Genomic DNA, 72089 nt, shown 5'->3' with positions numbered 1-72089 from the left:
GAAAATACACTCATCACAATGTATTTAAAATACAATAAGTTGCATCGGTTGTAGGTAAACGTAAAATCTAACTAGTGGCTAAAGGTTATTTGAACTAGTTGAATCGTTTTGTGAAAGCGAAATAATTGTTTGGTGATGTTTTCTCTTCTCATTTCTCAAATTTAATACTTCCCGAATTTAATACTAGTGAATGTATTGAAGTCAAACAGATTTAAAATTGTTGTTGTTTGTTGTTTATTACAAATTTAACCCCCAATACATAATGTATGATATTATGGACAGGTTGATTTAATTAAGTTATTTACATCTAAATGAGTAAAATATAGAAGTTAGGTAAAAGCACTAAATAATAAAAAGTTCTTGAATATCTAAACGTCACTTTAAAACAGATTTAAAATAATTAAAAGTTCTTGTATATCTAAAAATCACTTTAAACACGGTTTTAAAATGGTTTTAAAATCGTTGTCGCGGGAAGAGAGGGTGGGTCATCTTCTCACTTTGTCATAATGAAAGTTAAAATGGGAGATCCAGCTGTTTGATGCCATCGCCGCGGATCGAAAAAACCCTGTGGGAAAAAGAATCCGCAGTAAAAACCACATAGCTGGATCCGTGGAGTATTTACAAATGAATATGGCCGTGTGGTTCTTTCCATATTATAAAAGTTAGTTAAAACAAATCCTTTAGCACAGATCTCATATAATAAAAGTTAGTTAAAAAATCCTTTGATACACATCACAACTTCGGTTTTTAAAATCATTTATTTTCTGCAGACCATTAAAATATTTCTTTGTGTCTGACTCTTCCCAGATAAAAGTTACCTGAAAAGGAAAAGAAGAGACAGCAGCTACACAGAACAGAACAATTTAACCATTTATAAGATTAAAAATTAATTGAGTTGGTCATGTCTATTATTAGTGAAGTAAAGAAATATGGATGATTAACATGTTTTGTTACATCTGGAAGTAAAAACTGAAGTATGTCTATTACTGTTATTTCGAGCAGGTGATTAAGAGGAAGTCGGGTTGTTTATCTATACAATATGTAGGAAGTAGATAACGGTCAGGCCGTTCTTGCTATAATATACTCTTGGCGCCAGTCATTATCACATATGTGATAGCACTGGTTAAACACGTTCCAAATATTATTTTATCACAGAGATCGTTGCAACGATAGATGCGTAATCAATGTTTCAACAATCGGAAGTGGAACGCAAATGGAAAACACGATTTATCCCTCTAAATAACTGACTGAAGTGACGAGTGATAACAGATACATGGGCGAATCTCTGCTCACTAATAATTCCTTCGAAGACCAAAAGTTGTTATATGAGACTGTAAGAGGATATCTGACAATTCAAAAAAGTAATTGAATGCCATTAGATAAGAGCACACGAGAAAAATAGAAACAGTCCGTACATTCACGTGTGTTTATTCATTCTATACTTATAAAAACATGGTAATGCACGGACTTTTTCTATTTTTCTTTCATATTCTCTTATCTAGTGACAGTCATTTTTTTATGAATTGTCAAATATCCTTTCACAGTCTCACACATCAACTTTTGTTGAAACATTGATTACGCATCTATCGTAGCAATGATCGCTGTGATAAAATAATATTTGGAACGTGTTTCACCAGTTCTATCACATATGTGATAATGACTGGCACCAATATTGTCCTTTAACTGCAAATCGTATTTAAATCTGTTGAAAATCAAAATAATCCGGAAATCTAGAGACCTGATTATATAACATTTGAGGACAAACGAAAAATCGGCATTAAGCAAATTTAGCTCTTGAATAATGCATTTGTAAAGGATAAAATTCACGATAATATAGGTATATATATGTGTATAGTAGGACTTGTACATGTACAACATGAAAGCTACTAACCCCAAATAAAAGTTGACTAGCGGGTAGTCATTGATCTGGATTTAATACCAGTATTAACTGTTGACGATTCGTGATAGCTGCAGTAGAGATCGTTGAATAGTTTCCTTAATATTGATGATATCGAAAAGACCAATTCAAGAGGAAAGTCACCTTCGGTCTTCAGCAGGCGCAAATTGATTCGCAGTAAGAAGTCATCATTTCAGTATTGTAGAGAGTTTCGTGAAGAAATACTGAATGGTTCTTGAGACCTGCGCTGGAAATGACACCCAACACCAGATTAGACATTGTACATAAAAACAGGGGGAACAATAAAAAATGTCTAAATTGTAAAAGGTACGTTGGTTTTGTGCGTAGAAAGTTTGCGAAGAAATATAAAACGCTTCTCAAGATCTGGCGTTAACTTGACTGAATTAATTTGCACACCCATGTATTATCCCCGTATGTGTCCGGTAATTGACCCATGGTTTTCGCGATTACATACTATGCATTATACGAAACGACCTAATTAGTGTCGAGTGGACGTTAAACCCCATCCTATCTATATGACATTGGATAAAATGGCGACATGTAATACACGAACAAGAGTTTCAAAGAGTAACTACCGCTATAGAGAACATGAATAAGCAACATCACAGTTATCCTTATGCGTGCGACGTAGATCGTTATGTCTGTCACTGAGTCAAGAACTTTGTGAATTATCGATTACCATCTGTTAGTCCCGAAATGACCTAGTTAGTGTTTGATTAAAGTGAAACATTATTTCCCCGTTGAATAAGCAACACCACAGTTATCCTTATGCGTGCGACGTAGATCGTAATGTCTGTCACTGAGTCAAGAACTTTGTGAATTATCGATTACCATCTGTTAGTCCCGAAATGACCTAGTTAGTGTTTGATTGATGTGAAACATTATTTTCCCGTTTCTCTAACAAAACCTAATTAAATGTCAAATCTCGATTATATTTTGGAGAATAAAACTGCTTAATTTTGTCTTTTAAGTCCTTAAAATCCTTTACCTTAGGGCCGAGCAACTAACTCAATTTAGATCATAGGTTTTCAAACAACTTAAACCCGTCAGTCTTCATCTGGAAATGGAGTCCGGTGTCCCAAGCTGTATTATACGGGGATAAAACCAGACTTTTATCTTATCAAAATAACGTGTAGGTGAAGTTTACGTTTCGTTATCAAGAACAACACGTGGGCCATGCACTGTATGGATCTCTAAGAGAACGGCAATATATTACAAGGTCACCAAAAGAAAAAATTGACCCGAAATCTCAAAAAGGCTACGTGTCCGGTCTTGCCGTTCACGTTCAAACGACTCCATCTATAGTTGGCGCTTAAATTCGTAAAAACACGGACATGTATTTTGAGACTCTGCTAAAATCGGGATGATCCCTTTAAACATGTAGCCCTATCTCCTTCATGGGGTTTTCGGGAAACAAGACACAATTCCATGCAGAACGGAAGATCACAGAACCCTGGATATACACGAACTTTGAACAAATCTGTTAAAACTGTAGCCTCCACTAATTTTGGTTTTCTGAGTTCAACGACGAATATAAAGTAGAAAATACCTACTATCTGCCTTTCGATGTTCTGTCAGGACTTATTTGTAGTTCACATTTACTCATTTTTGGTGTAAATAGAAAAGATACAATGATACAATATGTATTGAATCTGTATCGAATGCATAATACATATTATTTGAATAAGGCGACATGGATCTATATTTTAATCCGTAAGCGGAAGTTGATTCTATATAGTTCTCCAGCAGGAGGTATTAGTGGCATTGAAAATATATGAACACAACCATCAATACCCGTGAACAGAAACTAAGGGTAATCAAAGGGTCTACGTTCGACCGACTTAACGTGCGAACTGAAAGTCGTATCAGACAAACAGCGTAAATTGGCTCCTGTAATCAGATTCGTTTAAGCACTATTATTTAGATCCACCAGGGGTTGATGTTATTATAATGGCAGAGTACATGATACCCGATGGAATGAAATAAAATTGGGTTTAACGTCCTACTTTTTAGCACCAACTAGGCACTACACTCTGTTTTTATTTCGGGAGTCAGTTGGCCGAATGGTTAACGCAAGCTTGTTGGATCAGAAGCAGACGGTCTGTTACTGAGTCAAGTGGCGTGGTTTCGATTCCCCGCGTGTACTTGACAAGGAGTAGGGTCGCTTGTCTAACCTCGTGGGTTTTCACCGGGCCCTCCTGTTTCTTCCCACTGCTCAATATTGAAATAAAATTGAACCATGTGCTAGTCCCGAAATGACCTAGTCTGTGTCGAGTGGACGTTAACCCCCCACCCCAGCCTTCTCTTTCCCTCTCATTTCGGATTCAATTGTCAACAATTCTTTTACTTGTACGTCATTGTGTACACGGGACCTCGGTGTTCTGTCCCGTCCGAACGACTATACGTTGTCACTTGTCAAATCCTCCGTCCTGCACCACTGATAAGGAGGAATTACGCCAGACAATATCGATGAATTTTCTCAAAGGCCAACACCGATATCGAACTTAGGGCTCAACAATTATATTTATTTTTAGGACTTCGAATTTTGTCTAATGGTTTGGATTGTTCGAACATGGTTTTATTTTATTGATCAAATTTTGTCAGTTCAGTTCATTGATCTTTGTGGGGTTTTTATTTGACCCCATGAGAGATTTTGAAGCGTGTTATTAAACGTTCCCTTGTTCAGTTTATTGGTACGAAGGGAAAACAAATTTACGTACAATACCATTTTTTAATCTGACTTAAATCAATCACCCGAGAGATTTTGAAGTTTGTTATTTTAAAAGCGTCTTCTTGTTATTAGAGATTTTAAAAAGTTCCACATCAGTTATTCAGGTACTGAGATTTTTTTTACACATTTTGCTGGAATTATTTGCAGAATTAAGACACAGAGCTCATCTAAATGTTGTAATAGCACAGCACACCCAACAGCACGGCAGATGGTTTTGGGGGGATATTTTTAGAGAACGAAAAGCTGATCCCATCTGCACTCCATGTATTTGCGTGTAAATCTTCCATAATTATAGTAGCTCTATGAGCGTATTTTGGGCTCATCCTAGTGTTTAGATTGGCTGCCTGTTCGCCAACCTTCATCATAAAAACAATATAGTGCTTCTTCAATTGGTATACTTGTGAACAGTTATATACAGGTTACAATTCTATGGAATATAATTACCGCTTATAATTGTATTCCATAGAATTACTAAATGCCACTGAAACAATTCAATTAATAATAACAATATCGTCATTTATAAAGCGCGTTAATACTGAAAGTTTCAAATAGTTTCAAGGGCGCTGTTGGTTGTTATATTCACTGATTATTTACAGATCAGGATTTTGAAACAAGAATGTTTTAAGGTGAGATTTAAGTTGCCCCACAGACGGAAATTGTTCCATTGACTGTGGTAATCTATTCTATAGAAACGGACCAGCATAAGAAACGGCACGTTATCCCAGTTGTAAGCTAATGGCTGGAGATTTTAGAAGATGGTTTTTTCTGAGAATGGATATGTCTGTTGGTAGTATTCTGTTCTACAAGACTGTTTATATAGGATGGAACTTGGTCGTTAAACGCTTTAAAGACGAGGGGGAGTAACTTGATCTAATACTTTGCTGAACTGAGAGCCAATATAGAGATTGCTATACCGGGGAGATGTGTTCATGTTTTAGTGAGGAGTCGAGCTGCTGAATTTTGAACATGTTGTGGTTTGTTTATCTGATAGTCTGGTAAGCCGTATAGTAAACCATTGGCATTGTGGTAATCCAGTTTAGTTGAGATGTATACGATATAAGGTAGTGGAGCAAATACTTTGTATGTGATCTTTAAACGATAGGTTAGAGTTTAATATAGCACCAATATTTCGAAGTATATGGTTTCCTGAAAGTATTTCTTTATTAAACTTAACTAGCCTTTGATCCATTTTTCGGAGTTGTTGCTTGGATCCAATTACTAGCAGTTCTGTTTTATTAGAATTTAATCTCAAGAAATGTTCTGTCATCCACACAAGAAATTCTGTGAGACAAAGTTATATATTTTGTATCGTGGAATGTTGAGAGTCTGCGTCAAATTCAATATAAAGTTGGGTGTCGTCTGCAAACAAATGAATATTTAGCCGCTAGCCTTCTGCAATCTTAGTGTTAGGCTTTGTGAAGATAACCAAAATTCTGACGCCTTGGGTGCGAATGGTTAGATATGACTTAAACCAGTTCAAGACAGAACCACGCAAGCCAATTTCACACCATAATGCGTCAAGGAAATCCTCTGTATCGAGCGTATCAAATGCGGCTGAGAGATCTAAGAGTACTAAGATAACACATGTCTGTTGATCTATAGCTCGGTAGATATCGTTGGTGATTTTGAGAAAAGCAGTTTAAATACTGTGGCATTGTTTGTAGGCAGATTGTAATATCATAATTTAATTGATGTAGAAACCACTTTTGGTGAATGATGACCACAGTGCTGTTGATTTGCTTTTATATGACTGTACATTTGAACTATTTTATCATGAAAATAAGAAACAAACTTCTTTGTAAGTTCCTGTGTAGAACCGACTCTGGGAGTGAGCCAGAGAACTTATTTTTATCTAATAAATGATCTATAACTTGGAACATTTTCTTGAGATCAGTTCCAGATTGAGCCAATTTGTGAACAGTTCTACACCATTAACATATAATGATGTGGTTGCAGTAATGTCGTCTGAACAAACAAAAAAGAACCATAAACTGCTGCTATATGCACTTCCTATAGAAATATAGAAAGAGCAAGCATACTGCCGCCTCGTTTACGACAACCCCAAGTACTTATAGCTATTTCGGGTGATGGTAAATTAGACTATTGTGAAACTAGCGTCTAATTGGTCTCCTCCAAATCTTAAAATGCAAAACTGTAAAAAATATGTAATCAATGTCTAAATCCACTGTATGACATTGTGTTCCCGTTCAATGGAACCGAGGAACCTTGTTATTAAGGAGTGTGGGTGAATACTTTTTTATTTGATAGACATGTTGAAGGATATCAGATAGGCAGATCAGTATAAAACCAATATTGTGAAATAAATACAAATTTATCAGATGTTCATACTGGCGCCAGTATAAATAATTTAGCGATATTGTGTATACATTGAATTACAATGATAATGTAACTTGACATGTCAGTCAATTGACTAATACGGCGGACAGTTATGCCATCTAATCTAGATCCATATCAGCCTAACCAATGCAAGTCGATATTCGGTCGAAATTCTCCTAGTGTGTTCGGACATAGACGAAACAAATACCGACTGGACTGCAATTAGTGCCAACGACACTGTTGATGAAGCTTGCTTCAGATTTACAAACAAGTTGATTAATATTGCAAAAATAATATCCCTATTAAGAATGTGACTATTAGACCTCGAGATAAACCCTGGATGAATAATGAAATTAGAAAAATGAGTAAACTGAGTAAACTGAAGAACAAAATTCATAGGAAAGCAAAAAAAAAAAATCAGATTCAACAATACACTGGAATGCATTTCGTAAAATATGAAATTGCATTTGTTTAATAAGAAATTGTAAACGTAACGCTTACGAAAAAATATATCAAGACATAAATGACGATTGACATTTTGGCTATAAATCCTGGTGGGAACTGGTCAACTTGTTTGTAAAAGAGGATAGGTCATCACTCGATACTAACAACAACACATCAGCATTTACACCACGCGATAAAGCAGAGGCGTTGAATACATTTTTTTTTGTTAATCAGACTGAACTGAATGATACTAATCAGCCTCTGCCTTATGCTAGTCACAAAGAGAGCTGCATTAATGAAATAACATCTCTGGTTCAGATAATATTAGTGGTAAATTATTAAAGTCCGTTGCTAAACAAACTTCTATTCCACTATGTTCTATTTTTGATCTTACACTCAGTACCCAATCTTTTTCCCAATCTTGGAAACATTTAGGTTGTAGTGTTCTGGTGTCTTTAAAGGTGGGTTGGTCTAACTTCGTGTAACGAAATATTTATTCGTTATATCGAAATATTTATTCGTTATAACGAAATATTTAATCCGTTTAAGCGAAATAATTATTTCGTGTAAACGATTTGATGTTTAATAAGCGGACTTATGACCCCAAGGCTACACACCCAAAATATAATCTTTTAAAAAGAAAACAATTGTGGTCTCTATCGTGTCACAAGTTTTTCGAAATGCGGCAGTGCTTGGGGTAGGAATTGTGGAACTGCAGGTTCCGGAACACGGGCAATCGATAGGGTTCGAATCTTCGTGACCCTAATGGTTAACACATAACATGAGAACAAATATGTTAAAAACAATGGGTCCTATCGTGTTCACGTAATTTTCGTAATTAAGATCCTCTGGGTCTGAAGGTAGCGGAAGCGACAGGGTTTGTTCTCTCATGACCCCAATGCTTCACACCAATTGACGAAAAATAATTCCTATTCAAGGTGTATCCTCTTTCGTGTTCTTTAGGTTTTCAGAATAGGGGAGGGGTATGCCTTGAATGGAAGGTATGACCACAATGCTTCACATCAAATTGACGAACCCTACCGATTTTCAGCGCTTCTTGTGTGACACTTTGGGGACATGTGACTATCCTGGTCACGGACTCAAAACAAGAGATAGGCTTTGACACTACCTTACGTTTAACACATATAACAAATAACAATTTACAAATAAGCTCCTGACTTTTTCGTTGTCATTAAGTATGGTTTAGTATACACTACGCATGACATATCAGGGAATTCAAATTTATTCTACAGCTAACCGCACATTCGAATCCAACTTTAAATTACACATTTTACCATGGTATGTTTTCCCACTTTTAACACATACTTTGAACCTATTATCTCCTGTTTACATTTTTAACAACATGAAAAATCCGGAAACAGCTAATACCACTTTTGCTTTAGCTACCCGCTACATGTCAAGACACCGTGTTTCCTTTAAACCATTTATTTAAAACATTATACCGACCCACACGCTATCTCGCGAATTTAAAAAGGGCCATTCAGTTTTAAATTTACCTTTGGCAAGCCTTTGCCCTGAACCTAAACGCATTTACCGCGATTTTACACTGTTTCATACCTTAACCTTACCCAGTTAAACACATATACATAATTACATTCATTTACAAAATTCAAGTCTAAAACACCCCTCTAGACTTTCGAAATGTTATTACGAACGATCTATGCATCCGAATAATTCTTATGGAGTTTTACGTCAAACGCGCAAACCCTCCATTTTCGAACTTTCTTCCTGCTTAGACGGGAGACATCATTTATTTTCTTTTACCTAGCTTTACTGTTTCAATTTTAGGAATCTTTCTTTTCAATTTTTATTTATTTTTTTCCTAAGTTAATAGACAAATACGTATATGTTTAAACCTAACCCTTATTTACTTAATGTATCGCATCTACTATGTAGCACTATGCAGTTCTATGAGTCGCTGGTTAGACAAACTGACTAAAAAGCTCTTCACATCCAACGTGTGACGCATACTCTCTTCACTGCTACATATTAAAATAGTCTTGTGATCCTACTTTTTCTCCTATTTACTTAGATCTTCTTAATTTAATTATGTTAACGCTTTAACGTCCTTTTTAACCTTTATTTTTAGCAAATCCCTAATCTACCCCTTGGTCTGTTTGGCTGTCCATGGTCTGTTTACTAGGAAATATGTACCTACCTAAAAACGACTGGAAACTTCGTCTTCTTCCAAGGATTTCCTCTAGGTCGGCATCCTTAAGTCAACGGCACCAAATAAAAATATTAGATGTGACAATTTGAGGACAGATGTGACTATCCTGATCGCGGACTCCAAACAAAAGATAGGCTGTGACACTATACATGTGACACTTTCGTCTATGACTTTTTTCGACTTCGCGTTGTGATAACTCTTTCCAATGATCTATTAAGTCCGAAACACTGTTTATGTTTATATATCAAATACAGCAAACAACAAAGGTTAAATACTGGAAACTACAATATCTATGATAGTACAAAATGACACGTTTACAGAAGATATATCAGAGATTTGTGTCGAATAATTTTCGTCCCAAGCAAGTTTCAGCGACGGCCAAATTTACCGATTTACTTGATGTCAGCATTAACAAACACTCATATTTTATTTAGAGGTCACTCCCGTTAAGCGGCCATTCATGACAATTCCCTTGAGCGGCTGCTTAATACAGATTCTACTGTACTTTTCGAGTTTTTAAAATATCCACGGTCTGAATTTAATATCCTTTCTAACTCAGACCAAACGGCTTTAAAAGTGGCAAGAGCGACATACTTCTTGATAGTTCTACATAAGGCTCACGCTTGGATGGTGTGTTCACCCTAGCCTCTAAGCTGGGGAGGCTATGGGTATTCCCCTGAGCTCCGAATGATGTCTGAGGGTAAATCAAACCAGTTCTCTCCTATATAGAAAGTATAATGCGTAATCCATTAGGGATGGACAATTACCATTTTTGGGTAAGTGTTTCGTATAGGCACCGTTTTACGTCAACACTATTCTAGTTGTACTGATCCATGCACGAGATGACTGGACTAGAGTACTCTACTTCCAGCAATGGATATTGACATAACTGTCGGTGAGTCTAAGATAGTAGTAGAATGATGCAAGCTACTTCATTACCCTAGTTTTCGTCACACATCATGTAGGTAAAGAATTTCTATATTAAACAGAACACCTTTCTTAGCATTAAAATAACCCTTATAGTATTACATTTCACCTTCCTTTCCGAAAGGAACATTAAACATTAGATATGGATTTAAAGATCAAACGGTATATTACAAAACTTGGGTTGAATCTTTTACCATTAGCTACAAATTTGTAAGATAGATATAATATAGTCCATGCGTTATATACAACTAGAAATAAATCTTTTTTAATTTCGATTTCATATTTTATTAATGCAGATTTAACTTATATATATGCATGTATACTTATATGTCTACTATTTTCCTTTTCCTTTAATCACTACTAAACATAATTGTATTTTATTTTGTAACTATGGTGTTAATAATTGAGGTCATGAGTGGATGAACCCTATCGATTTATAGCGCTACGCGAATTTTGCCGAAATGCATTGGAGTCATAAAATGGTAAACCCAATCGGTTTTCAGCGTTCATTGGCGCCCCAGCCTCTGTTCCAAAAACTTGATGAATGCCAAATAGGATACAGGTAAAATTATATTTTTTTAAATATAAATTGGTGGGAAGCATTGGGGTTACGAGAGACTAAACACTGTCTATTCCCACAGTTCGTTATTACGAAATGATTATATACGAGTCGAATCGTGCACTTCAGGGGCTCCGTGCCTTTTCGTGCCACGAAGTGAGACAGTGAATGCTGTTAAACCATCGATTAAATCGAATGGTGAAAGTCGGTTTGGTGTTATTAATTAATTAGGACTGAATGGCATTAATTAATTGTCCACCTACCGTATTATTTGCGTACGTATTTGACAAGTTATTAACGTGTCGTGGTGTTGGTCAGAGATATAACCCATCATAGTTTGGGCCATTACATAATTAATATACATTTATCTGTAACAAAATTTATATTTTAACCAGGAACAATTTTTATGTAAAACTGTATTAAATAGTCGGGTCACAACCCCAAGATCCGTGACCATTTCTCCGGGAACAAGGTTTGACGATGGTTTCTGATAGAAGGGGCCCTAGTTAAGATATTTGTACTTTAGTACCTCTGAAATCTACGGGCTAACTCCAGGATAGACGAAAATGCAAGATGGCGGCCAAAAATGGTTTGAAATTGACCTTAACAATGCTGAAAAAAGAAGAGATAGTATCTCTCCAAAACAGAAGCCCAATTTTAAAGAAAATGGCCGTGATAAAATTAGAAATAAAATGAATAAGACGAAATAAAGATAAAAACTAGAATTAAATCTGTTAATTATTTTGCTCTTATTCCCAAATGTAAAAGATCATGACAAGAAGCGAATTTGGCTCATTAAAGAGATTAGGCTTTTTAAACAAGTATGGGCCCGACGGGGTCAAAATTTAGGTGAACGATGGGTCATAGGCTGAGCAACCTATCCATAAAATTTGGTGCCAATTGCCCCTCTGCAAGGGGCCAAACCTATCGTTAAGCCATTTAAAAATTAGGGAAAATGGACAGTTATTTTGGCGTTTGAGTACCCCATAGAACAAAAAGACATAAATTGGCTCCTATGGTGCGCCTCGGTGGTGGGGATACGTGGGCATCTGCCCACCATAAATGGGCATTATCAGCCGAGTTAGAAACTTACAAAGATTAGACAGAGTAATTCAATTTATACCGTGATGGAGGTAGACCAATTTGTGCATTAAAATATGGATCTTTAACCTCCCATCTGATATTTTGGAGTAGAATATGGAGCAATGGGTACGAAATACTGCCATTGGCCTAATGGCAGTCTGAAAGGCAAATCAAATGGGTGTTTGCGAACTGGTTTTGGGGGTATTCTAATACCTTCCAGGTTCGCACCAAGACCGATTTTGAAAGTCAGCTCTAGAACTGTGGTCAACGGGGAGGCCACCTATGTATCCCTCTTAATGAATAGATGGGCTTCACAAAGTGTGTGCAAACTAGATTTTTTTTAAAAACCTCTTAAGGCTGTATTGGGGTCTCCCCACAAAGCCCTTTCATTGGGTTGCTACACAGTTAGTTATAGCTGTCTGTGCAGGATTCAACTCTTAACGGATTGTCTTAGACCTTTGCATAATTATTCCTTATACCTTAATAATGATCTCTATTGTTTTTGGTGGATGCCCAACTCCCAGGGATAGAGCCACGCCCAATTTGTGTGTGTGTCTGTCACCTACAGACCATAACTCTCACGGATCGTCTTGAAACTTTGCATCCCTTTTCCCTATACCCTAAGGATGATTCTTATTGTTTTTGGAGCATACCCAAACCAAGGGACAGAGCAACGCCCATTTTTTCTTTGTGTGTGTGTCTCCCCTACAGGCCGCATGTCTTAATCGATTCAGAATTCTTATATACAATCATAGAGGGAATATTATGAATAGATTGGGTACAGTAACAAGCAACGTAATGCTTTTATATAAAACAATGGATCGTCTTGAAAACTTGGCATACTTATTCCTTACACACTATAACACAGACCGCCACGCCCAAGTTTTACGCATGTCTGTGTGCCGCATACAGGCCGCAATTCTTAACAGATCTTCTCAAAACTTTGCATACTTATTCCTTATGGGTGATTGCTTTTGTTTTTTGTGCATGCCTGACCACTAGTGGCAGAGCCACGCACAGTTTTTGTGTTTATCTTATACAGGCCGCAATTCTGAATGGATCATCTTGGAACTTGCCATATGTACTCCTTATAGCCTAAGGGCGCTGCAACCATTGATTTTAGTGCACGCACTCCTGTCACGCACATTTTTGTGTTAATATTAATTTTAGTCTGTGAATTTATTACAGTCCTTGTAGCCATTTCACATTTCATTCTCTTCGTTTTAAAAAGAAATATATCAATCAAAGTAGGAACGTGTACGTATATTATAGAGACAGACATGCTTTTATTTGTATTATTTGATAAATATGGAAATCGGTGTATAATATTAGATTATTTGAATGCATATTAATGCCTACATTGTCATTACCCAAACAATTACCGATTCTATATATTGTTTCGTTTTACTTTCTACGTTTAGAGCAAGAATTAACATTGGAATGATCTGCTTGCGTTTTTATGTAGGCTTCATTTCAGACATTTGGGAATACTTGTAACACATTTGTTAAAGGTTTCTTAAAGAGTCGATCCCACTCTGGCTGTAACTAAATAAAATTTCCCAATCTTCATTTTGGTCAACATAATGGAACTATTATACAATATTCCAGTTCATTGTTGCTATATATTTCATCTTATCAACCCTATTTTTAAAAAAAATGGAAGAATTCAGCTAGCCCGATGGTGTTCTCGCTGGTTTAACTATGACAGAGACGGGTAAAACCGGAAAAGGGATATCCTATTATCGCGTATGCGTACAACGCGAACTACCCTACTGACAGCTCCTTCTCGCTGTGTTGACAGTTTTAAAAGGAGTAAACCCCATGATGCATCCCAGACAGCTCCTTCTCGCTATGTTGACAGTTTTTAAAGGAGTAAACCCCACGATGCATCCCAAACAATGATTTCATTTTCCCCGGTAAGTTTATATTCTTTACGATTATTTAAATATACTGTCATGGCTTCAAAATAAAGGGACTAATTACGCAGTGAATGATTGGAATTTGGATACCCGTCGTCATTATTGATCATACATTAATATATTATCTACTTTGACTCGGGTAAATCGATTATCACTGGCTTCGCCTGGTTACCTAATTGATAGATCAGTCCGATTACCTTTTTTTTAAGATGACCGTCTCCATTACAATATTTCGTATTCATTGTCTCCATTATTAGCTTTGATTAGGCCTAATCTTGGCATGGCTTTACCAAGCTGCATTTTCCCGTCTACATTAGCCCAGTCGAGGTAGGACGTTAAACCCCATTCATTTCCAAGCTGCATTTTTTTTATTGGCTGATCATTTGAAACGATTATTTTCATGTTAACCCGCAAAGTATATTTGTGAGTAATATTAAATTAAATAAATCATTCGTAAGATTTATTTCTGCAGTTCTGATCTTGGTACTGTTACTTATGATTCCTGCAGTAAATGGACACATGAGACAGATCAGACAAATTTCTCGTGTGGAATTATTAGAATTTTATATGAATTCTGGGCAACCTTATTTATTTACCTGCAATTTGTTTTACAGGTATTTCGAAAGCAGTCTATTTAAGGTCAATTAAAACTGGGAGGGATCTACCGGTTTTGTGTCGGATATGCCAGCTGGAATCATTAGATTCGTTACCCGATATTGACAAACCCCACCACCTACTTTACCAACTAAGCTACTTATGCAACACAACCTTCAAAACGAACAGCACCATCTACATCAAGGACAATTAGATCAAGACGCAAGTTACAATTACATGTACCCTACCGAGACTAAAAAGAGGCAAAAACGTCAACTGGCACAATAAGGGAGTGAGTTGAAAGCCACAGAAAGGAACGATCAGAGGGGCGCAAAGTAAGAACAAACTTTCTTTTAATAGTCGTAAAAATATACATAGAAACAAAAACAGCAAATAGAAGTATATTTACAAAGAATAATTGTTTAATAATTATAGAAATATTTACATAAAAAAAATTGTAAACTCACGATAGATTATTTTTTGCACACACACTTACTTGTAATTATTTTAAAAACAAAAAATATATGCTCAAGAGGAGCAGCTATTTTTTGTTACTGTATAAGAAATAAGCTTATGTATGACACGGGGTCGTTATGGAGAACACGCGAAAGACATGTATAGATTCTTTATTTCAGGTTATTCAATACAATAAATATATGATCTCAAATGGCCATTCAACGTATACGATGGTCTATAGTGGAGTGCAATTAAATATTCGTACATTTCACGACTGGATTAAAAACCAATCAAATCGTTCAAACATTCTCATGTGACGGACACACCCAAACTTACCGACAAAGAACAAACTATGGAAAACCTCAACACACAAAATTAAAATAGCTAGAGCAATAGTAATACAATATTAACTCTGCGACATGTATTTACATGTAATAATTAGCTCGGGGATAATTAATTACAAATTGCTAACACAATTTTCAAATTTCAGAAAATGGTTGACGAGCTTGAAGTAGATGGGTGAAGGAGACATTCGTTGTGCTCTGCTGAAATAATGCCTTTAATTTTGTTTGATATTTCGGAAGAAGTAGCAAATCAACTGTGGAGCCAATCACAAAATCCAATTCCTGTGACAGATGTTGAGTTATGCCTACAGATACTGAGAAGTTATATTGTGTTATAAACCTATAACGGTAAATCTCTTTGATCTTTAGGGCATATTCTATGCCCGGAATAACTTGCGTCCTGAATATATAAAGAGGGGATTTTGGGTTAGTCTTCTGAGTTAGTCTTTAAACCTGTGTCGGGTTATTCTTCCAGGATAGGTTGGGGTTTTTCATAAGAAAACATGACATAATATTTTTCTTACTGGAATTCTTGGATATTCTCATTACGTACATGTAAACATAGACTGTTTATAATCAAGATAACGTCACCGGCTTCGGTCATGCTGTGGAAAAAAGACGTCAGAAAAAACCCTCGAAAGAAAAACCTCGGCCTACCGGCCTCGGTTTTTCTTTTTCTCGGGTTATTTTCTTCAGTCTTTCTTTCCCCAGCATAACCGCAGTCTCGTCCTTTATCCTACACGTAACAGACCAGAGAATTGTATTTCTTTACAGCCAGTAAGTGATTATTTTCTGTCATAATATCCTTCGAAAGATTTCATCAAAGAAGACTAAATGTCATAGGCCTGGGAAGTGCAAACAGCGGTAGTTAAATAACATTCATTGCACTCTTTTTCCAATTACCTGGATTACTGAAAATAGATTTTAAAAATAGTTAATTTAAATGCAGGTTACTTATATAAACATTAGCTTAAAGGAGCTAGGTCGCTAATATTTGGGACCTAGAAATTGACACAAATGGGTGGCAACGCATACAATAATGTAATATGAATGTATATAAATTGATTTACATTCAATCTTTTCTGTTTTTACTGTAATTTCTAATCAGTTAGGTTCGGCGAAATACGCCAGTATTCTCAATGGAATTTCAATCACTAGCGTCTGGTTTTTCCTGTCTACGCCGATGGTATTTATTGGGCATGCTCTCCAGATAAAGAATATAGCGTCACCGTTTAACATGACTTGTGGAATATGTCTAACCTCGTTTTTCGAGTCCCTTATTACAAATAGCGCTGAAACGCATTATGGTACACGATTCGTGTACCAATTGTAAAATGTTTAATTTGTCTTAAATATTGGATATCAGAAGGCCATCTTTTCCCGGTAAGATCACAACATCAATGTTGATTTAAAGCGACAAATAAATCGTGTTTTCAATGTCGAAGATTGTGGATGATATTGAGTTAGAGACTTAGCTACTTTAAATAAAACATTTAAACGACCAGGTCACTCCGCCCCAGAAAATTTCGAAAACTGGAAACCCGGAAATGCCATTTCCAGTGATCTGAACAAAGAATCCAGTTCTAAAATGTGCCCCTGAATCCAGATAGGGTGTGTATGCCGGGTTCGCCCTTGAATTGCAAAAGAATAGAAACAATATCTTGCGTCTTTTATAAATACATTATAAACAATTAATGGCAAATAATCAGCTTATAAAAATAGCTTGAATTTGGTTTTCAGTTAAACATTTTGTTGAAGCTTTAGGGAATTAATTGTCGTTTGAGTAAATACATTCCCAATTCAGATAATATTGACATTGATTTCCCTTGCTACCTATCTGACTAAAGCTATTCCATAAAGTTATAGTTCGTCACAAATTAAATTTACAAAGATTTAGCAAAAAATACCAACTGCAAGTAAAATGGCGCCAGATTTATTTTTGGGGTTTTTTGTGGGGTTTTCGTAATTTGTCGTTGTGCTGTCTTGTAACTGCAAAACTAATTTATTTCTTCTGCTTCGTGTAGCTGTAAATTGTGGGTGTTACGCACAGCCAGGGTTGACGGAACGTCCGGGCTATGGGTGCAAATGCCCCCTTGACCTCTAAATAACGGGATAATTGTCATACTGCCTTTACATTTTTGCCGACTGTTCTTCCAAATGTTTTTCAGCAATATATTTTTACAGTCTTCATCGCTGAAATGAAAACTGGGCTCGAGATATTTGTTCGGTAGCCTATACACGTCAGGTTGCATTCTGATCTGTTTATGTTTAAATGGTAACCAGACAAGAAGACGACAGCTTTCGCCCCTGCCATACCCCCTGGACTATTCGGCGTTCCAGTGTAATGATCATAAAACTGGGTATAAATAAAAGGGCAATCAAATTCAAAATATGTAAATGCAAAACAACAAAATACAAGACTTCTCCGCATGAACACGATACAGAACCTGCAGATCCCTTGACAAAGTAATTTTCCCTATTGTCCAGAGTTCGCCCTTCCCGTGTAAACATTGGAATGCACGTAAAAGATCCCTTGGCAGTTGGAATTCGATATAAGAGTAGGCGATAGTGCCGCTGCCCGGGCAAAATTTCCCTCATAGCACACTGTATGGCGTATGCCCGTCTTCATTAGCCCAGTATAGGAGCAGAACAGTAGGACGTTAAACCCCATTTCATTTCATTTCGGAAGATCAAAGACACCGAAGTAGAATCAATATGGTCTTTAACTGTTTAAATGTCTAAACGTCGGGGTATAAATACTGATGCGATATAACAGTCTACACAATAACTGGCTATTGGTCTACTGATGTTATATTTGTGTATGTTCTAGAAGTATATCATCCTACTTTGGATACACGCCAATTAACGTAGGCGCAGACTCTGCCTTATACCTACAAATGTGGTACTGTATATAATACGTACAGCCTTACTATCAAATGTCGTTTGAATGTTGAGATATATATAATCATATTGTTTATTAAAATTACATACATCATTATTACAAATTAAATAACCTCTGCCTAGTTCCAAGAGTTTTACGCAATTGAAAATAGTATCACTGAAATTATTTTCAAAGAGGCTTTTCTCTGCTTACGAAACTCGCCATTACTTCACGTTGTCTAAATCGCGTATTTTAATGGAAGTATGCGTGCTAGGAAGGAATTTCGATCCAGCTTCGATTGATATGCGATCCTTTGCGATTATATTTTATTTTAAGACTATTTAATAATTCCCGCTAGATGTTTAGCAAATGGAATATATAAAATTATTAGTCCTTTTTGAAATATGGGACCGTCTTTGCTTAATTAATACTGGGACGTTATCTAATGCCAGATTCAAAATATAAACACCTGAGCGAGCGTAGCAGTGCTTTTTAGCAGTATCCTTGAAAAATGCAGTGTATTGAAACCTAATTTACATTATAAGCTGGCTCGTTGAGAAAGCTCCTTGGGATTATTAGGCACGGTTTCCCCATATTAGTCGTGGGGGTTTGACAAGGAAAACTGTTTAGGCGTTCAGATGGCGAGTACGTTATAGAGCCCTTGCGGTCAGGACAACTGCCAGTCTGACGCAAGCTATCTCCGTTTTGTGTGGAATAAATATATAATCTTTATGTTTGCGGACCAACTTCCGAATCTGTTCATTTTCCTACACCCTATAGCTTAGACGAACTCTAACCAATGTCCACAATACGTACGTACAATGCAGATAATGTAATTGGTAAACTAATTATTTTATCGCCTTTTTTTCTCGCATAAACCGCAATTGTTGGTGCTTCATGACGTTTGACAAATTGTTTACATGTTTTTCCCCAACTCTGCACACCTCTTCTGAGATTTTAAAAAAGTAGATGGGACATGTCAAGGAATGAAAATAGCACCTTAGCAGTAATTTAGAGGAATAAAAATCAGTAAGTAGATTTAAATGAGTTATTCAACGTTCTGGAAAAATATAATTATCACCAACTCTGCGCTGATTTATATACCTTTTGTAAAGCTATAACTATCTTCTTTCCTCCTGGACACAAAAGAATCTACTTAAAAACATATTCTCATTTATTATCAAAGAATAAACTTAGAAAGGAATTGCTAGTATATGTTTTTGTTAATAATACTGTGTCTCAATTAGTTTTTGAACGAAGCTTATTAAAACTGGATGACTGAACTGTTCCATCTATACAGTTATCCAACATTAAGTTCCCCCGGCTAAACAATTATGGCATCATGTTCTTAATATTAATGTACAAAACTGTCTGATTCCAATTTCTAATTTACGAATTTATATTCTTGATAAAAAAAAAGTCTAGACTCTCATTTTAACTAAGCCAATTTTTTGCCTTGTTTTTTGTTAGGTTGGTAAAATATTGCTTCAACACCGTCACGAAATGTATCAATCACTAGGTAATAATGTGAACAGTTTCATCTGTCACCTGTATATTTTTACAAACAAGACTAAAGTTAAACTTAAATAATCAATTCCAGTAAAAAAAAATGGGTACCAACAAAATAAACTAATGCCGTTAACGTTCTAAAAAAAACAACAGACAATAAATGTGATAGTGTGGAATTTTGGTGTTTTAATTATATAATATGTTTTAGTCTACACTGCAATACACTGACAGCAGCTTAATAAACAATAACAAACTTTTACTTTCATCTGACCTTTGAACCCTTAAATTCATAGTCACTGGATGTTCAGCTTCTGGACAGGTCTTTGGATCAACATCAGTGGCTGTCACCTCATCATCTCCTTGAATACTTTTCAGAACAATCCTAACTTCCTGGGTTACAGGGGTAACAATTAATTTCATTCTAACTTAGGATTTTGAATGTGTCAGATGTATAAGATATTAGCTTTTAAATCTTAAATTTTGTATTTTGCACATCAAAGTTAGTAAGTTGTTCCAGTTTCATAGGATACTTTTGGTCAAGTATTCTTTGAGCAAATTAAGGTATGTGTATTTGAATATCATTGGTATTGTCAGGGGATGTGGTGAATGTAAGATGTGTAAGTTAGTTATTTCATATATTATTCTTTACATACACAGTAAAATACATTTATACATATTCTACAGCTTTTAAGCAATAAGTATTATCATTTATAAATTAAGTTTAGGTTTAGTTTTAACCTAAAGAATCCTATAATCATTTGTTTATACAGGAAATCTTCTAGCTGTTAATGTTATAAGCATATGGTAGTGTTGTTTCAACACGGAGATCTTTAAAACCCCTTTCAGAGTATGTTATTTTATATAGGTATTATATAATATAATAGCAATTATTGCTGTAAAGATATGAGCATAGAATTAAATATATAATATAGTAATATAATACAGTGTAATGTTTGATGTATTTTAAAGTGTATTAGATGTGTTATAAATTAAATGTTGTTTATGTTAATTCTATGCACGTATATTTTACAGGGTTTTTAATAAAGATTCAAACAACATCGTCTTTTTAATAGTATTAGACCGGGTTACATAAATAGTAGTATATATACTCTTCAAACAATGTAGGGGATATTGAAATGCAAATACCTATGCAGGTTGTGATATGATAAATAGTCATGGACACTTGACATGCTTTGAGAGTATGTTCACAGATGAAGAACTTATCGCCCCAACAGAACCACCGAGCTGCATGTGCGACACAGCGTCATACACGTGCGAGGGGTTCATTGTTAAATTTGACACTTCAAGAAAGGGTTAATCCTATCCATGTTTGCTTTCATATCGATCCTTGAATAAGATTTACTGTTTAGCATATCTTTGCTTTAGTGTGTTACGTTTAATTTGATCGGGAGACGTGTTCGTCGACGCCAACGTCAACCGACAACACTGCAAGAATTGGCCGTGGCACTGCAAGATTGCACAAATCGTGATTGGACGGTTGATTAGGAGCATGCCACGACGAATTGCTGAATGTCTGAGAATTGGTGGAGCAATTGCTCATTATTAAGACAAAAATAAAAAAACGTCCATTTTCACTTTTGACAGTGCATCTCTTTGCGAGTGAAATGGGGCCGTCAGATAAGCCGCCCATATGAACTGTTTATGTTCATGTGTAGGTAATTGGCCTGTTATTAACATACACTGGTTACCTCTAATAAAAACAGCAGTGCATTTCCGCATTTTTGTATTGTTTCTGAATATCCCCTATATTTTTTAAAGAGTACATATTAAATGTTATTTCTCTAATATTTGAATTTTATATATATGTTTAGCTGAGAGTTAATAATAATGAAGTAGATAATATATAACATATATATATAGCATAATATTGTAATTATGTTGAAATGTTTAAATTTGTCAATAAAATATTGTTCCTTCAATTTCATTTTCATGGGATCTGAATACGGCCGGCATCTTAAAGAAAGGGTATATTTTCAACTCGCCTTTACCGCAGATATCAAGGTGCTCACTTAAAGGGATCTTCCTTAAATTTGGTTCCCTGTTATGTTGTCTATGAACCGTTACTCTGCTTTGTAACTTGTACAGTGCAACGGATGTACAGTTCGGCACAGTCACTACATTTTATGCCATATAATACATGAGTTACTTTACAGTTCATACTTTCATGGACATATATATTATATTGTCGAAACTACGTCACAAATCCTTACTCTATATACACAATAATGGACCTAAATTAGCGTGCGTTTCGCTTAATACGGGCTTTGCTAAATAGGGGCTGAAGGTGTATTTTGCTTAATGAAGTCTCATAATCAGTTCTTATAAAATGTTTAAACATGACAATGAAACAATGTAATCTATACATATAATAGGCTACTAATACAATGTAACTGGATAGATGACTGTAACTTAGATTAAGTCCATTTTCTCCAGATGACAAAATATGCAAAGGTAGCAAAGTAAATAAATACATAACGAAAGTTTAGCAGATAATCGAAATAAATTTGAACTTTTCCTAGTCCGAAAATTTAACATTTAAAAATGTTACAAACTGCCTATGGCATACACATAATTTATAACCATTCAGGAAAGCTACTAAAAGTAGTACATTCAAATAATTGAATAGCATGGTTCAAGTAAAAGTTCATTTATTCTTTTCGCTGACTTCTATGGTCAGTTGGTATTGTTACAGGAGTGTTCTTGACTAACTTTTGGCACACTAAGTTCAGATCGCACAATTTAACCCATGAATTGTCTGAATGTGGAAACCATCTACTTCACATGATAATGCAAACTATTACCATAATAATTCTTTTTTAAAATACGTTCAACAACAAATTCATCTGGCTTAGTTTTCGAACTCACAGACGGTTTAATATTGCGTTTCGATCGCACAATCTATTTACGTTGGTTTTTACTTTCAGTATCAAGTCTCTTTATAAATTCATTCATATGCTTTGCGCTAGACTCACCATGTTTATCACTTGTTTCATTAGAATTGTCATTATTCGGGTAAAACACGTGATCAAAATATCGTCCGCACGCACTATGCTGGGGTTTTAAGGTAACACCATTATAATTAGCATCGACTTCGTGGCTCACACGCCCACGATCAAAATTATCAATGTTTCGTGTACTTTTTGAATCTGGAATATTGTTACTAATTTCATTACTATTTAATATAGCTGGTTCGATTGATTCTTCATCTATGGGTGGGGTTGGATCATCTGGTTCAAACTGCCTCAGGTAACCATGTTAAATCTGTTGATATTTATCTTCGCTGTCACCAACTTTCCATCACTTTATCTTCGTATGTAGATCAGAAAAATTTTCAACAATGTAATAAAAGAACACCAGTCTAAGGACGTAACAGTTTCTTTGTTTGGTCGGACACTAAAACTGGACGATCCAAGGAAACTGTGTCGTCAACATTAAAACAAGGTGATCCTCCAAATTTTGTATGACATACTTTCTGGATAGTTCGTCAGCCTCAAGTAGTTCGATAACATACGACGCAGCATTTTTAGGGATATCAGTATTTGGTAAATTGACCTCCAACAGTGTTCTTGGGTCCATGTACTAATAGGAAAAGGGAATTCGCTGTACTTTCCAAACAAGATGTGTTATATGAAAATTGAATAAAAAACTATATTTGTCACAGTCATTATTAACTTCATATAAGAATTTTGACAATAAAGCAGTAATGGTAGACATTATGCGCTCACTCTGTCCGTTGCATTGCGAGTGATAGCTAGTAGCTTGAGTTTACGTATGTTTACAGGTTTCTTTGAATAAAGCACTCAAATAAGTAGTGCAATTATCTGAATGCCAAAATTGTTTATAAGGGCATTCGCAACAGTAGATGCGTGTATATATGAAACTAGGATCAATTCTACAAACTTGATTAGATAGTCTATAAAAACAATGATGTATTGATTTCCTGATTCCTTGCATTTCGGCAATGGTCCCAAAATATCTGTACTAAGCCTCTGGAATTGTTGACTAGCAACGGGCATCGGTGTGGTTTTCGTTTTTGTGAGGTGAAAAGACGCCTTTCTTTGAAAACAAATTGTGCATGATTTTTCCCAATTAATAATATCAGAGTACATTTTCGGCCAAAAGACTCGTTGTCGCACGTTACTGATGGTACGATAGATCCCAGAATGACCGCTAAACAATGAAGCATCATGACAATGTTCTAAAACAGTGTTAATAAAGGTTTTTGGTACCGCAACTTGAATTGATAAACGTTCTTCGCGATGTCCTTTTTCTTTTCCAACAGATACGTGATACAAAACATCATCAGTACTGAAGTAATCAGCATACAAATTTTAAAGTGGCTTTTGTCTGTTTATAATTTTCAGGTAATACGCTATCATGGCGATAGGAATAAATGTCCTGGTACCACACATCGTTTCTTTGCGACTTAAGTAAGCTATCTTTATTCCACGAACCATTAAATATGTCATGAGACATCAGATTGAAGAGAGTCAATTTTAGCTAATTTTATAGACTTCGTTGTAGGACGAATAGTTGCTGGTTGTTTAGGTTGATCTTGAACAACATCATTTTGATAACGTTATTTATCATCCATCACATTTTTGATAACGTTATTTTCCGTCCAGTTATTGATAACGTTGCTATATTTCCATCCAATATAGGGAACAAAAACCAACATTTATTTTGTTGAAAACTTGACAATCATAAGAATTTTTGATAACGTTATTTTCCATTCATCACATTTTTGATAACGTTATTTTTCATCCATCACATTTTTGAAATCTTTTCCCATCCAGTTATTGATAACGTTACTATATTTCCATCCAATATAGCGAACAAAAACCAGCATTTATTTAGTTTAAAACTTGACAACAGATTATTTTGTTATTTATTTGTTTAAAGGAGCTAAATCGCTAATATTTTGGACCTAGAAATTGGCACAAATGGGTCGCAACACATATAATAATGTAATATGAATTTATATAAACTGTTTTACCTTCAATCGTTTCCGTTTTACTGTGAATTGTCATCAGTTATGTACGGCGAAATACGCCAGAAGTCTCAACCGCAAGTCAGTTTCTAGCGTCTGGTTATGCCAGTCAACACCGATATTATTTATTGCGCATCCTCTCCAAATAAGAACATGATATCACCGTTTGACATGACTTGTGGAATATGTCTAGCCCCATTCTTTGAGCACCTTGTTACAAATGGCGCTGAAACGCATTATGGTACACGATTCGTGTACCAATGGTTAAATGTTTATTTTGTCTTAAATATTGGATATCAGAAGCCCATCTTTTCCAGGTAAGATCACAACACCAATGCTGATTTAAATTGCAAAAAAATTCGTGTTTTCAATGTCGAAAATTTTGGATGACATTGAGTTACGGACTTAGCTACTTTAACACATAATTCACAGATTGATTAAAAATTATTGTAAATAATTAAATCAAGAAAATAAATGCTGTAGAGATATAACAGTTGTTATTTTCCATCCGAGTTAGGCCAATTGATAATTCATCTATAATTTTAAAAGTAATGGGAATAAACAATCCATTCAAAGTTATTATAAGGTGAAAATGGCATACTATAATCTTAAAAAGGTCAAAGACACATTTCTAAACCCCAAATGGTCATTATTTATCATGCAATATCTGTGGTTCTTTTTTGCTATCTCTGGGTACTGTTACATAAACACTCATATGAAGGAGCAAACCAGCCAAGCTATCGCAATATACGAATTTTAAATTCATAAAATGGTCCCTTGGTATGAAACATTAATGTAAAAAATTAACGCTTAGACACTATTCAAAAAGAATGTCGAGCGTTACGTTGTCGTCTCGGATGGAAAATGGAAACAAAATATTAGACTACTTGTGTTGATATTTTTTGACATCAAACAAGACTCATAGGAGATTCTCTGTATATCGATTTTTACGGATTCGTGAAATAGCTTATAATTTTCATATCGAAATAGCAACTAAAACTGACACGCATCCTCTTTATACAATACAATTATTGTAATATTAACGGTTGTAAATTGTCCTTGGATTTAATCTCCTGTCAATTGACATTTCCAGTCAATGAAAATGATGAACTAATGTTTTTCTAAGTTGATTTCACGAAGGTTTCCCTCGAGCGTATATGAAAGAGATGTATGCCACGATACTCCTACTACAACTAAACACATGGTCGTACACGTGAATCGCCGTATTTGTGTAGGTAGCGTGAGAAATTTATCCATTGTAACCTTCTTGAGTATATCTATCATGGGTATTGGAAGATTGCAACATCTCTGTCGTTGTCAAACGTGGTTTGTTTATTGTTTTCTTTAGAAGTAGACACGATGATCCGGTGATAGTGTAGTGGAAGAGAAATACATTGGTTGTGAAATGTTCCCCTCTGACTCAACATTACCATTATAATTCATGTGTATTGCTCAACATTGTTTAATTCACGTTGCTGGACACATGATTCTGGGTTTCTGTGTGTACATCCGAACCGCAAAAAGTAAATTAATATACAGCAAAGAATGGGCCTTGATTGATTTTGTTTCCATCCTTTATTCTTTCGAAATATGAAATAAAAAGGGAACGAAGCGCTTTCATAATCTGAGCACACCTAATCTTGACATGCTCCGTACATTTGGTGGACAGCAGTTCCAAAGCATCGATATTTTATTAAATTCCCACTCTCCCCTAGATCATAATCAACATAATGTTGCAAATGTTCATAATTCTTAAAAATATGAAATCAGGCCCAAAGCACACCCTTTTAGTAGTGACGTATAATGCACATGAATAAAGCCCCGACTTACTAACCAGGAGGTCACGGAATCGATTCTGGTGCGAGGATGTTCCTTATAGGTATTTTTTAGTGGTTTCCCCATATCAGCCGTGTAGGGCGAAGGGCTTAGTCAGGAACAGTGTCCGATGGACGAAAATCCGATATCCTTAATGCTAGTTTCCGACTGTCGTACGATGCGTTACAATAGGATTGTCCCTGTTGAGTCCACGATCTGGTAAGGGCAGATACGTTCGGATACGATCAACCCGATTGCTACTATTGACCTCAATATATGATAAGACCCGATAGGATCGCCACGATTAAAACCACGATTTCAATCGCAACACGAATCGTGACAGAGGGAATCTATCATTACACTTTAATATGTACGAACAAGAAAACTTTGCGGTTAGAATTCTATGGAGAGCAGACGAAAACGCCACTATCATAGTCAAATGTTCCTCATATCAAATTGCATGGCGCATGCCTGTTCTCATTAGAACAGTTGGTGCAGAAAAGTATGACGTTGAACCCCATGTAAAGCAATAGACAGATTCCGTCATTGTGTAGAAAGATTAAAGGAGCAAAACTCAATATTTTCCATCAAATTGAAAATTAAGAACACGAATTCAAATTAAATATTGCTCCATTTCGATCAAAAATCTTGCTGTGAAAATATTGGATCCTAGTATCTAATATTAAAGACATAATGCACATTTTAAAATCAGTATACAAGTTGTGTATTCTATGGTTTTGGGCGCCATTTGTAATGAACAAAGAACAAATATCCTACAAATCAATGCAGAAATAAGTGGTAACGACTTATTCACAAACGACTAAATAATAATTTTTAAAAAAACGTGTAGAGTAGACAAAGCAGGCGTGAACGACTGTTCACGTATTTCACCGAACATCATTGATTAGAAATTATAATAAAAAAATAAAAATTTGAATATAAATCACTTTATGTGCATTCATATTACATTAATGCTTTAGACTCATTTTCGTCTAATTTAAGGTTCCAAAAAATGGAGGCGTACGCCCTTTAACCATTAAGGTAGGGGAGAGATATAGTCCAAATATTCCAACTCAAATTGTCTTCTACCACAACATTCGTTGGGGACAATTTGGGTCAGTGCGATAGACACAAACTAGGTCATTTCGTGACTAACATATGGTTCAATCTTATTTCAATAGTTCTCTTGCGTATAGAGGTCTTAAGCAGTGGGGGGAAACCAGGGGTCCAGAAGAAAACCCACGCGGTTGGACAGGCGAAAATGACTAAACAGTCAACAGTGGTGTTGTAATTTCGACTAAAAGTCTTTTAATTTCATTACAACTTGACATGCTAAGCCCACAAGCAACTCTCCAGATCATCAGATGTCCGAGTTATAAAAGGGGTTTGAACACCCGCGAGATTTAAGTATTTAACGATAAATTGAATAATAGAAAATGAGAAAATAAACTATCTACGTTAGATCTTCAAACAGTTATAACTTTGTCTAGAATAAAGTAATTTGAATGAAATTTTCAATATATTCAATATATATTTTATTATTTATTTTTATACTATTATAGCAAGAACGGTCAGTTCTCTTTTTTTTATCTAAATCTTTAATATTGAGTAATACGAGTATTATGCATGTAGCGTGTACTAACCTCAAGGGCAGTTAACTCTGTTTGGCTTAATATTTGATCCAAAAACTGGTTATGGTTTTAAGCTGAAAAGTAGGTATCGAATTTTACGCCTGACCGTGCCTTTATTTTTATATTGTCGGATGGTGTATCTTGGCGGGAGATGTTTGGGAGAACGTTGGGCCTGTGGAATATGACAATTGGTCCCGTATCGAGAGCTGATTATGATCTAGGGGGGTTGGATAGCCGAATGGTTATTACGCGCGCGCTGTATCATACGGTCTGTCATTGGGTCAACTGGCGGGGTTTCGATTCCCCGGTTGTGCGTGACAAGGAGTAGGGTCGCCTGTCCAACCTCGTGGGTTTTCTCCGGGTCCTCCGGTTTCCTCCCACTGCTAAATACTCATACGCACAAGCGAAGGATTGAAATAAAAATTGAACCATGTGTTAGTCCCGAAATGACCTAGTTTGTGTTAGTCCCGAAATGACCTAGTTTGTGTCGAGTGGACGTTAAACCCCATTTTTTTCTCTCTCTCTCTCTCTCTCTCTCTCTCTCTCTGATTATGGTCTGGACAAGTTATTTAATGTCTAATTAATAATTTAGATAAAATTTCAGGCCTAAATAAAGACGTGCAATTGGCAGATTTAACTCTTGCATAATGTATTTTTTTAATGATTAAATTTTAGCCGATATTCGATCTGTAGGAAATAGACCGAAACCAACCCGGAGAAACGGCATTATTGACAGACATAAATAAAAACAGTATGAACGCATGTTTTTTTTTTTAAAAGCAGAATTATATATTGTATCAACAAAGATAATTCACATAGAAACTAAAGTGAAAGGTTAGGGCAATTTATTATCACTGACAATGTCATATGAATTGTAAAGATGTTTGTATCACTAGTAGTAGTATCAGAACAGAAGTACATGTAGCCTATATTTTTTTTACGAGGTCTATAAGTTCAGATTAGGTGGGTATGAAAACTAATCCTTAGCGCTGGTTTGTTTTGTTTATTTCATTTTATTTATTTTTTCTATGCAAACTGTTTATGATGGACTCTGAAGCAGAGGCCTCATGAGCTCAGTGACCAGACTATCTGTCAGATCATGGAGCTTATATTATTATAAGAACCATGGTCGGATCAAAAATTGTTACCCCTACTAGTTGATAAACGAAAGGAATCAGCTAGCAAAAAACGATTATTGTTTGAAACCTTCCAAATATTATTATATAATACCATATATGGTTATTATTTTATATAAATAACCAAAATCTATTTATTTATTTAGGATGAAACCTTAAAGGCCTTGTAATTTTACTATGTTATATTTATTTTCAAGTGCTGGTATAACAAATCAGATGCATTAGGAACAAATTTTACTTTCGTACAATTTCATGTTTCATAAATGTACATTTTCGTTCTTTTTTTTCAATTTCAATTTCAACTTTGAAATAATCATATTAAAAGTATTATGTGTTTAAATTTAGTTTCTAAAGAATAGGGTCAACTGTCCAACCTCATGGGTTTTCTTTGCGGCATCCCCACTGCTAAAGTCCTTTACTGACAGCAAATTATTGAATTAAAATGGCGGCGTATGTTAGTCCCAAAATGACCTCTGTGTTAAGTGAAGTTAAAACCCTCTCTCCACATCCTTCTTTCTCTTTCTCCATATATCTTTCTAACCCCCTCCCCCGCTTGAAATGCATATTTTAGGATTGGCGTGATGGGAGCAAATGTTTAAAAGGAGAAATAACAAACTATCGTCAAATTAAGCCTAACCCTGTTCATTGATAACCACTTTTCCTGCAAAAAGGGGATCTTATTTGTTATCTAAATGATTGTGAATTTTACAAGGAGTAACCAAACTGTTATTCTACCAAATTCGTTGAAAAACATTTTTTTTACATTGCACTGGAATCAAATTACCACATTTTGGACCAAAAATATATGTCCGATTCTAAAAATGTAAACGGTTTTGAAATTCTAATATTTGGGCGTTGATTTCTGCGAAGTTTCAAAACAATTGCTCAAAAACTAAAATTTGATTGGAACATGCTAATGCATGTTCGAATATTAGTGCAAAATATTGCATAGTAAGTAACACTGATTAGCTCGTGGTGGTGTGGTCTGCTTGTAAAATATATAATTATTTGTCGCTGAAATTAATTAATCAAACCGATCGCTACAGCAAGCCATTCTAAAGTAATATGTAAGGGAGATAAGTCTGGTAATCTGGACGAAGACAAGTAACTCATGCTCTTCATTTCATGTAGTACTTCAACATGTAGCAATTCCCTGTTTGCGACCCCTCGCCTTTTACATGTTGACTTTTTGCTCTAGAATTAGACGAAGAGGGTTTGAATTTTCATTTCTGGTAGGTTTTAGTGAATTGGCATAATATTGAAACGGAATGACCCCGACGTAAACGCACATTAATTAGGTAAATCAAGTACAAAAATGACGTTATAGATATCCCTGGTCGGGTATGGTCAACACCATTCAGGATTATGTTGGGAAATTTGTGGTTGTAAAGATAAAGATAATCGAATTTTTTTAAAAATTATACATTGAAGTTAACTGGGAAAGGATTACTAGCCTGAAACCTGACCCAATTGATGCTGAAAATAAGGACATTAAATGGAAAACATACAAGGAAATAAGACCTTAATTACATATTTGACTGAACAAGTTTGTGAGTTCCTTTGAAAATCGATTTGCATTCTGTTTAAAGGAGGCCAGTCATTAACTCAATATCATCCACAGTCTTCGACATTGCAAACAAGACGTATCTGTCAATTTAAAACAACATTGATTTTGTTAGCTTACCGTGAAAAAACTGGGCTTCTGTTATCCAATATTTAAGACAAAATTAACATTTTAAAATTGGTATTCGATCGCCATTTGTAATGAAGCGACTCGATGAACGAGGCTAAACATAACCCACAGGAGAATACTACCAATGTAGACTGGAAAAAAACAGACACAACAGACTGTTATTTCGCGAAACATAACTGATTAGAAATTACAGTAAAAAGAGAAAGAGTTGAATATAGATCAGATTATATACATTCATATTAAATTATTTTATTATATGCGTTGCGACCCATCCGTGTCTAAGAATAGGGATGCAGCTCTTGTAAGAACCAATCATTGTTATTAATCTGTTTTTTCTGGAAAAAGTAACTGTACTGAGCTTTAATTACTGCATTTTACTAAGTGTAGGGGTTTGGTGATGCCCGGGGCCAACTACTTGATGTATACCCCCCCCCCCCCCACCTCCAAAAACTAAAGTATAAAGCCCACTATTCAGAAACGGAAGAATTAAATAGATTAAGTAGTGCAGCACATGCACCAAAAACAAAGTTAAAGGAGCTAAACCTCTAACTCAATATGTTCCATAATATTCGAAATTAAAATCACAAATTAGAATTCAATATCAGTCCATATTGATGTTGTTATGTTGCCGTGAAAATGTGGGATCCTATCCTAATATCCAATATTTAAGACACAATGAACATTTTAAAATCCGTACACGAGTCGTGTACTCTTTCGTTTGGGGCGCAAACTTAATGAACAAAGAAAAACATATCCTCTATTACAATGTGGGAGTAAGTAAATTGTAATTGCTGATTCGCAAATGATAAAATAGTAATAAAAAAACCCGTAGGCATAAACTATTGTCGTTCAATTTGGACTGCTCGCTCATTTCACCAAACAAAATTAATTAGAAATTACAATAAATCACTCTGTATAAACCCATATTACAATAATATGTGCTTTTAGACCCATTTGTGGTTCCAAGGAATAGAGCCACACGCCCTTTAACAGCGATAATTTCAAAATTTTGCCTATACGACAATGCATAGCGTACGCTAGGCGTGATTAGCCCAGTCAGTGCAGAACAGTAGGACGTTAAACTGGTATAACGTAAACAATGAATGACGAAGAAAGAATTACACGCGCCTAGAATCCATTTGAAGAAGCAATGGTTGATACAATATGAAAAGCCCCGGGAAAGAACGATCTAAGTCACTTTTTCAATGAACCGCAGTTAATGGCGCCATCGGGTACCAAATTGTATACGCTTTCTGTGGAACAATCAATTTCAGGTAAAAATGATCAGAGTCACATCGAACCAAGACCCTTCTGAAATGGCCTCCCGGACAAATACGTCCATTGTACCCTTTATTTAACCTTAATTTGGCTGAAAAGTGGAAGTCAGTTGTTGTACTCGTAATTATGATTCGTATTAAACATCATTTTGAAGTTGTAATTACACCCACTCGCTGTTCTGTTCGCTTCAAGCATTCTCGCCCAAAAGTCTGGTTTGCCTTTTATGCAAAAAGACAAAAATGTGACTTAGAGCGTTCTTCTCCTGGTCTCTTCATTTGTATTTTATTCGTAATAACGTCTCAGATTAGAAATATAAATAGCTTAGTACTTTTGTATTTATATTATTGTACAATTATTATGTAATTTGAGTCTATAATTTTAATATCTGTTCTGATCATAAGAGGTTTCAGATCAATTAGTTTTATTTGTGGAAAAGATTTTGCTCATGTGAAACATATTTAAATTCAAATATCCATCTACCGATTCATTAAAGTTCAAGTCATCAGTACCGACCTTCCTCGGGAATCCCGAAATTGACAAAATGCGTCTGGAGACGCAGTAGAATTGTAAAATGGTAAGTATATTGTATACGCACCCACGTGTATAACGTCATCGAGCCTTCCCGTCCGTCGTCCGTCAACAATTGTTCGTTGACGCGATAGAGCCTAGGGTTATTAATGGACTTGGTGTGGTGATTGCGGACTGTAGGATAATGATATCTATCTGTGGTGGACTGGGCCACTGACAGGGCTACAGACCATCAGTCGTGGACTGGGTTACAGGCCATCGGTCATTGACTAGGCCACAGAATGGGCCACAGACCATCACTGGTGAACTAGATCACAAACCATAAGTGGTGGATTGGGACACACAGACCATCGGTGGTGGACTGGGACACACAGACCATCAGTGGTGGAATGGGGTCACAGACCATCAGTGGTGGACTGTGCAACAGACCATCAGTAGTGAACTATGTCACAGACCTTTAGAGATTAACTGGGCAACATACCATCAGTGGTGGGCTGGGACACACAGACAATCAGTGGTGCACTGGGACACACAGACAATCAGTGGTGGACTGGGTCATATACCATCAGTGGTGTACTGGTCCACACAGGCCATCAGTGGTGGACTGGTCAACCCATGTCATCAATCGTGGAATGGGCTACAGGCCATCACTGATGGACTGGGACACACAGACCATCAGTGGTAGACTCGGACACACGGACCATTAGTGGCGGACTGGGATACACAGACCACAATTGGTGGAATATAACACAGACCATTAGTGATGGATTATGACACAAAATACCATCAGTGGTGTAAAATTCATCGCTTCCAGGCAAATTTAGAAAATAAATAATTTGAGCTATACGCTGATTGCATCCAGTGCACTAAGGTCAAAGCTGATTTTGAAAGTTGATCAATTCGCCTGAATATTGCATCCATAATTCAAATCAAATAGGGTAACTTTAAAGTCCATTAATATATGCCTTTTTATGACTGCTCTGTAAGATTTTAAATTGCCTTTAAATTGCGGGCAGTGAAATAATCACAAAAGTTCAGCGAATGTGCTTCGCTAGCGTCATACGGACATAATACAGCTACATTTTATGGCTAATATCTGAAACTTTCCCTGGGGGATTAAAAGAGTTAAAAGTTACAAATGAAACTAGCAGTATGATAGAGAAAACAAATTCACGTCTTTATTATTTTAAAAACAGAAGGATTAAAGTATTATGATTCAATCAATAAACAATGTATTTTATCAATGGAGACTAGATTTAAAGTGATATTTTAACTAATTCTTGAGCTAGTTTCAAAACTTCCTGGTATCTATCTGTTTTAGTCTTCCAACCGTCAGGAACTGCTTCTAAACCATACTGAATAAAAAACCACAACACATCATTATATGGTATCTAATTTAATAAGAGTTTAGGGCCGTTTTTTTAGACATTCAAACATATTCGGACTATCATGTCATAATAAGCCTTTCCTGAATCTTGAATAATCGAATTAAGTTATGCTAAGTTCTAACCCTGTCGTAATTTCGGAAATGCAAAACGCCGACGTTTCTCAAGAAAGAATATTTGTCTATAGTAGTACATCTGGCATTATCGCACAGTCTTTTGAATAATTGTCAACCAAAGACTTAACAAGGACAAAAATTTCACCAGAATTTACCAGAACTTGAATTCAAGATTTTGTAGATGGGAAGAGTGGGTATATTCTATGATCGTTTAGACCTGCATGTAACTGTGATAATGGGTACTTTAGAGTTAACAACAAGATAATTAAACTTGTGATGTTATTCGCAAATGGATAACGAGTAATTTTCGACATCAAACAAACACGGCATTAGTTGTGAATCGAGGCACATATTAAGTCCATGCAACTTGTTGCTGCGTTGATTGCCACGCTTGGCGAAATGGTGTTTTGGAAGTATAAATCGTGTTTACGACTTGCGAAATTTTCACTCAATGCCTACTTTTGAATCGTAATACAATATTGATCTATAACTAACCTTAGCGGCTGTACAAGCTCCTATATATCCCGATCTCGAAGAGTTGCAACCGCCAGCTTTAATAGTCGATCTCACAGCTGATTGGAAATTATCATTTGTAGTAATAGCATGAAGTGAAGTCTGTAAGTTACCCGGTACATCTGAAACATATAAATAACATCCAATTTTCCAATTTAATTATACCCTTACGATTAAATTTTTTCCTCTCCATTGGAGTTAGCATTTAGAAATGCTGTAAAAGAAGATAAACCTCTTCGCCCCCCCCCCCCCTCTTCGATAAATGGATACCCAGCGTCATTCAATTCAATACATAACTCTTACTGACTTCCATATTAATTAAAGAATCCATTTATATGTGTGTACCCAGATCACCATAACATATTATATCTTTGATCAGGAGTAAAAAGGGAGTGGCGCATGCAGGATCAGTTCACCTCCAAAAGGATGGGGATACAACAATGGGTATCTGACTGCTTGACTGGACTGGTCATGAAATTTACCGGTCTTGTCAGCTAACATGATTGACCACCAAATGTCTCCCCTCCCACAATAAAAGAATGTACCTCTTCACTTGCTATAGCAACATGTCTATGTAAAATACTCACAACAGTTGCGTCCGAATTTAACAGCGACTTCTGTATGTGGACAGTCCTTTGCTTCTAATACTTGTTTAAGGCACTCCACCATCTTTTCGTCGAGGTCAGTTGGTGATTTACGCGTGGGTTTACACAACTCAATTATCACTTCTTGAACTGCTGATGGGTTATTTCCCTTTAATATAAAGTTTTCTAGAATCCTAGAACAACAGAGAAAATAAATAATATTCCGAGAAACCATTTTGAGAAGACTTGAAAGATCAATAATTTAAAGTAATAATAATTTGACTTGTAGTTTACCTAGCTCCGGCCAAAGCTGCCGCAATCAACAACTCGTCATTCTGTGTAACCTGGACAACTTGTCGAACACGCTCTAACATATCGGGTTGCCCAGCGTATAGAGCTACAACCGGTACCATTCGAATACAACAATCAGCACTTTTATCAGCTGATCCTAGAATAAAATCAATATATTAACGATCGAATCTCCAATTATCACTAACGAAAAGTCCAAGCATCGACATGTAATGAAATCATTCACCTTATACATGGACCACTGCCCAGTTTCCCTCTGTGCGTGTATGGGGGAGGGGCGAATGGTTAGCGCGTGGTTTCGATTCCCCAGTTGTACTTGACAAGGAGTAGGGTCGCCTGTCCAACCTCGTGGGTTTTCTACGGGTCCTCCGGTGTCCTTCCACTGCAAAAGACCCCTACGCGCAAGCGAATTATTGAAATAAAATTGAACCATATGTTTGTGTCGAGTGGACGTTAAACTCTCTGATTTGCATACATTTCACTCGTGATGGGTTGTACTCACCTGTTTCAGATTTACCGTCTTTATAATTCTGTAGAAAATCCATCAGTGATTTATGTAACCAACGACCCTGAATGGGTTTTTCCCCAGGACGGTTAGGATTATCATATTCGGTACCTGGGCCAAAAAAATCTACCGTGGCTTTATTTAAAGCTGTAATGTTTAAACCTATAAAGAGAAGAATATTATTACATGTAACTGGGATAACATAATCCAGGCGTTTTATATTAACAGTTAAAACAGTTCACGTACATGTAATTCACTTAATGGGGCATTATTACCACCTAAAACAGCATCAGTTTAATCAATGTAATATAATTATACATGTATACTCTTAACAAAAATTATTTAAAAACAGATTTTTGCACAAGCAACCCTGAAAACCACTAAATTGAATCTGTAAACGCAAATATATCAACAGTAGATTGGCATAAATTTTTAAACTATACACGCGGTTTAATTGGAACATGTCCGACGGAACTGCGTAGTCAAATCCACGATCGCCGAATTTTGAAGCTTTTGCCTTTACACTTCTGGTTAAATCGGACAAGTAAAAATCAAAATTCATTCATGTCTTCTTTCCATGAACCGCTCAACTCACCTTTATTTTCGACAAGAGATTTTAAAATAACGTAAGGTTGGTCCCCGTATCCACTATTTTGGCCTGTATTAAGGGTATAGAATGCATTGTGGGATGTTGGCCAGAATTCTACCTCTTCCTTTCGACCAATGATATCATCTAATTTCTTCTGGTCATAGATCCAATGAAGTGGCTGAGCTATAATACATAAAGTGGGATTTAATATTAAAAACATCAGCACGCATAATTCGAAATTCTTTATCAGTTGGAATGATATGCCAGAGCATGTAATTGGTGTCTGGTAACCCTGTGGTCTAACGCAGGCGCGAAGCGCACCGAGGGGATTTTGGAGGATGAGGTCAAATGCCGAAAACATTCTCTCTTGCAGTCCACGAGTCTGGACATGCGAAGCCGGTCGCCAGTGAGATCCGAGGGTGCAAATTGCTCTGTCCAGAGTTATGGTGGGCCTCCCCGAGAAAAGTATGAAACTTAGACGGTCGCAATTCCAGTCCACTTGTACAACAACGTCTAAGTCGTCAATTTATTGCTGGTCTGATTTTCAATCATTTAGAGTAGCTTAGCTGTATCCATAAGATACCAGAAATTTATTTTCCGGAGTACAATGTCTGGAGTATAATAAGACCAAGAGTATAAAAAATTCAAATCGGTCCTTATTTATAGGGCCTATGGGTTGTCAACATAAGTCGCAATCTTTGTCGACCTGAATTCAATCAACCAATCCAATCAACCAGACTGCTGACGCTGCATTCACCTGACATACTAGAAATTAACTTCCCGACAATTAATGCCTGAAAATTCTCGTCTATTAGACGACTGCAAACGCTTTTCCCTGCTATACCAGTTGTGAGTAAAACAGCTTCAACAGAAAACCCACTCTGCCGACCTGAATTACTGTCAACGAATCAATCAGACTGCTGAAGTTGCATTCACCAGACACCAGGAATTTGACTTTCCGAAATAAAAATATTTATGATGCCCGAAAAACAAATTTTGTCGACACTGTTTATTACACTGATTTTAAATTGATGAAGCAGATAAAGATCGATGCCCGAAAAATGCCGCACCCAACAAAGTGGCTCCAGACAAAACGTTTTAATTCATAGTCAATGTAGTTCAAATTCACCCTATTCATTTAAACGAAAATAAAATTAGTGTTTTATTAGCGCGTAAAAGTCATTGGATTTTGGGTACAAAATAATATGTTCTATTCCCAAAAAATACATTAATTTTTTCTTTCACTTTACCCGTCTGCCTGAAAATTCTGATTGCCCGGAAATTAGGGGGCGCGCTGTTTAGACTTTTTACGCTTTATGTGTAAGTACATAGCGAGCTGTTGCGTGTGAAATGGGCCTTCACCAAGATATTATGGCATGTTAAACCCGCCAAATTATGCTGCTGTTATAGGATATTAATACTATGACAGACAACGACTTAGTACTTAGTACGGCTTTAATAACGTTGACCTTAAGTCATTAAGTACATATATTTTTTTTTATCATTTGTTATCAATGATTAGGTCTGCGTTGCTAATCCAATGATTTTGCAAAGTCATGCTATAGTCCAACGACCATGCACAAACATTACATACAGAGAGAGAAATGAGGTTCAACGTCCACTCGACACAAACTAGGTAATTTCGCGACTAACATATGGTTCAGTTTTATTTCAATAATTCACTTCCGCGTAGGGGTCTTTAACACTAGGAGGAAACCGGAAGACCCGGAGAAAACCCACAAGGTGGGGCAGGCGACCCTACTCTTTGTCACGTACAACCGGGGAATCGAAACCACACCAGTTGACTCAATGACAGACCTTATGACACAACGCGCACGCGATAACGATTCGCCCCCATTCATGTTTTTTTTTTGTGAGATAGATGTGTGTGAACGCTGTTTAATTCTATAACTATACATTAAATGGGGTTTATAGCGTTTTAATTTTCTACACCCACGGGGCTAATGAAGGTGGGCATGTAGTGGTGTATGAGGATAATTTTGCCCGGACTATGCAAAAATGTGGTGTCTAACTTTACTCCTCATAGCCAGAGCAGGGCATCGAGGATAGGTTCAGGAGCTCTGTGACACGTATCGGTTATGCCGACGCAAAAATAATTAATTAGATTATGGCTTCACGGACCCGGAGCGATTTATCGGCTGCACCCCCGTGGGCCTTGCTGCCATACATACGTCTGCGTCAACATGCTCTCTATTTGGAGCATTTACGGTAATAACTTTATAAAAATTACTATATCTAATAACAAACCTGTACGTCATGTTAAAAAGTGGGTCAGGTATCAGGTCACCCCATTGTTATTACCTATAGATATACAGGCTAAATAGACAGTGGCTACAGGTCACTGAAGAACTTCACTGCTTCTCGGAATACAATATTATGCTTACATACATGTATTGACTTCTTGAATAAGACTTCAAACTTGGTACATACAATTTTCGTTTTAAGTAAGCATAACAATATCGTCTTGTTCCCAGTAGGCTACTCTATATTAATTGACTATCATTATTAACTTGAAATGTTGCGTATCGAATGGCTGGGAATGAATTGAATAACTTCTTCAGTGAAAATGATGTTTAACACTCATTCATCGCCCTCAGCATATAATCTATGAACGAAGTCTGTTGCAGACGAACGTAAATGTGAGAACAGTATTGCACGAACGCGCTTATTGATCACCTGTCTAACATGGCGACCAGAGTCACCAGACGCGTGCATTATACAAATGTAAATTTTAGCCAACATAGAAACATGTTTACCTGCGGCATCCCCCACAAATACCCCACAAACTGCAGCTACACGTCTTGCTACCACCGTTGACATTTTTGATCCTGTTATGCAAGACTCGTGATAGGTAGCCTAACAGTAAATGTTGATGAATATGGAACGCTATCGCCACCAAAAATGATTCAGATTTACGTAACCGTTAGACATCTTTCAAGTCACCTGTTTACTTTAGATTAACAAATTGACGATCTTAAGCGCGGTTGTTTTACGAATTTACTATGTTAAGTGCCAGACACTACACATGGGCTCTCGTGAGTTTATCGACGGAAATCCCCCAGCCAGGTAACATTCTTGAATGACATTTTGAATTAAAGTAGATATGGACCTTAAATTACTACTCCGGGCTTTTTGTCATGCGGGGGAGTGGGGGCGGGGGTGGTGCGCGTTAGATCATAAGGCCTATCATTGTGACTAGTGGCGTGGTTTTGATTCTCCGCCTGTTCGTGACAAGGAGTAGGGTCACCTGTCCATCCTCGTGGGTTTTCTCCGAGTCCTCCGGTTTGCTCCCACAGCTAAAGACCCATACGTGCAAGCGAATTATTGAATTATTTCATGCAATGTTTCAATACTCTGGCAGGAGGGGGTTAGATGGCCGAATGGTAAGCACGTGCGTGCTGTATCATAAGACCTAGCATTGAGTCAGCTGGCGTGGTTTCCAATCCCCGGTTGTACGTGACAAGGAGTAGGGTCGCCTATCCAACCTCGTGGGTTTCTCCGGGCCCTCCGGTTTCCTCCCACTGCTAAAGACCCCTACGCGCAAGCTAATTATTGAAATGAAATTAAAAACCATATGTTAGTCCCGAAATGACCTAGTTTGTGTCGAGTGGACGTTAAACCCCATTTCTCTCTCTCTCTCTCTCCCACTCTCTCTCTCTCTCTCCCTGCCAGGAGTGTTTATAAATGAGAGAAGTGAAAGAAAGGGCAGAGCATCTACAGTGTCAAAACAGAAAGGAATCAACTTTTATTGTTGTTACTGGGATATACTCTTGTTGATTTGTGATATTTTTTTTTTTAATGGCATTACTTATGTTAATAATATAAATATGGTTCTAACCATTGTTGATCATTGTTTGATAAATGTAAGAGTATTGAAACGTTGCATGCAATACAACCAGGAGTAGTAAATCCATAAAGATGTAATATTATTACAATACGTGTAATTTATTTATGATTGATTGATGCATGAAATCAAAAAGAAATGGGACTGAGTCCTCCACACAGTATTAGCAGAATATAGAATACAGAATATAGCCTATTTTGTAAGGAATGCTATATTTGAATATCGATGATGTCATTATTATATCTACTATTTAGTCTATGTACAGTTATATTGTAAAACATTGTCGTCGCGCCATTGGTATTATCGCTAAAATATAAAATTTCTCACGGCTTAAGAAACACTAATATGTATTCAGATTGATTATTTAACATTTAATTAAGAAAACAAAATCAAAATACCAACGATATAGATAGCCTAATGGCTTGGATTTAATCGGATTTAAAACAGGCCTATTATTAAATTTTCATGGATAACAGAATGGTGCCTGGCTTATTGCATAGCGAGCAGTATAGATCGATGATATATATATATATATATATCAATTTCACATATCTTTGTCTACGATATCACCTTAGGTGGAAGTGGACGTAAAACTCTAGAAACGAACGAACAATCTTTGTAAATACTGAACAGAACTGAACCATTATATATACTGATTATGTTTATCAGAGACTCGATCGACTTTCACAATAATCTACTAGTGTCGAGTTATATTGCAATTGCGCATCGACGCAATCGAGACTTAACTTATTATTTCCATGAAGTGCCCAAACATTTTATTCATTGGTTTCTGTGTTGTTGTTCAGATTAGACTTTTGTCCACCCCTTATTCGAGAAACCTCCAATGCGCCTACATTTGAGTCAGCACCAAAATCAAAAATACAAGCGTGCCCTGTCACAAGTCCCTGTGAACCAAAGAATATTAGAGTTAACTCCCTTTTAGTTTATGATAAGATGGCTACCTTGAAACTGTTTTGTGCAAGAAAAACGGGTAAGTTGTAACTGGGTAGACGTAGACTGTAAAATATGCTTTGTATATTGCAGTTATTCTTCGCAAACCATATAGTAACCTATTTAAACAAGTTGGCATGCGACAAGTGATTGATTGAGCCCGATGACAATTATGACCTTGCCTTTAACGAGAAAAGACAAAAAGTGAAAGTCGAAATCTTTTAGACACGATTCGGCGTGTGTCAATAAATTTTGTAATTAAGTCAGAGTTATCTAAATGTTCTCAGATTTTAGCAATAATAATTATGTTTAAACCCAATTCTATCGTTTCGAATAAATTAGTTCCTTTAGGAACAGCCTCTGATCGTACAATGTCCTCTTACTCTTAGATAACAAACCTTATCTCTCAACCCTCCGTATTTCGAGATAAGAGATGATGCTATTACCTTCAATGTAGCACATGCGGAAGTGATTCGCACCCGGCATTTGTAAACAAAACTGACAATATTTTTAATCAAAACAACGATTGGTTATTGTGATTTATAATATTTCTGCCACACCCAACTACAATTAAGCATATAATTAATCCTACAAATACATCAAAGGTCTTTATTTATTTTTATAATACATAACAAAAATGTTATAGAATTTGTCATAGGAAAAAAGTTAATATTTGTGGCTTAGTAAGTCGCATCGATGTCATCCGTATCAGTGATTGTAGCCTCTTGGCGAATATTCACTGCTGATCAGTGTGTAATATTGGGACATAAGTACAATCACTGATTAGTCCCGAAATGACCTAGTTTGTGTCGAGTGGACGTTAAACCCCATTTCTCTCTGTCTCCAATCACTGAACAATCAGTCACGGTGATACTCATTGTCCCATCAGATAGTGATAAGTACTGATATTAATTTGTCCTTAAATAAAAAGGGGATCACGGTGGCTAAGTGGGTAAGACGCTGGCTCGCTAGCCTGGAGGTCGGGTGTTCGATCCCTGCATTGGCCGAGAAAGTTCATCCAGATTTTCCGGCGTGGTTCTCCCTTGTCAGTGATGCAGGACGGAGGGGCTGACAAGGAAAGCTGTCTAGTCGTTCGGATGGGGCGAAACACCGAGGTCGCGTGTACACATTGACGTGCACGTAAAAGATCCCTTGACAGTTGGAATTCGATATAAGAGTAGGCCGTAGTGCCACTGTCCGGGCAAAATTTCCGTCATAACACACTGTATGGCGTATGCCCGTCTTCATTAGCCCAGTTCGGAGCAAAACAGTAGGACGTTAAACCCCATTTCATTTCATTTCATTTTTAAATAAAAAGATGGTAAAGTTTTAGTTATGTTTTATTTTTCAGTTGACAGCGTTTTAAAGCATGTGATTAGACCAACAACAGCCATTCAATCCAGATCTACTTGGAGTGAGTTCACTTCATCATTTTTATATGCCCACATTTTCATATTGTCGTCGCCCCTATTTGTCCAGACATCTGTGCTCAATTTGTTTGTGGACAATCTACAATTCACAATTTGTATCCGATTTGTACAAAACTTGAAATATCGGTTTATCTCCAAAAGATCTCGATTCTTTTGATATTGGCATGTATCGTACTGTAACTTCATGGATTATGGTCCCTGATTGTACGAAAAATCATGAAAATCGGACCATGACAAAATGGGGGGCTGTGCAATGTCCAAATACGAAATTTTTAGGTATCATGTTACATATTAGTGAAAATCACATTCATTTCTGTTTGTAAATATGTAAATAGTTTTCTGGTACAATCGTATTTTCATAATTTAAATCCAATAAATATCACACTATTAAAGGGGTATTCAAGTAAAAATACTGGTCTAAATACGAAATTCCAGATACCATGTTAAGTATCACTGATTGCTCTTTTCAAATATGCAAATAATTTTCTGGCACAATCATATTTACAAAATAAGATTAAAGTTGATGTGAAGGAAGGGGGGGGGGAACTAAACTAAAATAAAGATACAGGGCTTAATCAAAAATTCTCTATGTCCATACTAAAAGATGTATAGTCATTCCTCTCTTTAAATATATTATTTTTTTGTTGGGCACAATGCTTATATATTGTTGTTTTTTTAATGGATCAAAGTAGGCTACTCAACTCTGTTTTTAGAGAGACCGGAAAGAGTGGGGGTGTTTAAAATATAAAAATACGGGTATTAATACGAAATTCCAGTTGTGTTATAAATTACTGGAAAAAGTATGTTTCTTTGGCTGATTGAATCTATCAATTATTTCCTGGCACATTCAAAATTACGCACGGTCGTCTAGATAGTTTCTTATGGTGTGTCAGCTTGATTTCTTTTGTCGTGCGGTGAATATCCTTATAGTGTGCTTGTGCCGGGTTTCCATATATGTTAATAAGTCACGTGATATCCTACATTTGCATATGCAAGTTGATGCTGTGCAAAAGTTGCTATGTAGAAAGGGTAAAGGACAAATGGGATGTGGCAGCGCGCAAATGTAAAATGTAATGAGAGAAATGTAAAATGTAGACACGTCAAAAAAAGAATTTTCCCACAAAACATTTGTCATTTAACACTTAACACTTGACGTTTTACATTTAACTCTTGCCTTAGAGGTATTTTGACTTTATCATTACCGGTATTAAGACTTTGTACATTGTACTTTTTACATATAATCAATAGAAAAGACATTGTAGCAGAGCATTTAATATTGGCAGTGATACCCTTCCATAAAAAGTACATGTGTATGTAAAAAAATATTTGAATGAATCCTGAAATGTGGCATAGGCTCATTTATCAAGTACACAACGCTGATAAATGATACTAACAATCGTAAATGATACTGGATGATCACACATATACTGAGCGCCATGGAAAACGCATCACTTAGTTTTTCGTATAACAAAATGATCCTGTAAACATATCTTATTTATTTTGCTTCTTTTTGTGAACAATATTCAAGTGGGAACACATCAATAACAACACATTTGTACACTTATGGATGTTTAATCTGTAATCAAGGGTACAAAGTCAGAGGGGTCAAAACCAAAAGTACGACACAGATGTCAGTAGCGCGTGTGTCCTCCACAGGCCATCATCACGGTAGGCCAGAGCATGAACGCATCCCCTGCAAATGTGTAGGGCAGTCCGGTGATAAAATGTGAAGCCTCCCCACACCATTACACATTGACGGCCATCAGCGTGATAAAGATGAAAGCGACTCTCATCACTGAAGAGCACATTTTGCCAGTCTACTTTTCTCCATGTCTGGTGTCCTTGAGCCCATATCAAACACCGCTGACGGTGATGATCCCCGAGGATAGCTCCAACATAAGGTCGTCGTGCACGGAGTCCTACTTCTCTTAGACGACGTCTTACGGTGTTGGCACTTACTGGTCCTTGTCTTCCGACAACTGCTGCACCTGTTCGAGTCGCTGGGCGGAATCTGTCACGCAGATGAGTGACCCGGATGTAGCGGTCTTGAGCCTGGGTTGTAACGCGTTGTGGACCAGGACGTTGACGGTCACGTGTTGATCCAGTAACTCGAACACGTCTTACCAACCTTACAATAGTGGACTGATGACAATTGAAGTGTCTGGCAATAGCACGTATAGACATGCCAGCCCGGGACATTCCCATGGCTTCATTCCGTTGATTTTCAGTAAGTCTCGGCATCTCTAGCTCGATTCCTTCACACGTCCAACAACAAATTACGACAGATTGACGTTTCACAGTTCATGTACTGCACATTAAGTTGAAAACATGGTTTTAAAAGGCTCACACACAATGCTGCACGTGAATATTGGGTTTTTCATGTGCATCTCAGGATGAAATAATAGTAGTACCTTGAGCCTTGAGGTGAAATACAATGTTTATGAGAAGTCATTTAGCCCAGTAGCGACCCTTTGACAAAATAAATACACAAAAAAAAAAAATTCTCCCACATCATTTTTTCAGTAAGGATTTACTGAGAACCAGGATATTTTTTTGTATGGCCTTAATATCCACTTCAGCACAGAGCTATATGTATCACAGATAATGATTTCTAACCCTTGCTAGTACACAATAGAATGTACCAGTGAATGTGCCAATTCATATAATTTTCAGACTTTTACTAAATGATACAAGATGTTAAACTTAAATATTCTGATAAAAAAAATTAATGATTATTTCAGAGGATGTTGGTGAACAGCCTAAGAAAATGGATTGGGCCAGTTTGGCTGATAGATCTGCTAATACAGCATTTGCTGTAGAGCTCATCAGAGGTATGTATTGTGTGCAAAAATACTTGGTCTGGTTGGAATTAGTGACATGAAACTGAATGTTATTTTCTTCACACAGAGAACTACCTACTTTCAGAATAGATCTCTGTCTTAAATGGTCACCATATTGAAAAAATATCATTCTGATAAATTATGTGGTTTTGATCTGTTTTATACATATAAAATCTACATAAACATTTTCAATTTCAATCGGAATAAATATTTCTGAAAATTCTCAAAGTATACTTAGTGTTTTTGACTAAATCATCAAAATGGGAATTAAAATGTTGATCAGTTAGCTTTGTGTCTCTTCTTAAGCAAAGCTCATTGTAGGCAGACAGCATCAATTTCGTATTTCATGAGCTCATATTTTGACACATTATGTCTAATGTAAAATTAGTCTACTACATTTACAGTATCAATTTGAGTTTTTTAATAAAAGTAAAATTAAAGTTTTATACAAACAAGATGACTTTATTCACTATTTTAATTTTAATTGTTGTTATGCAATTGAACATTGTGGTATACATGTATACTGTGTCTTTAAGTACTAGTTCACTTTTGTAATTATTGTGGATTGTTATCCAAGGTATGGGAATCACATTGGCAATGATGTTCAAGGAACCAGCAACAATTAATTATCCATTTGAGAAAGGTCCATTGAGCCCTAGATTTCGTGGTGAACATGCGCTTCGAAGATATCCATCAGGAGAAGAAAGATGTATAGCCTGTAAATTGTGTGAAGCTATCTGTCCTGCTCAGGTTAGTTGAACCTTGAAACCACAATTTTCCATTATTCATAGCCACAGTTAGGAACTTGATTTAAAGATGCATTATGTAAGACCTACATCTGCATATTTCAGGTCTTTATTTTGGCTTCAAATATTATAAAAACTATTATTTAGATATTTATTTACATTTCAAACCTATAATCAGCTCTCTAGACCATCGGATGGCAGACATTCAAATAGATTAGAACATCCGCAAAGATTTTAAAAGTTAACGATAAAATGGATAAAACCGATGTTAGATCTTGTCAAACCTTTAAACGCTCATAACATCGCTGATAATTGCACCTCACATTGCACGTGTAAAGGTTGATTAAAATACTTAGTTTTTAAAATGTACAGATATAATGAATAAACAAAGGTGGGAATTCAAGGAATGTTACACAAAATGTAGGCTGTGAATGTAATCCTGACTTTCCTTAGATGGTTAGGAAGCTCTTCTTTATTTACTTTAATGAATTTGTATTATTAATGTCTATGACTCGTGTATGAACACTTGAACAACAAATTATAACTGATAGGGTTAGTCCAGTATCCATCACCCAATCCTATTTTCTCCAATCTTTCCATTTTGTTGTCCCCCGCCTTTCGAAGAAAGCAGGGGACTATTAAAATGGGTTCGTCCGTCTGTCTGTCCGTCTGTCTGTCCGTCTGTCCGTCCGTCTGTCTGTCCGTCTGTCCGTCCGTCTGTCTGTCTGTCCGTCACACTTTTTGGGACACAATAACTCTCTTCCTAATTGAGCTAGAATGTTCAAACTTGGTGTATGTGTTTATTAGGTCAATGCCTTGATGGAGTTCGAAGATGAGCATTTTCCGCTTAGGGTAAGCAGAGATAAGCAATTTGATTGGTTGATGCTTTGGGACACGATAACTCTCTTCCTAATTGGGCTAGAATGTTCAAACTTGGTGTATGTGTTGATTAGGTCAATGCCTTGATGGAGTTCGAAGATGAGCATTTTCTGCTTAGGGTAAGCAGAGATAAGCAATTTGATTGGTTGATGCTTTGGGACACGATAACTTTTAATTGAGCTAGAATGTTCAAACTTGGTGTATGTGTTTATTAGGTCAATGCCTTGATGGAGTTCGAAGATGAGCATTTTCCACTTAGGGTAAGCAGAGATAAGCAATTTGATTGGTTGATACTTTGGGGCACGATAACTCTCTTCCTAATTGAGCTAGAATGTTCAAACTTGGTGTATGTGTTGATTAGGTCAATGCCTTGATGGAGTTCGAAGATGAGCATTTTCCGATTAGGGTAAGCAGAGATAAGCAATTTGATTGGTTGATGCTTTGGGACACGATAACTTTAGTTCTAATTAAGTGAGATTGATGAAACTTGGTGTATAGTTTCATTACAGTAATACCTTGACTAAGTTTGATAATGAGCATTTTCTGCTCAGGGTAAGCAGCAATTTGATTGGTTGATACTTTGGGGCACGATAACTCTCTTCCTAATTGAGCTAGAATGTTCAAACTTGGTGTATGTGTTGATTAGGTCAATGCCTTGATGGAGTTCGAAGATGAGCATTTTCCGCTTAGGGTAAGCAGAGATAAGCAATTTGATTGGTTGATGCTTTGGGACACGATAACTTTAGTTCTAATTAAGTGAGATTGATGAAACTTGGTGTATAGTTTCATTACAGTAATACCTTGACTAAGTTTGATAATGAGCATTTTCTGCTCAGGGTAAGCAGAGCGATACGCAATTTGATTGGTCGAGACTTTGGAAAACAATAACTCTCCTACTTTGATTGTTAGACTATAAGTAAAGATATACTGTTTGATTGTTTAATACTTTGTAAAAGATAATTTGTGATAAATTTATATGTGTCCTCTAATTATTTTCCTATTTCGGCGGGGGACATCAGCCTCACTGTTGGCTTGTTCTTTTTAGGCTATCACGATTGAAGCTGAAACACGAGCAGATGGTAGCAGACGTACGACAAGATATGATATAGATATGACAAAATGTATTTATTGTGGTTTCTGTCAAGAAGCCTGTCCAGTTGATGCTATTGTTGAGGTAGATTATTTTTAATGCAAATATGAATGTGAGGGGGTCAGACCAGTAGACCTACACAGAAACGCCTTAAATTCAAATCGCAAGATTCCAGGGACTTCAAATATTCTTAGTTACTTTTTTGTGACCTCACCTTTTTCATATTTGACCTAGACAGAAATGCCCTAACTCACATCGAATCACAGTTTTAAAAGAATTGTTGAATTCCATATTTAAATTTCGTGATTGCAACATTCCAGTGACTTCAAGTATTCTCAGTAACTTTTTTTGTGACCTCACCGATTTCATGCGCAGACAAGTAGAAACACAGAAACGCCCCAAATTTAAATTGAAACACAGTTTAACAAAAACAACTGTTGATTTCCATATATTTAAATTTTATGTTAGCAAGATTCCAGAGATTTCAAATATCCTCAGTAATTTTTGTGACATAACCAATACAGTGCATCTTCTACAATCCACATGTATCTTGAAAATCTGTATTTGTCTTGTATTGACATTGTAAATTGTAGAAATTTGATGCACTAGTATGTTCTTAACTGATGATTCATAAAAGAAGTAGTGTTGTTAACTGGTGTATCATGTATCAAGATAGTTTCCTCCGAGAGACGATACAACATACACAAATCTTCGTTTCTACTCTACATTTTTAGATGCAAACAAGAAAATAATATAGAGCACCTTTTATCAAAACAAATGATATCATTATTTCCTTGTCATTTTCTGAGAAAATCTATTTTTCTGACATGTAATTCCTCCATGTGGTTTATCTTAAAGTCCTTAGCATTTAACAATATTCTTGGCAACCAAGTCAATCATATTATATTGATTATGCTTATTGAACATAATTTTCTGACAGAAATCATCTTGAAATGCCCCAAGCAGAGTCAAAGTTTTAGTAGTAGACATCAGTCCTGGCATATGCAGGATTTCCAAAAAAGAGCAACCAAATTTTTATACGCCCACATTGAAATGTGGTCGTATATTGTCGTCGCCCCGTCCGTCCGGCGGTCCGGTGTCCATAAGCTCTAGAGGCTAAAGTTAATATCTGATTGACTTTAAATTTATACACAGTGTTTAAGGTCTTGAGACGAAGAAGCCTATTGATTTTCAGCGATTTCCGATAATTACTGCCAGAGTTATGGCCCTTGATCACTTTGAAAAATCTTGTGGACGCTCTAGAGGGCAAAGTTAATATCCAATTGACCTTAAATTTATACACAGTGTTTGAGGTCATGAGACGAAGCCGCCTATTGATTTTCAACGATTTCCGATAATTACTGCCAGAGTTATGGCCCTTGATCACTTCAAAAAATCTTGTGGACGCTCTGAAGGCCAAAGTTAAAGGCTCAATACCACTCTTGTTGTAACTGAATAATATGTCCCAATCTTTATTCCCGTCAACTAATTGTACTATTTTACAATATTTCAATAAATTGATGATACGAATTTCATCTTAACATACCTTATTTAAAAAAATTGAAAAATTCAACTTAATGGTTTGAAACGTCTAACGTAAACCTTTTCAAATGAAACTTGGATTTAAAAATATTTTCGAACCCTCTGGACAAGTAAAATAGGATGTAATGGATAATTTACACAACAGGTAGGACACTTAAACATCTAGTACTTAGATAAGGATATTATTTATTTTCTGGAGCTTTCAAGCCAGCAAGAAGAGTGTTATTGTCCCTTTAATATCCGATGGACTTTAAATTTATACACAGTGTTTAAGGTCATGAGACGAAGAAGCCTATTGATTTTCAGCGATTTCCGATAATTACTGCCAGAGTTATGGCCCTTGATCACTTCAAAAAATCTTGTGGATGCTTTAAAGGCCAAAGTTAATATCCGATTGACTTTAAATTTATACACAATGTTTAAGGTCATGAGACAAAGAAACCTATTGATTTTCAGCGATTTCCAATATTTGCTTCCAGAGTTATGGCCCTTGATCACTTTGAAAAATCTTGTGGATGCTCTAGAGGCCAAAGTTAATATCCTATTGACTTTAAATTTAAACACAGTGTTTAAGGTCATGAGACAAAGCAGCCTATTGATTTTCAGCGATTTCCGATAATTACTGCCAGAGTTATGGCCCTTGATCACTTCAAAAAATCTTGTGGATGCTCTAGAGGCTAAAGTTAATATCCGATTGAGTTTAAATTTATACACAGTGTTTGAGGTCATGAGACGAAGAATCGTATTGATTTTCAACGATTTCCGATAATTACTGCCAAAGTTTTGGCCCTTGATCACTTTGCAAAATCTTGTGACGCTCTAAAGGCTAAAGTTATCATCCGATTGACTTCAGATTGATACACAGAGTTTAAGATTTTGAGACGAACAAGTATATTGATTTTCAATGAATTTTTATGACTTGAACAGTTAAATCCATGATATTAAAAGCTTTGCATACAAAACGTTAGCATGGGGCTGAACTTTATAAAAACCAAACAAATTCTAATAGTTTAGTGTATTATAAATGTTTCATTACCGAAAAAAGTAAAAATATGCGACAACCCTTGTTGACTGCCCGGACGATTTAGCTACTGTGGGCGTATGTTTCGTTGCCTGGCAACCTATCTTTCAATCTGGGGTTTGTAGGAGGCAGTGTACTATGACCTTGGATAGACAGTATGTCTCCAAGAAAAGAATATTACTCTTCAGTATTCTATGATGTAAATCTTTATGAAGATATTTGTTTTGTTTTAGGGTCCTAATTTCGAGTATGCTACAGAAACCAGAGAAGAATTATTGTATAATAAAGAAAAATTGTTAAATAATGGTGATAAATGGGAAATAGAAATCGCAGCCAATCTACAGGCTGATTATTTATACAGATAGACAATAGACATTTATATATTATTAGTTGTTTATGTTTCAATTTGAAACAACCGAGATTTGTAATATTGAAAAAAAGACAAACATCGTATATAAGAATCGGGAAGGAGGTTTTATCTGGAGTTGTCACCACTAGACCTGTTTATTTTGTTGTACATGAAAAGAGTTATTAAAATCTTTAAAATTCTATACATTTGTATTTACAACCCAGAATTAAAAACAGTGGTTCCTAATCATATCTTTAAAAATATTTACCAGGTTACAAGCAGTGTTGCCAGATACTAGATCACAAAACTCTTTATTTGACATCAATTTCTTTCAATATCGAAGACTGACCAGGGTTCATCGGAAGTAAAACCTCTGTTTATTATTTTTTTTTTTCATTGGACAAGGTTGGCTCCTCGCCTTTCATTGTACTTTTCAATGGTCACCATGGCTACCTTTAAACTAGTGATAAACAAATGTTAAACAACATGAACATTGTAAAAAAAACAAAATGTCTGCAGATATACTAATATCTGTATTGTGGAAATTAAACTGTTATTGTGAAACAAAATGATCAGTTTGTTTTAATGTTACTATTTGCTTACCAATTGTTTGCAGATTTATCTTTTATGTAGTAAGGCAAGGACATGAAAATTTGACCATCTGAATATCATTCAAAACATATACCTAAATGATACATCTTATCCTTGAAGAGCCAGTTTAATCAACATCTTTTATTTCTGCGCCAACCAGTCTATAAGACAGGTATATACGTCATGCAGTGTGCTATGATCAAAATTTTGCCCGAACAACTTGTCATTGAATTCTATTTGTAAATATGTACACTGTATGCTTATTTCAGTTTTCCATTACACCTGACTGACTAGGTAGACTAGTGTTCCTCCATATATACTACATCATTGATGAGGTGGGGGGGAACCAGGATCGTTCCCGGGACCTCCTGGTTCATGAACCAGAGCCTTACTCACCGAGCCTCAGTGATTTACCTATTGGCAGCAGCTGAGAAGTGGTTAATGTAGCCTACTAGTACTATTATTTGCTTAAAAGAAACCAGAAAGACTGACAGATAGGCCTACATAAATATTATCCATAAAACATTTCAAACTGTACAAATTCTGGTTTGAGAAAGACAACAGTGCACAGAATTACAAAGATTAGATTAAATTGTAGGCCTACATTTCTAGGTTGAATAATCGTTTTTCCAAAAGACCTACACATAAGACAATCTGTAATGTTTTTATTTTATTATTTTTTTTTGGGGGGGGGGTATCTCGAAAGAATGTGTAATAATATAAAAGAAAAGCTGCCTTTTAGATTTTTTTTTTTTTAAATGAAGTTGTCTCCCTTTTAAAATTGCTTGCATCGACCAGTTTGCTACAAACAAATGTCACGTGACACATTCTTCAAGCATGGAGAATCTGTACTGTTGTCAGCGTATTATTACTAGTTCGTGTATAATAGTGGTAGGTATTTAATACTAACCTATATTTATGCTTTTGTAATACAAACGGGTTTATAGTACAAGAAGAATTAGACTATTATACATGTATTCGATCAGTAAGTTGTACAATGATCTTGTAGTGTGACGCGTTTTTGTAAAAAGTCAAAAAGTTCTGTTTCTTCGATTTTTCTTCTTTCAACATAAAAAAGCAGGAATTTCTCCATTCGTCAGTGCCACGACAGTAAGTTACTTACTTCCATCCTATAAATATAAGCGAAGGCGGCTCGGTATATTTGTGCATTTATAGTTATGGTTGGACATTTTTTATTGATAGGGTTTAGAAATTAGGATTGAAATTTGATTAGACTAGTATTAGACGGGAAATCATATGAATGATACCGGTAGGCCAACCTTTTTAGGATCATGAACAGTTCTGCTAAAAAGTGTCCAGCTCTGTGGCCCTTGTGTCTGAGTGATAGGCTTAGATATTATAGGCCCACATTCAAATTTGGTCATACATGTATATGGTACGGGCCCACAATTTCTTATGAACAGAAAAATATGCAATTGTTCTTTTTTAATTATTGGTTAGATGAGGAATTGACAATTGTATTAAATTTCAAAATGGCCCTTGTTTCACTTTGTAGAATGTTGTGAATTCATTTAATCTGTTTGAAAGTTATATTGCTTTATTTTTTATTCAAATTAATGAAACGAAGAAGCCATTTGTATTTCAACAATTTCCATTAATTATGGTAGACTTTTTCAAGAGTTATTTATAGCCCAAGTTTAATTATTGGTTAGATGAGGAATTGACAATTGTATTAAATTTCAAAATGGCCCTTGTTTCACTTTGTAGAATGTTGTGAATTCATTTAATCTGTTTGAAAGTTATATTGCTTTATTTTTTATTCAAATTAATGAAACGAAGAAGCCATTTGTATTTCAACAATTTCCATTAATTATGGTAGACTTTTTCAAGAGTTATTTATAGCCCAAGTTTAACTTTCCCTTATAAATCCTGTACAGAGTTTTCTTCAAAAATTCTGAGAGAGTGTTTGTTTGGGCACAGGAATCTGACCTTTCATCCATATATATGCATACACCGAACTAGCGTATAGGCCTATATGATAAAAAAAAGAACAGGAATGCAATGCTTGTTGAGGCCTCGATTTTACCTGCTCTCGCTTAGTAATTTTCAACAATTAGTAATGTCAGGCAATCAAGCCTCTGTCGATTCACTCAGATATGTTTTTTATTCAATCTAGTCATTTTGATTTGCGTAAATACTCCCCACAAAAAGATATCATAGCCACTTGTTTCCAATATTTACATTATTTTCGTTCGTTAACGCTTGTCATTGACTCCATGCGCTGACGTCACAGAAAAACCTAACCAACCTCTGAAGTCTTGTATCCTTCCGCCTCAAAATCATGAATATTCACCAAAACCTGGCAGAAAATACATATTTAAACCTTCTTCTTCGATTCTACAACCAAAAGTCAACAAAAATCACCATGCAAAAGGTGGATTTTAATTAAAAGGGAGATAAAAACTAAAAACATCTTTGGCCCTTGTTTCAATGGTCTATTCACTGCGGATCGATTTTGTGTGACGTTAGCGCATGGAGTCGGTGACAAGCGTTAACGAACGAAAATTGGCTATGATATCCTTATGTGGGATAGTAATTTTTTGGTATTTATGCAAACCAAAATGGCTAGATTGAAAGAAAAAACATATTGTCTAGTTGAGTATGGTGTATGCATACGGATGAAAGGTCAGATTCCTGTGGTTTGGGAGAGGGTGGGGTTCCCATTTTTATTGGATGAAATTGATAGTATTCAACATAATTTGGGATGACTTTAGCAAATACAAGTGGCAACTATTCTACAGTTTCTTATATTTTTACCTTTGTGAAAGTTTTCTGAATTGTTTAGTATACTGAGCAAAAATCTGAGTAGGCCTAGGCTACTGTACAAAATGTAATACGATTACCTGTTTGATTTGCTTACAATAAGCTTACTTAAAATTACTTATCATTGTAACCTTATAGGCCCTATACCCACTGTAATCAGAAACGGAGTAGTGTACTGAAGATTTTTATAAGCTTTATAATCCCTTGAATATTACAGTTATGCAACAATTAGATAGATTTGAATTGTCCCCGCAGTGATGAAGAGTGTATAGGCCTTAAACGAACAGTCCTTGGTTTCTCAGAGTAGGCATATTCAGTGATAATTTTTAAAGTACATTTAAATATGGCCACTAATTTTAAAAAAATAGGTGATTTACTGTGCATGAAAGTTTCAGCCCAAAATATTGAATCATACGAATATGATCACCAAATTTGCATAACTCAAATTGTAGCTAATTCTTTGTGCAAATACATTTACAGCAAGTTTTATTGTAATTATGACAAGCTTATCCAGATAGTACAGCTGACATTGTTTAAACCTGTGGCCTATAATATAAAATTGTTTGTTTCTTTGTCACAGAGCTTCAGATATTTGCATTGAAGTACTTATGTAGCAAGCACTTTAAGAGATTTTAAACACAGAATTAACCGGTTTTATTCATTAAAATATATCTGGTTAGAGTTCTTGTAACACATTCAGTTTCATTTTTTTTTACTTTTCAGTAATTTGGTTATTATTTGGATTTACAATGGCAAAAGCACCTACATATGTAAACTGTAGAAGTCCTTACTATCCAGACATTCAAAGATTTCCTTTCAGTATCGGTAACAACAAGCAAAGTAAAACCAGGTTTTAAGTGGATAGAAAGAACAGAAATTATGCTCAAAATGGATCCATAGCTCAAGCTCAAGATAGAATAGGAGTACTAGTATTATTTATCAAGATTAATTCCATAATGAATACATCTTTGTCGACTACCAACCCATTGATACAACAGCACCAGGTAAGAAGACTGATATCTACATTACCGGTATAAATAATCTATGTACAAATATATATAGAATTATAATCATTATATTAAGACTCACTCCTCATTGGACCATCATATTTCTCCTTTCAGACTGAGGGTCACGGTGGGTAAGACGCTGGCTGGCTAGCAGCCTGGAGGTCAGGTGTTCTATCCCTGCATTGGCCGAGAAAGTGCATCCAGATTTTCCAGTGTGGTTTCCCCTTTTTAGTGATGCAGGACCAAGGGCCTGACAAGGACAGCTGTCTAGTTATTCGGACAGGATGGAAAACTGAGGTCCTGTGTACACATGACATGCACGTAAAAGATCTCTTGACAGTTGGAATTTGATATAAGAGTAGGCTGTAGTGCCGCTGTCCTGGCAAAGTTTCCCTCATAGCACACTGTATGGCGTATGCCCGTCTTTATTAGCCCAGTTCGGAGTAGGACGTTAAACCACATTTCATTTCATTTCCATTCAGACTGCTACAACACATGGAGGGGTGGATGGCCGAATGGTTAGCATGTGCGCGCTGTATCAAACGGTCTGTCATTTAGTCAACTGGCGTGGTTTCGATTCCCCAGTTGTACGTGACAAGGAGTAGGGTCGCCTGTCCAATCTCGTGGGTTTTCTCCGGTTTCCTCCCACTGCTAAAGACCCCTATGCGCAAGCGAATTATTGAAATAGAATTGAACCATATGTTAGTCCCAAAATGACCTAGTTTGTGTCGAATAGACATTAAACCCCATATCTCTCTCTCGCTGCAACACATACATAATATAAGCTACAATAGAGTCTGTATTTACCAGCCACTCAGGGGCATTTTCATGACTGACAGCTGCTCATACTGTAGTTAAAGAAGCTGCAGATACCTAACTAAAACTGGGTACAGTAGTCTTGAATAATGGGATAATGTGTCTTGAGGGTAATGATTTGACAGGGACAGTTTTGCTTTGATATTTTCTACCCTACACCTCATCGTTTCCTTCAATTTTATTTTGCGCTCATTTATTATTTTGTTTTCATTTGAGGTTATTAGTAAAGACTTACGATTCTTTTTCTTCAGAATACAAATGATCCCAGTTCTGCCATTGTACCTTTCTTAAATGATGGTGAAGGAGCAAGTTTTCCTGTAGCAGCTATAGTTATTATTGCTGTTGCTTGTTATGTTATTTTGATGTTTATAATTTTTGCTTTGGTCAGATGCTACGTAAGTCCACAATATTTTTTCCACATTTTCCCAGAAAATTCAGTAGAGTCAGATACTGATGAACCATTTGTATTAAATGTCAGCAGAACTAGACTACAAATGTAGTGACCGTATTCAGGATCCACAGAAATATTTTGACTGTATAAAAGTTGATAATACATAAATATATGCTTTCATTGAGTTAAATTGGAGTTCAATGTTACAACCCTAGATATCAGTACAACACGTATATAAATGTATCTCTAAGTCTTATGTAAATAATGTTAATTTCAGTGTGGTAAACAATGTTCCACCATTACCTGTACTTGTTGTGGTAAACCAGATGTTTGTTGTACATTTGAGGTAAATAAAACTTTTCACAGTTAGCACATTTATTCAATGATACACGTGTGATTTATGAAACATTTTACAAACACATTCTCAGTGATACAAAAGTGATAAAACCTTTTACAGTTAACACATTCAATCACTGAAAGAGGTTGATAAAACTTTTTATATACTACATGTACATGTATAATTAAACATGCATTATGTACATGTAGATTTAGGATAAAGAGCTTGATGTTCTTGTTATGAGTATAATACATGTAGTTAAAAATAGATAATGGAAAATGAATATATTGAAAATTTCATTCCAATTACTGTTTCAAGATGTAACATAGATAGTTTATTATCATAGCCAGTCTTGATTATCCATTTTATCATTAAATTTAAATCATGCAGGTTTTTAAATCCATTTCAATCTTGGCCATCCGATGATCTAGAGAGTTGATTATAGGCTTGTAATGTGAATAAATGTATCTTTAATAATTTATATAAAATTTGATGCCAAAAGTCCTGCAATAGGCAGATTTTTCTCTTACATAATGCATCGTTAAAACATTCAGTGAGTAAATGATACAGATCGTGATCAAACTTTGTACAGTTAACACGTTCTATCACTGAACAGTGTGATTAATAAAACATTTCACAGTTAACACAGTCAGTTAATTAATAAGTGTGATAAAGCATTTCACGGTTAACTTGGTCAATCACTGATATAAGTGTGAAATCTGACATAACTTTACAACACCTGCAATAGACTTGTTACAAATTGATTCATCAATCAATTGCAATCTCCTACATGTATATCAAGTTATTTTAAGATGTATATACTTATTACTTACATATTTCAGGGTAAGAGAACAGATTGGGGTGCATGTTGTGCTAATAACGAGTCAACTGTCGCTTGTATTACCTGTGCCTGTTGTGATCGTATCTGCCTTCCCAGAAAGGTATTAAGATATTTACTTAATTTACTAGACTTCATTTCAAATTTTGCTGAAGGTTAATGGTTTATACAAAAAGTTGAATAATGCTAGGCACCCTTGTCTAAAAAGTGAATTTAGTGATCTAACAAATTTAGCACTAAGTATTAAGACCCATGAGGGGTGTAGTGTGGAAAGTACAATTAAACAAAAACTCCCCAAATCCAACGTGTGACACATACATGTACTCTGCTACATATTTTGATAGCCTTGTAGTCTATTACGGTCTCTGGTTGTATTTGTTTCTTATTCTCTTGTTAGGACTCACATTGTGTATATTTTTATCTCCATTGTTCAGACGGTTATCTTAGTATTAGTTAAGACGCTTGTCTTACCAGGAATAACAATGCAACAGATCGTTTTTAGGTTTTATATATCAAGCACTGGTTACATAAGAAACGAGCATAGATTACAATAAAGTCATCCTCTCAATCCCATTCCACCCAGACTCGCTGGGAGTCTGCTGATAGGAATTTCTACATATTCTCTCCTTGAATCTAGCGGCTATGCCCAGAGATATGATAGTTTTCAGCTTTAAGTTTTGCCTATCAATTATCTTATTTGTTAAATATGACGTAATTAATTTTAATGATTAGTCATTCGGCTTATACATGTATGGACAGTGTTAGATGTGTTATTTTGTTATTAACCCAGAATTAAATATTTACCAAATTATAGCTGATTTTATATAACAACTTATTAATGAGATCTGACTTATCTACAATACATGTATGTGAACCCAAAAATTATTTAAAGATATAATATAATGCTATCATTAATTTAAAGAGCAAAAATTCTATCAATCTAATTGTGGGGGTGACTGAATGGTTTAAAGCATGCGCCTTAGATCATAAGGTCTGTCATTGAGTCAAGTGGCATGGTTTCGATTCCCTGCTTTTAAGTGAAAATGAGGAGGGCCACCTGTCCAACCTCATGGTTTTTCTTTGAAGATCTCCGGTTTCGTCACACAGCTAAAGATCCCACCGCGCTAGCAAATTATTGAATTGATATTGAACCATATATTAGTTTCGCAATTTGTTTCTAATTTGTTTGGAGGGGAGTTGAACCTCTCTCCCTCTCCCTCTCTCTCTCTCATTAAGACATCAGGTACATTAGTATAGTACTCAATACATTTTTGAATCTCCTGAACCGATCTCTTGCAATTGAATCAAATGGCAGCAAAATTATTCTTGTTTGAAGATATGCTTACAATTATAGCATGTATATTAAGGCCTCATACATGCCAGAATTCAGGTCAAATGTAGGAATTTACAATATATGCGTACACCCAAAAGTACCCTTACTGAATATTTTAGGCCGGGCAATTGTGTGTGGGCCTATATGATAAAAATAAAACTGTTCTTCTAAAGGTGTTTCTTTTTTCGTGACTGCCTTGAAAATCTCTTAATGAAGCCTTGCATGTGTGCTTGTATTAACTTTTAGATATATATATATTTACCTATCTTCTGTAATGATTTTTTATTGATTATCTGTCATGTGTGACTAGATGAAAGAAAACGGAAAGAGATCATGGTTTGTCAATTACCAGTACTATATTGAATCAATATTGAATATATGAACACTTGACATGGCTTCATTCTTTATTTATGATAATGAATAGATCAAAAACAATTGCTACGCTCTAGTTAATAATTTAAAGGAGCAGTCTATAGAAAATCTAAATTTTCTATGCTTCAGCTAGAGTTTTCTCCCATTTTACATTTGGAGAGAGTGAGAGAAATGGGGTTTAACATCCACTGGACACAATTTTATTTCTATAATTTGCTTGCATGTAGGGGTCTTTAGCAGTGGGAAGAAACCGGAGAACCCGGAGAAAACCCACGAGGATGGACCGGCGACCCTACTCCTTGTCATGTACCACTGGAGAATCGAAACCAGGCCAATTGACTCTATGACAGACCTTATGATACAAAGCGCATGCGCTAACCATTCGGCTATCCAACCCTCTTTTACATTTGGACTTGTGAAAGCTTGCAAACATGGTATAGGATTGTTTCGAAAGTCAGTAAGATTATTCAAAGTGGGGGAGAGAGAAAAATGGGGTTTACCATCCACTCAACACAAACTACGTCATTCCGGGACTAACATATGGTTCAATTTTATTTCAATAATTCGCATGCGGATAGGTGTATTTAGCAGCGGGAGGAAACTTGAGGACCCAGAAAAAAACCCAGAATGTTGGACAGGCAACCCTTTTCCTTGTCACGTACAATGGGGGAATCGAAACCACGCCAGTTAAATCAATGACAAACGCTAACCAATCGGCCATCCAACCCCCCTTTTACTTTTGGACTTGTGAATGCTTGTGAACATGGTATAGGGTTATTTTGAAAGTCAGTAAGATTATTCATATGAGTTTAAAGGAGGAACCTATGAACAGGTTAGGTACTAGTTCAGGTATTGGTACAACTGAATTATTCTTTCCAGGAACCCTGTTAAAATCTCTTATATTTTGATTGTATAGTTTGAAGTTATCAAATTCAGAGTGATAGCAGACAAAAAAATTTCAAACTTGGTTTATTTGGGCATAAAGAAGAACCTAATTGAATTCAAAAGTTTTAGAAAATGTATTGCAGAGCAAATTTCCGTTCAGTTTTTTTTTTCTGACATATACGTATAGTAGGCCTACAGATTTTCTGAGTTGGGATTTGTTTTGATAAGAATTGAAGCATAATAAATGTTTCTTCAAACTTCAGAAAACACAGCAGTGGTGTAAGGTAACAATTCAAGCAAAATTGATTTGTTTTAATTTTACTTTTGTTTCATTTGTTCGGATTTTTGTTTGTTTTATTTTTGTAAAATTTGTAAATTTAACAATTATGCCATTTTGTTTGATATGAAGATTAACTAGTTTGATTGTTAATACATTTTGTAAATGGATATTTTTGATATGGAGATTTACTAGTTTAATTGTTAATACTGTTTAATACATCTAGTATTACTTTGTAAATGGATATTTTTTAAGCACAAAATCTGTTATTTAAAGATGTATTATGTAAGAGCTAAATCTCTTTATCGGCTCTTTATTTAAATCTAACATAATGCCTCTTTAAAAAGAGATAAGCTTACACCTATAAATATGGGTTGTTATTTTGTTATTGCTGTCAGGACAAGATAAATCTTTGGACTAAATTTGAAAATATATAAAAAAGTTATCAGCTTATTAAGTCTGGAACAGTGGGATAAATCTTTAAAATTATTTTCAATCTAAAAGTGACAAGTTCGGCCGAGTCTGGGTACAAGCCACCAGCAAAGTAACAAAAGAATTTTGTTATACATACATGTATGCAGGTCAAAAGGTATTTTAAATCAAACTTAGAACGAGATATTAAATGTTTTATTTTTTTTAATTTGAACCATATTGTTTTGATTTATTTTATTATTATTCGATTTATATAGCGCTTCATTACACATGAGTGTTTCTAAGCGCATATTTGAATATGTTATTCTTTTGGCAGACATTACGTACACGTAAAAGAAACCTTTTATTATCGCACTTGAAACAATGTTAAGGGAGGGTTATTATAAAAGGTTCTGTCCGTCCTTTCATCTAGGTTTTTTTTTTTAAGCATTTATCTTGAACCACACAAGATATCGTTACTGAACTGTGTACACAAATCAATTGAGAAGTTTTTGCTAATTATAAATTTCTTATTTGATTAAAGGGTGTATTGCTCTATTCTTTGGAACCTTAAAGTAGACGAAAATGGGTCAAAAGTTCAGAAGGCAAATATTAATCTAATATGAATGTATATAAAGAGGTCTATATTCAATTTTTTATTGTAATTTCTAATTAGCTGTATTAATTGAGCGATTTTATATATATAAACTTGCTTTCGAAACAGAATTGTTTAATCTGATATCAATGGAGGTTGGTCCGGATATCGTAAATAACGATACTTCGTGTGATCAATTTTAAGATACGTGCATTTATAGTTCAGTGGTAAGCACGATAATATGTTTGGGGAATTTTGTAAAAAGTCCAAATTGAAGGGAAGTTATTTACGCCTGCTCAATCCATTCTACACATTTTTTAAAATTTTTATTTTGTCGTTTGTGAATCGCCCATTAATTAATACTTTGCATTCTCTTGTAGGATATGTTTTTTATTTGTTAATTATAAATGACGCCCAAAATCATGGAGTACAGGACTCGTGCACTGATTTCAAAATGTGCATTGTTCTTAGATATTTGCTAAGACCACCTAAAGATAAATTTTAAATGTTCCTATTATTAATTAAAACAGGTTTAGCGTTAGTTTTTATATTTTACGCTGACATTTATTACTTTAAATCTTCCTAGTGCTAAAACGGAAAATGTGACCTTTTGACCTCTGGGGTCACAAAGAACAAATGTGAATTTAGCAAGTTTACATTTTTATTGATAGTGTGATTACTTTCGATCATTTTCAGCTTATTTTCATGATACAAGAATGACCGCGTGTTCACTTTCAGTGAAATTGAACCCATTTGACCTTTGACCCCGAATATCTCGGAAATGCCCCAACGGCGGACTGATTACCACTCGGCATCGTATTCTACGCAAAATTTCACTCTAGAAAAGTTGGGTCTGGTTTTGTGCCCATTTGATGGACCCCCCCCGCGCTGAGCCTCCAAACTATATTAGGATCCTATATTTTCACAGCTGGAAAACAACATTAATATTGATTGGGAAGGACCAATCTTGAATTTTAATTTGTGTTTTTAATTTCAAATATTATAGAAAATACTGCGTTAAAGGTTTAGCTTCTTTAATTGTTATCTTTCCACTGAAACAAATCATCACAAGTCATGTTATTTATTTTGAAGAAACTCTTATATAAATACACTGTACAACATATACATGTACCAACAAGAATCGTCTTAATATCATGTTATTGTGTTTACAGGATGTTGATTGTGTTGGTATCATGTTTGTGATCGATGTCTAATATCATGTTGTTATGTTTACAGGACGTTGATTGTGTTGGTATCATCTTGTATGATCGATGTCTAATATCATGTTATTGTGTTTACATTACTTTGATTGTGTTGGTATCGTCTTGTGTGATCGATGTCTAATATCATGTTATTGTGTTTACAGGATGTTGATTGTGTTGGTATCATCTTGTGTGATCGATGTCTTGGAGAAAATGGATGTTGTTCGGTAAGATTACACAAATTTTTATCTCAGATTTATTTGTGTAAGATTTTCTTTCTTTAAGAATCAATAAGAAGAGATCATGATATTTGATTGAGTAGGTACACAACCACTGTGACAACTAATATCAGACAGGTGTTCTAGAAAGGTTTAACCAAAAGATGTATTATGGGTATAGCTGTATTCACATACAGATGCTAGAATTTAATGCAATTTGTTTTGCCATTTTAGCAATATTACAATACACCTCTCAATGTACGTCCTGAACCTGTATGTCAGTGTGATAATGTAAGTTTAATGGTCGGCATGATAATAAGTTTAATGTTTGGCATGGTAATAAGTTTAATGTTTGGGATGGTTGTATACTGTGATGCAATGAAATCAGTCTACTTTTGTAAATGCACGATTGTAAATCTTGTTTGAGCTTCATTTAAATCCTGCAATTCAGAAGATAACAACATCAGATCACGATGATAACATGTGAGAACGATGCATTAACCACAGATCAATTCTCTCCATAACAAAGAAGTGAATTTGACAGTGTGGGAATGTTGAAAATCATGAATTTAATTAAAGCGTAGAGATGGTCACACTTCCTGCTGACTTTTGATATTTACCCTTAGTGCCTATGTTTTACTGTAAAATACAGTCATAATAAATCAGTGGTGCATTTTCATTGCATCTTAGTATAAAAAGTTTAATTTTACGGATGGTAATAAATTTAAAGTTTGGCATGTAAATAATGTCATGGTTGTCATTATCATATTTATACCATTAAAATGTGGTTGTGTATTGGTGTAGCCCTTTTTGTCTGTCCGTTCATCTGTCTGTGAATATTGCACAGACTAAATTTATCATCCGATCTTTTTGAATTTTCGGATAATTCCATTCAGAGGTATAGCCCTTGATTACTTTGTAGGATCTTTAGAATGTTCTAATATAAAAGATATTATCTGATCTGTCTTAAACATCAATGCATTATTCAGATGAGTGGAACACAGAAGCCTGTCGAATTTCAGTTAATTAATTGTAGAGTTATGGCCCTTATTAACTTTGCAGAATCTTGTGAATGTTCTAGTGACAATAGTTATCACCCATTCTTCTTGTTCATCATAAAACAAAGAATTCTATCAATTTCTACAGCTATTTAATTTCAGCCATTTCTGATAAGACTTCTATTGTTGATCTGTTTCTAGAATCTTTGATCAGCTTGAAGTTATGTTGAAATGAGTAAAACAACGTTTACTTTTATATTTTTATATGGCCTTTGTACACTCTGTAATACACTCTGTAGATTTTTAATTTGCAAAAGTCATCAGTTGTTCAATTTTGAATATTGGAATGAATAACAATTTCTGATATTTTGTGTCCAGTACAGAATTTTTTTTGTTATCTTTGTATTTAAATGTTTTATTGTTTTTAAATGCATGCATGTGAAATGCAGTTATAATTATTCCATTAGAGAACTAAAACCTCATTTCACTTCAATAAGAGAAATTACTGACAACTTTCTGCTTAGTTAAACTTGTAAGATAGGAATTCTATGATATTTCTGTATCCATGATATGTCGTTATGTATCATTCTTCAAAATTTGTATTGTGTATGTGAAATTCGTATGCATGTCATGTACAAATATAGAAAAACAATGAAATGGTCTCTTGAAATGATAATCAATTTTAGAATAAAATTTATCCAAAAAGATAATTTTCTGTTCAAATAGTTTGGTTTAAAGTCTTAAAGTAAAGTGCATATGTCCAAAACAAAAATTATGCTTTTTTGAGATGAAAGATTTTCACTTCTGTGTACAATTTTTAAAATTCAGGGTCCTATTTCACAGAAACTTAAATCTCCTTAAAATTTTATTAAACTAAAATTTCATCCAAACTTACATGTACATACGTAAAATTTATTTTTAATTTTAGTGATTTTAGTTGAAGTTTTTGTGTAACATGGCCCTATACACTGTTACAACCATAAGATAGATTTTCTTGATTGTAGGGATTAACTGGGACTGTTATTTTTATTTTTCAGTGTGGTAATATGCAGGGATGTGATTGTCAGTGTAATTTAGATTGTGATACTATCAATTGTTTGTGTTTTCAAATACATCGAACTAATCGTCCACCCAGTCCACCACCGCCATACAAGAACTACTCTAACAATGCTTCGACTGAAACATTCAAACAACCTCCATCCACTTTGTCCACACCATCAACAGGTGGATCTGTTATTGTGTCGGCACCCACCACCGGCAGGTCATTAAGTCCATTATTTACTGATAGAAGCTTTGATGTAGAAGCCAAATCTACGCAAACACCAAGGAATCTTTATCCTGTCATTGATTATGTTCATCCCTCTTTGTCAACGACACGTTCAACTAAAAGTACAAAATCCTCTGTGGCCCCACACACAAATAAACAACTTTTTGCCCCTAGAAATGCTGCACAATTACATCAGAAAAAATCAGGTGCAAAGACACCAAGATCGACAAGGGATGGAAATACTTCTGCGAGAGGGAGTCACAGATCTACTACGCCACTTAATGAAAGAGAGGAATATACTAACAGAAGTGAAACTTCAAGAAGTAAATCTGATACAAGTATAATAGACATTGAAGACACAGAATCTAGTACCATATCGCCCCATCCCGGTCGGGTGCATACATCAAAAAGTGCTAATAGTGCCAACACAACATTAGAAAGTTCAAGAAAGATATCGTCACGTTCCATACCCATGTCATCCTCATCCAATCAGAATTCATCGCTCAACTCAACATCAGAAGCTCTTCTTGCTCAATATCAATTAATGGATGCTAGTAAATTATCAAGTTCATTGGAAAATAATGCCTAATTGTACAGCCTAATTTACAATTATGGCCACAGTGGTTAGAACAGATTATGATAAAATATGAGTATAAACATTTAGATTGATCATCTTCCCAATCCAGTCATTCACATACTCTACTTACATGTACCTGGATTACTTTCTTCTTTTATAAAACCAGATTTCTTCGACTACTTCCCAGGTGTAATTATTGTAAAATTTGATTTTTGAGTTCCCATATTGTAATTGCTGTATCATTCACTGTATTTGTCTGAAACATTTCGAATGGACTGAATTACTATTTCAGAACTTCAGTTGAGTATTCCCTTAATTTGACTTGCTAGATACTGTTTTTTTGTGGTTTTTTGAAAGCTCAAATCAAGGGAGACAAATCATTTATTAAACATAGCACGTTTTACTTCCCTGGGAAAATGTCAGTGGTAAGATTGCAGCTGTTTCAACAGTGCATTAAATACTGCAACGAGTGTGTTTTGAAACTAAATTAAGAGTTCCAATTAACGTCCAATATAAAAGCTGTTTCCCCCACTTTAATTAGTTAAACAACAAGTATATTTAAAGTTTCATATAGTTTCATAATATTATCACTTTGAGAATAAATTTTTGAACTTTCTTTTGTTCTATCCATTTTGCTCAACTAAAATGAATGTTTGATTTTGAGTAACAACGAGTATTTTTGGTTTTCATTTATTGTGACAAAAAAGAAGGTAGAATTATATGAAACTACAAAATATGTGATATATTTTAATACTCGGTTTTAATATCACAGAATATCTTCTGGTTTTTGAAGAATTGTTCAGTGAAATGTCTATTTTTGACAATCGTTTGTAAATTATAATAAATATGTGTATTTTTGTATGTTTATTGTTTGTTTAATACTTAATAGGTAGTGTTATTTTTTTTTTATCTTGTTTATTTGATGTGATCAAATTTTATTTCCCAGTTAGTAATAAGGTAAACCAGTTAAACACATATTTTCATGACTCTAAAATACATAATCATCAACTGTGATATATGTTCAGACTACTAGGAAAATATATTGAATTTGCCAAAACCATGGTACCTTAATTAAGAGATACTTCAAAACATAACATTTTAAGTGATACAAATTTTAATGCAGTGAGTGCAGTAACTATGCTTGTTACTATTACAGCACATAATGACTAAAGAGTGAGGAACAATATATTATAATTAAATTGTTGGGACTTATTATGGAATTTTAGACTATAATATTATTTAATTCCATAAGTGACAGCTAGAAGTATGGTTAACTATTCACAAACAAAACAAGGTTAATATGGATATAACTAACAACGATGTTGCATAACACATAAAGCCAGGTAATGTTTTCAAAAAGACCAGTATGTTTTGCAAAAGTTATTTAATAACAGAGAAGTAGTTATATCCATATATACCTTGTGTTTTTTTTATATTGTTTTTCCTGGTAGTTAGAAATTTAGTTTACTAGGTAGACTATATAGTAAACCTGCTCTTGGAAGTAAATCTTTAACACTAGAGATTCAAATTGTAAATTGGCTTATGAGCTAAACCTTTAAGGGCTTTGTATTTTCTGAAAAAAAAGCTCTGGCTATAGTCTATATATTTTTTTTATCAATAATACCCATTGTATGCCATGACTTGTAAATATTAACATTTGATTTTTATAAATGTGCATCAAAATTGGTGATAGGAAATTAAATTATGCAGTAATATATCACCATATGGCAGCAGACTTATTATTATTATTATCCGCTAGAAGTAATTACATGTATCTAGTAGATGTAGTTGTATACCTGCAAATTTTAAACATTGCTCATGCATATTGTAACTTTTAAAATTGGACAAAATCCCACATTATATTTGATTGGAAAGTATAGATCTCCTAGTATATTATATTTGTTATTCTAATGTTATATATTGTCTTATATTTGTTATTGAATTTGTTGTTACTGTGATATAGGCTTGCTTTAGCAAGGACACAGAGGCCTTACATATTTATGTGTGCTTATTTATAGTATAAAATTCTCACAGTGCTTTTTGTTGGACAATTATTTGACATACTAGCCAAACAATTGTAAATGATATTTTGTATATATATATGACATATTTTACGCAATAATAAACAAAACATAATCATTTGTTTTAACAGAATGGAGGAAGAGGGGGGGGGGGCATCATTTTTATTATAACTAAATAATAAATGTCAGAATTTGTAATTTTGAAGTGTGTCCACTAAAATGTAGCTTTGGGATTCTGATGAATTGAGAAGTAATGCTTAAGATAATGCTAATGCTTGGGTGCCATTAATGTCTGAAATTGGAACTGCCTTATTTTAATAATTTATGAAGAGGTAATAAAACCTGTTATTATTTACAAGCTTGTAGTTCTAGGGTAATTTTACTCTGGCAAATAATTTTTTATGTGGTTCTTGTTTCATAACAAAATAAGATATTATTGTAGTTTGTAATTCTAGGTTAGTTTTAATCTGGAATGTAAACTTAATTTCTATGGTTCTATTTGATTAGTTGTAACAAGATGTGATATTAGTTAAATTTCTAACTCTAGGGTAATTTTATTCTGGCAGCACATAAGTCAGTATTTATGGTTCTTGTATCTGGTTGTAATAAAACCTGTTATTTAAAAAGCTTGTAGCCTTATGGTAAGTTTTCTCTGGCAAGTTATTTTTTGTAGGGTTCTAGCTTAATAGTTGTAACAGGTCTGATATTATTTAAGTTTGTTGATCTATGGCAGTGGTTCTCAACCTTTTTTGCCAACGGCACACCAGGGAACACATGAAAAAATAGCGGCAAACCTGGATAAATATATATGAAAAATATCTGAATTTTGCAAAATAAAAACATGGTAAGTCAGACGGCATACAACCGTAGACAGAGACTAGTTATAGACACATAGAATGACTCAAATTGAATAAAGAAAAACACAGCTATGAACTTATAAGTAGACACCAATGAATACTCAATTGGGATCAGGCGTTTTTTCACATTTTCTTAGTGTGCCGTTCAAAATTTCGCGGCACACTTAGGATGGTGTGTCGTGGCACACTGGTTGAGAATCACTGATCTTACTCTGGATTGTTTACTTATTTTTTTAGGGGTTGATATTCATAGTTGTAACAAAATCTGATATTATTCAAGTTTGCATGTCCTTGGGTAATTTTATTCTGGCATGTAAACTTATTTTTATTAGGGTTCTGTATTCATAGTTTTGTCATTGTTGTGTTGTAATTGGCAGAATTTTCAATTTAAGATTTACGATTTTAGGGTTTATTATATATTAATGTAAAATTTGATTGTGCCTTTAAACTTTTTTTTGTATGGTTTATATTCTCTCTTAAATTTGAATGTTTGAAAATGTTTTTGGGAGAAATTGGTTTTGGTTCAACCACTGTGGATGGTATCTTGCTCTGGATGTTTCAAGTTATTTACAATGTTTTCACTATGAATTGTTTTAGATGCCAAGTCAATCTCTACAACTGTAAATGTGATCGAAATTCTTTCGTACACAATAGATCCATATGTTTAAAGCTTCTCAAATTCTATACATATATATCAGTTATAAATATAAGCATATTTTCAGGAAGCAAGGTTCCTACAATAGTAAAACTTTTGGGGAGATATGATCCATTGATCTTGATTATATGTGCCAAAACAAAATGTTTGAACCTTTTTCAACTTTGCAGTACTAATTATATTTGGGTGTCTAAATTTTGGACAATATAGTCTTCACTGGAAGGGGTATTATCTGTAGTATTACTACTCTACAATGATTTTAACACAGATTGTAACAAATTATATATTTTTCAGCAAGTCATAAAATTTATCATCAATTCTAATTTATTTTTTTTATCATCAATCCGTCCGTCCGATACCATCTTAAAACTATTTTGACAGTTATTTAATAACCTAAAGAGTTCATCTATAAAGACCAATGGTATTTTTGAATTCATATTGTGTATCTAAACTCAGTGATAGTTTATCGGTGATATTAGAAAGTGCACTGTTAGTTGTATTAATGTGCCAATATTATAGATTTCATCATATAACATGGAAATTTCTTTTATTAAATTATTGTATTAAGACTAATAATTATTGTTCTTTGTATGTTTCATTAAATAATTAGTGTATTTTCAGGAACATTCGTAGTATTGTTAATACAAAATTCACGTCTGTGGAGTCTTTGCATGATGTAAACACGCTATGTTAAAGACATCCACAATTTCCGTATTCTACAAAGCACGGTATTTCGGGATATTGTTTACGGGACGGAATGAAACTTTGTTCTCGATATACGAAAATACCTACCCAAAAAAACATATTTGGAAGGTAATCGGGGATATTTTTGGCAACAATACTGTTTTCAGTCTTTTTTTCATCGATATTGTCAGACGAAATATGCCCCCCCCCCCCCGTTTGCCTGTGGATATTTTTAATTGATTTTGTCTCTTTGGTGCCATATACATGTGTTTTTGGCCCAATATTTTTGCACCAAACGACTGTGTTTTAGGCAAATCCTGTTTTTATTAACCCGATCGGATTTTGGTGAACATTGTGTCTGTTCATCAAAACATCAGGGCGGCCGTCTAGAAAATTGTCACTGATGCCACCGAGAGCAATTGTCGGGACGCTATCGGACTCGGGTTGGTTGGCAGCACCGATGCACCGTTGGACGACCGATAGTAGAAACACCGAATAGGCTGTCGGGGTGCAATGGCTAACGGTACTATGGTCCTCAAAATTGACTATTTTTAGATTTCCTGCTCGAGCCGCTGATATCAGCGTCGGGCTATTAAATAAAGCGGTCTATCCTTTTCACAAATCGCCTGCGCGACAGTGTGAATGCATGACTTATCGTTCTTGTACCAACATCGGGAACATCTACCATTGGCAAAAATCCGCCTTGAGCAAAGTATCGCTCAGCTGCAGCGGCGAATCTAGTGATTGTGGTCTGAAACAACAGAAAAATATTCGTTGCCTATAGATCCAGGCCACTTTTGATTAAACTTTATTTCTTTATTTGATTCAGGCGTATATTTAATATGAAGAGCCGGGCACAGATTAAAGCCTGCAGTTCAATCCGATTCAATAAGGTACCCAAAAGGATCATATTTCCCACTCCACCAAAAAGGGGTTGAATTATTTTATTACCTGGGAGTATATCGTTCAAGCGAAAGGTCCAGAATATCCATGAACAACTCCCCGAATATTGGTTTGGAAAATCTGTATTTAAATGTTCCTCCGTAGGCCTAAAGTCCTCAAATGGATTCACTTGAGGCCGGAACACTCAGTGGGTCGCGAAAAACGTGTCCGCACCCACTCGCCACATGTTAGGAATACCGACCGGACTACTGGAAGTGTTTTTTTCTGCCGGACAGAACAATCGCCTGTCGGCTTTGGGTCCGATAGGGTGTCGGAACCTGTCGGTGTTTCTATGCGGCCTCTCCAGTCGTCTATCTGCTGTCGGACTTTCT

At 35.3% G+C, this 72089-nt stretch overlaps 3 protein-coding genes across 5 annotated transcripts; 2 read left to right on the top strand and 1 right to left on the bottom strand.

Moving 5' to 3' along the window:
• Window positions 1–34138: 34138 nt before the first annotated feature.
• On the bottom strand, window positions 34139–39898 carry LOC126824424 (crystallin J1A). Its single transcript, XM_050553648.2, has 7 exons — window positions 39764–39898; window positions 36993–37169; window positions 36395–36559; window positions 35878–36031; window positions 35587–35777; window positions 34982–35121; window positions 34139–34340 (listed from the first exon to the last, which is right to left on the bottom strand). The coding sequence occupies exons 1-7, from the start codon at window positions 39825–39827 to the stop codon at window positions 34242–34244; spliced, it is 990 nt and encodes a 329-aa protein (XP_050409605.1). The 5' UTR covers window positions 39828–39898; the 3' UTR covers window positions 34139–34241.
• A 1883-nt stretch (window positions 39899–41781) lies between these two features.
• LOC126823317 (NADH-ubiquinone oxidoreductase subunit 8) lies at window positions 41782–52268 on the top strand. Its single transcript, XM_050552075.2, has 6 exons — window positions 41782–41842; window positions 43154–43216; window positions 45974–46063; window positions 46650–46822; window positions 48743–48871; window positions 51584–52268. The coding sequence occupies exons 1-6, from the start codon at window positions 41806–41808 to the stop codon at window positions 51713–51715; spliced, it is 624 nt and encodes a 207-aa protein (XP_050408032.1). The 5' UTR covers window positions 41782–41805; the 3' UTR covers window positions 51716–52268.
• An 834-nt stretch (window positions 52269–53102) lies between these two features.
• Window positions 53103–70755, top strand: LOC126823316 (uncharacterized). 3 transcript variants are annotated; one of them, XM_050552072.1, is made up of 8 exons: window positions 53103–53181; window positions 55798–56078; window positions 57149–57292; window positions 57566–57634; window positions 58468–58566; window positions 63703–63765; window positions 63991–64047; window positions 65792–70755. In XM_050552072.1, the coding sequence occupies exons 2-8, from the start codon at window positions 56031–56033 to the stop codon at window positions 66608–66610; spliced, it is 1299 nt and encodes a 432-aa protein (XP_050408029.1). In that variant the 5' UTR covers window positions 53103–53181; window positions 55798–56030; the 3' UTR covers window positions 66611–70755. The 3 variants fall into 3 exon arrangements, with proteins under 3 accessions (XP_050408029.1, XP_055957624.1, XP_050408028.1); XM_050552071.1 differs by lacking the exon at window positions 53103–53181 and adding an exon at window positions 53262–53400; XM_056101649.1 differs by lacking the exon at window positions 63991–64047.
• The last annotated feature ends 1334 nt before the right edge of the window (window positions 70756–72089 follow it).

This window comes from Patella vulgata, chromosome 6 (genome assembly GCF_932274485.2).
Source record: "Patella vulgata chromosome 6, xgPatVulg1.2, whole genome shotgun sequence".
Lineage (NCBI taxonomy): Eukaryota > Metazoa > Mollusca > Gastropoda > Patellidae > Patella > Patella vulgata.
The sequence above is the reverse complement of the archived record's forward strand: the minus strand, read 5'-3'. Positions and strand labels throughout refer to the sequence as shown.

Excerpts from the sequence above, each read along its gene's own strand:
- LOC126824424 (XM_050553648.2), bottom strand. The coding sequence starts at position 39,827 with ATGTCAACGGTGGTAGCAAGACGTGTAGCTGCAGTTTGTGGGGTATTT. Across the intron at positions 36,032-36,394 it reads AGACGGTAAATCTGAAACAG|GATCAGCTGATAAAAGTGCT; the intron begins GTGAGTACAACC and ends ATTTTATTCTAG. Across the intron at positions 34,341-34,981 it reads GAGCTTGTACAGCCGCTAAG|TATGGTTTAGAAGCAGTTCC; the intron begins GTTAGTTATAGA and ends TTTTTTATTCAG.
- LOC126823316 (XM_050552072.1), top strand. The coding sequence starts at position 56,031 with ATGAATACATCTTTGTCGACTACCAACCCATTGATACAACAGCACCAG. Across the intron at positions 58,567-63,702 it reads GTATCTGCCTTCCCAGAAAG|GATGTTGATTGTGTTGGTAT; the intron begins GTATTAAGATAT and ends TTGTGTTTACAG. Across the intron at positions 63,766-63,990 it reads GAGAAAATGGATGTTGTTCG|CAATATTACAATACACCTCT; the intron begins GTAAGATTACAC and ends TTGCCATTTTAG.
- LOC126823317 (XM_050552075.2), top strand. The coding sequence starts at position 41,806 with ATGGCTACCTTGAAACTGTTTTGTGCAAGAAAAACGG. Across the intron at positions 41,843-43,153 it reads GTTTTGTGCAAGAAAAACGG|TTGACAGCGTTTTAAAGCAT; the intron begins GTAAGTTGTAAC and ends TTTATTTTTCAG. Across the intron at positions 48,872-51,583 it reads CAGTTGATGCTATTGTTGAG|GGTCCTAATTTCGAGTATGC; the intron begins GTAGATTATTTT and ends GTTTTGTTTTAG.